We start from the raw sequence: 72,089 nt of genomic DNA on the forward strand, positions 1-72,089 counted from the left end.
TCAGGAGTCATTTGAAAAGCAAAGCCCCCTGAGCTATGTTTAATATTGTGTGTGATACACACACATACACATATGCCTACCACTCCAACACAATGAGAAAAGTTTGGGGGACTTTTCAGAACCAGTATTTTGTGTGCAGTGAGGAACATTCTTCCTCCTTAATAGAGAACAAAACTGTTCTTACTCCACACAGAACACAGTATGAACACCCACACAAAGAAACGTGTTTTTACAATCACCAAGGGGCAAAAGATCCCATTCTGAAACATTCTTTTGAGTGTCAAGAGAGCTTAAGATACCACTGACTAAGAACACAACCTGGAACAACTGATGACTTATGAGAGAGAAACATGGATGTTTGGTTTGGTAACCCTGGGAGCCTCTAATAAAAATCCCTCATATATGAAGACAAGTAGTCCCTGAGTGGACAGAACAAGATCCCTGAGCTGGAACTCTGGAGCTCTGGGCTTTCTGTGTGGCTCCCTTTATAAGGGCCTCATTTACATCCCTTTATTTAGTGAGCTCTCATTCAGTCCTGGGAACACTGCACAGACTGTTAGGACTATAGAGGCAGGATTCAGGAGCCAAGCTAGGTTCTGGTGACCTCAGAATTGTCTCCCAATAGGCCTGACACCTTGTGATTTCAGAATTATGTGTCACTCAAATATTGACCTTAGTCATTCAGCTCTTTGAAATATTTTCCAGGTAATGCAACTGGGAACTTTGAGTCAATATTATATAGGCCATAAACGTGATGCCCAGATGTCTGGGCTTAGATCCTGGCTCTGCTCCTGTATGACCTCAGGCCAGTTACTTAAACTGTGTGCCTCAGCATCCTTATCTGAAAGATGGTGACTGTTAGTTACCCATTCATAGAGTCATTGGGCCTTCTAAATGGGGTCATAGAGTGCACATCTCACACAGCCTGTGAACAATTAAGACCTGACCTAAGGTTGTAGTGCATTTTCTGGAGTTTATTTTTACAAAATCACCATTACGTTCAGGAAACTGCTTCTATATTAGCTGTTTTCATCCTAGAAAATATTAATCTCATCACTAAATTAGGATTTGAAAACACTGTAGTCTTTCTTGGAATATAGTTTTGGGGAAGGGAGAGAGGGAGAGAGGAGGATAAATTTATATTAAAGCAATACAAACAACTTCAAATTAAATCATGTATATATTTATTTGTAAAAAGTTATTTGCCTGCTCCATGATCAGGAACTGCCTCCACTATCTTCTCCTTCACATCCTCCCATTTACACTTTTACTCTAATATCTAAGAAGCAAAATTGTAGATTTCTTCCTCCCTCACTCCCTCTCTTTCTTTTTCTTTATTTTGAGAAATGTTTTCATTGTTTAGGATTCTAATTTTTTTAATGTATATTTATTTTTGAGAGAGAGAGAGAGCACAAGTGGGGGAGGAAAGATGAGAGGGGGAGACACAGAATCTGAAACAGGCTGAGCTGTCAGCACAGAGCCTGATATGGCGCTCAAACTCATGAGCCATGGGATCATGACCTGAGCTGATCAGACACTTACCTGACTAAGCCACCCAGGCACCCCTCATTGCTTAGGATTTTAGAGACATAAATGCCCTTCTGTCTCTTTCTAGGTCTAAGGTCTTATCAAAATGTTTTCTTTAAAATAAAGTTTGTTTTGTAAAAATATCCTGGTGATATCCAGTAAACTAAAACACTTTTCTTTATGTTCCATAAGTGTGATTATAAATTCTTCCAGGAAGAGACCAGACCATTATATCATTTTGTTTTCCAAGTGATGAAAGTATGAAGGATATAATATCAATAAGAAAATAGAAGCCAAAAAAGTCCGGTTACTTTTCCAGGATCACAAAAGGTTGGGACCAACCCAGATCGAGCATGCAATGTATTTGTTTTATTCAAACCTATTTCCCTGACATGTTTGGTCCTTGAAAATCAGATGCAGTCTACACACACAACTGATCTACTCATTTAAATCAAATCAGCTAGAAGTTCTACTAATCAATTGTCTTCAGTAAAGTAAACAAGCCAAATCAGCATCCAAACATATTAATTGATTGAATCCGGGGATTCACTGAACAGGCTTGGCAGTTTCATCTAAAGGGTCAGATGAGGAGAGTGTGTGTTAATGGTTATTTACTGAAGAACACTCTTATTCACCACCCCATAGAATTATATATTTTTTAAACCCGCTTCAGGCTCAGAAACAAATTGTTGGACGTTCACAGAAATGTTACAAAATGAACAAATTTGTCACCAAACAAGAAACACATAATCAGACTGGCTGAATGCACCCTAATTAGATCTCAGCCCTGGGTTGACTCTGACACATGTGTTAAACTACGTTTTCGGGGAGCTGAAGTCTCATTATATGGGTGGTCGGGCTACTGCTATTCTGCTATTATAATTTTTACCAGATTTTTTTGAAGTGTACTTCATGTTTCTTTTTTTTTTAACTTCAGCCTTAGATGGAATTATATGTAATTCATAGAAAGGTTTAACATTCAAAAACTTTGAAATGCATTGCAGTGATGCAGTGTGGTTTCAATATTTCAGAAACAACCACCTAAGCCAACTAATAATAAGAAAAAATAATATTGGGATTCTAATATTTAAAGCTAATTTTCAATGTTCAGTTAGGTGTCATGAGTTTCACTGGAGTCCTCAGAGATACAGGAGCCTTGTTGGGTATGAAGGGAATAGATATCCCAAGTCTTCAGACAAATGGCGTCCACATGTGTAGGACAAACTCAGTCCTCTTAGGACAAGAGGCAGTCAAGACCAAGGGACAATTGGACGATCCTGCAGGATCAGGGGGTCTAGAATACACACATGGTAAAGTGAGATGGAAGATGAGGGTCAGAGCACTCTGCAGAAAACTGGAGAACAAGGAGCCCAGGAGAAGAAGGGAGGAACAAATGGACATGAAGTATCAGGTCCTGGATCAGTGTGATCTAAGTTTGTGTTGAACTCTGGCTGAGTGTGCACCCCTATGGAAACTTGCATCCTAGGATAAACACTTGGTTGGTCAGGATTCACTCACTGGCTGGGATGGATGGTTTGTCGGATAGTGCGAATTCCTCCCTTACTCTTTGTTTCCATTAAAGGAGGACATAATCCTAACAGGATCTCAGATTCACCTACATTGCTGTAAAAGTTGGGTTAGCCCAATGCTATTATTTCATACTGACCATGAAATATAACTATTAGAGCAAGTTTGCCTTTTAGTAAACCCAAAGTTTCACTTATTTGTCAACTTAAAGACCAAAGGTGGTGGGTGCACACACTCCAAGGTGCAAACTGTGTGTATTTTTATAGTTTTTCAATGAAGTTGAGTCAATTAATAGAGGTTATTGAGGGATACATTTATACTGAAGAAAAACTAATGGTCCCAGAAGACCTAGAACAACACTAGAAAAAATAACAAAGAAACCTTAGAGAAAAAAATGTTAAAAAGACATATATTACATTTGAAAGCAGAATTTCATTCCCTATTAGTCAATATTGTGAATTACGTACTGTACTATTGTACTCCATGGATGTGCATCACCTTTCAAAAGATACACATTTGTCCTCCAGGTATATTGCCTCACACATATTATATTGACTTTTTCCTCTGCAATTCAGAAAAGGGGAGGTGATGCTGTAAAATAGGTCATAAAATCCAGATTATGGCTTACAGTATGAAGTCCTGAGTCACATTCAAAATAGAATTTCCTGAATTCTACATCCACCTAAGAAATGGCTTCATAGTATTAATTAAGAGATTCCTAAATTTCCTAGATCAATTACCACTTCACAGAGAGAGAAAAGCAATAGCTACCTGGGATTGCTACTGTAAGCCTCCTAAACTCACCAGGCTTACAAGTTACAAAGGGCTATCTGAACAGAGCAAACTACCTTCTAAATGAAGGTGGCACTTTGTGAAATGAATAAATGAGCAAAGGAAAAACTACAGTTTTACTCTATGTCATATTAAGAATACTGCGGCAAATTACTCAGTTTATCTAAGGATTGAGTTAATAATAATGAATACATTTGGCTATATGTCTCCCATTCCATCAGAGTCACTTCAAAGAGGCAGAAGAATATTTACACTACGTTTTCTGTTTGGTTGAGAGCAGAGGACCCCTTTAAAAAGGCTGTTCACCCCTGAGAGATGTGATTTCCATTTGCAAGACCATTGTTCATCTTTTGTGGTTAACTATCTCTTTTGATATTAAATAGAGAGCATTCAGCAAGCATAGCACGCCGGGAAGACTCTAAGATGGTCCAGCTTATGGATGTTCCTAACTTCTGCAGGTGCTTGTGTGAAATAACTAAGCATGAATTGTCTTATATTTTCAACATCTTAAAATCTTAGCAGACACAAATATGTACCACTAAAGGTCTCTTAAGTATTGTAGTACACATTTTCTCCTTATATAAATTGATATCCCCTATTTTTTTGGTTCTTGAAGTGACACTTAGGTAATTGTTACTTGAAAACTGGCAATCAACCAAAACATTCATTTCAACTACTACCTATCCTGGGTTGACTGATTTGCCAGCACTGTGCTTGCTGTCAGCTCTGTATTGTTGAGCAAGTATCATACGTTCCTCTCAGAGTCCCCAGGTCCTCATTGATAAAATGAAATTTACCCTTCAGTGACTTTGAAACTGTGCTCCTCAGAGTTCTGGGGATTCTCTAGAGAAATGGGTAAACAAGATAAACAGAATAGGTTGGTATGGACAGTTTATCTAGCTCTAGTCTGTTCTAATTGTAGGCTTCTATGTTCAAACAAAAGAGCTGCAGTTTTAAAATACTGAGAAACCACTCAAATGTTCTTTAAAGTTCTTCCAAGCTGGCTTTATTGGGTTCTAAGATCTCTGCTGTACAGATAATCTCTGCTGTAAGAAAGTTCTCAGATGCAGTTGATTAAAACAACAACTACAACAACAAAAATAAACACAAGAAATTGCAAAATATCCCTATCTTTTAAGAACAAGCGCTCTGGGAGATCAAATGATGAGTCGTAGGAGCTCAGAGACAGAGTAAGGAGAGAAGATTTCAACATTAATGGACAGGAAGGGCTAGCCCAGGAAAGGAGGAATGAGACTGTGGGGAGAGGCACAGACAAGACAAGAAAGACAATGGAGAATGTTGGAAGAGGAAAGGAAATGGCCTATATGGAAGCCATCTAGCCTACCCAGAAATATAAGTGGGAAGAAATGTTGCCCAGCAATTTCCCTGCCAAACACTAGTAGGTGTTAAAAAATAAGATTCCTCGGCTCCTGAGAAGAATCTTGAGGAAATTAGTCTGGCTGAGTTTATTTATTAGACAGGGCAAAGACTAGATGGAGGAAAATCATCTGGGAGAACATGTGGCAATCTGGTTCAAATTTGGCGTGTGAAATGCAGAGCAAGTAACAAACCATTGTTTCATTGTGACAGCATCATTTTTACTGAAACTCACAGTATTATCATCTAAGCTTCTTTGACTTCACATTTACTATTGAGCAAATTTTTTTTTCTACCTTCCTACTCAAAGCAGTGGGTTACATATTATGGATTGTAACAATACTACAGAAGCTCTTATGAATCTGGTAGCAAATCTAGTTTAAGACCCAACATTTCCATCACTACTTCATTTTCATTTTACTGTCATAGACAAATCCTATATTAGTGTGTTTCCATTTCCCAATATGTAAATAAGTTATAAAGTCTGACCCAGACCCACATGAGTGGATTAGATGAGCAATGTAAGGGAAAATTGTTTATAAAATGTGTGGCTGATACACTGCTCACCCAAATGGTAAACATGATTTAGCTAGGTAGTAATAATTACCTAGAAAATTACTAGGGAAAATGAAATTTAGCTTTTTTTGTTTGTTTGTTTTTGTTTTGTTGTACCTTAGATCAAAAAGCAACGTGTCCAACTTGCAAAGAGGAAGTGTTCAATATAGGATCTGGTGGTGGTGGTTTGGTATTAGGGAAAGTCATGTGTAATAGTTTAAAATTGTTAAATGTGCTTATCTAGGAATTTAGTGTTGGCAACACTTCTCTAAGGTAAATAAGAGAGCACTGTCAGATGAAGGTGCTTGATTTTGTAGAGGTAAAGCAATTTGTTAAAGGTGGAAATTTATTAATAATGAGGAAAAGTTTGAACCAGTGGTCCTATCTGGTCTCTAAAAGTGAAGATATTGGGAGGAATTTTATAACAATGTTAGTAATGCTATGGAATAATACAGAGAACATTAAATGAGTAATTATTAAGTATAGGGAATGTTAAACTTCACATTGACGTAGGTTACTCTTATTTTTGTCATGATAGATTGGAAGAATCAAATATTTAAATAGGTCTAGTAGTTTGCTCAATTTTAGCCCCAGCTGGTGGAACCAGGTTTTTGCCCTAAGGTTTTCTGACTCCAGAATCTTTATTCTTAATCACTTGAAATGGTACAAAGCTCTGCCCAAAATACAGTGTTAGAAAGGGATTGTGCAGATGTGACTCAATTCATGTCTGGGGAAAATGGACCTGTGTCTGTGTGTCCCTGTGTGTGTGTGTGTGTGTGCGTGCATGCGTGCGCGCATGCACGTGCACACACACACAGATGCATGCACACACATGTGTGATGAATGGAGGAGTAAGTTACTTCTGCATACTCTTGACACTGCCAGCCAGATAGGATAATTAGAGGCTTCAGCAGATTTCAGTGCTTTGGATTCAGAGTTGATAAAAAAAAAAGGCATTCTTTTTTTTGAAACTTCTCTAGTCCTAGAGAGAAATATAAGGATAGAAAGGGAAGCCAGACAGAATCCAAGCATGCCACAGAGTGAAGGTTTAGACAATCATAAACTCAATCCAGAGTCCATATTATAGGGAGATAGGAGAAAGGTCAGCTTGAAATGCTGTGAGTCAGATTCAGGGGCCCCCTGGTTCTCTGAACCCCAGGACTTACTTTTTTTTTAATGTTTTATTTATTTCTGAGGGGGGGGGAGAAAGAGAAACAGAGAGAGAGAGAGAGAGCATGAGCAGGGGAGGGTCAGAGAGAGAGGGAGACACAGAATCNGAACCCACGAACTATGAGATCATGACCTGAGCCGAAGGTGGATGCTCAACCAACTGAGTCACCCAGGCGCCCCAGAACACCAGGACTTTTGACACAAAGCCTGCAGTGACAACATTCTGAGACTGGCTGGTCTACTGGTCCTATTTATTCCCATGGTTACAACTTGAATAGATGTGTTACATGACCCCACCTATTGGTCATTGTTCAGTGTTCCATATGTCAACAGCCAACTAGACTTGGGCTAATCTTTATAATAGTGAAAGGTCAGCATAATGACTGACAGTACATACTTGAGACTATTGGTACTCAGGAGACCAATATCCATTTCTTGAGGATTACATGCACTTTATACAAACAGAATTTTTTCTAATTCTGCTTTACTCAGCAACACAGTGGAGATCCTCAAGGATCCACATCTAGGCTTTATCTGGATCATACATTGAGTCAGTCCTAATGAGTTAGGACATTAACCCAGTGTCATATCTGTGTTACTCCCCCTACTCTCTAGCCCTACTGGAAATTACTAAAGTTATCCATTTAGATCTAAGACAGAGACTCCAGGGAAATGTAGACCCCCCTCTTTTTTTTCCCTTTCCAAGTTTCTAACACTAACAATGGCCTTGACTCTATCTGCCCTTCCCTATCCTCAACATATACACTTCCTCTTGGCTCATTTGCCTAAAATTGAATTTTTGTTATCTTGGAATTCCAGTTATTTTGGCAGGTTTCCTAGCACTATGTTATGATAAGAATTGTTTTATGAAGTCAAATTTCGAGTTAGGTGTCCAACTTTACTCTTCATGGAACTTTTTTCCGCTATAAATGAAGAATAAGTTCTGACCACCAGTTCCAGGATAGGATCTACTGCACTGATTCACAGTACTGAACATCATCTACCTTATTTGGGTCCCAACCCTGACTCTGATGCTTATCTGATTCTTTTTCTTAAAGGTTTTTTTAATGTTTATTTATTTTTGAAAGAGAGAGAGAGACAGAGTGTGAGTGGGACTGAGAGAGAGAGAGAGGAGAGAGAGAAACACAAAATCAGAAGCAGGCTCTGTGTGTCAGCACAGAGCCTGATGCAGAGCTCAAACTCACGAACCATGAGATCATGACCTAGGCCAAAGTCAGACTCTCAACCAACTGAGCCACCTAGGTGCCCCGATGCTTATCTGATTCTTGACAAGCTCTTGCAAGGAGCCAGTCCTCACAATAGCTCCAGTAATGCTCACCCTTTCCTCCAACAACTGTGACTGGGGTTAAACAAGGAGAAGGAGAAGAAGGAGGAGAAGGAAGAAAGAAAAAGCTCTGGTGATTGAGACAAATAGTAAGTTGTGTTCTATTGAACATACTGCTGTGAGGGTTACACACAGTTAACAATTTGTGCCTGTCTTTGGAGAGCATACAGTCTAATTGAGAGGATGAGCTAAATCTCAAATGATAGAGTCCAAATCATACTGTAAGTTTGTGAATCCGGAAATGCATGAAGGATTTGTAGACACTGTCTTAGCGGTGATGATACCATTCTTGAAAGCCAGACTATTAAATGTTACACCAAAAAGGATGATATAGTTTTATAGATGAAGAAACAGTCTTAACTGTTTTCCCAAGACCGAACAGCCAATGTGACTTGAGAATCAAAGTTTTGCATTTACTGTAAGTCTATGCCCAACGTAGTCAGCCCTTGTTCCCGTGGAGAAAAAATAAAAACCTCAGGTTAGAACTTAGAGAAGGATGCAATATGAATTGTTTGAAAGTGTAAACAAAAGGAATATGATTTGAACCCATATGGCTTTGTCAATGTTAATCAATCATTTGTGCCAGTCAATTCTCATTCAAATGGAAGAAACCAGCATGTGATTTATTGAGCAGTCTGTCATTTCTACTAATTCCATCAGGACTCTAATGGTGAGTACTACCTGGCTACTATAGTAAAATTCCAGAAGCTCATGGACACTGGTTCTGGGCAAAATGTGGCCCTGGGAGACTGAGAAAGAAAGCCAGACCCAGTTGGTGCAGAACTAGTTAGTCCCTTCCCTGACCACTTTCTCCTCTACAAATGGATTTTTTCCCTTTTCTCCAGGTGTTATCTGTTTTTCAGCTTGCAGTTTCTCTAATGAGATATTTGGTACTTAATCTTTCAGAATAATGAATGAGTTCATCTCTCTGTAAAGGTGGTTCCTGTCCTGGGAGCACTGTAGCGACTCATCAGGATGCCAGGCTATTGTTTGTCAGGATTCTACGAGGCTAGCTTCCATGAATGTGTTTGACATTGAGATTACATTGCCTCACGAAGATGGGACATTTGGGGAAGGGGAAGGCTGTGAAGACAAGCACTTCTCCTCAGTGAATATAATGAATCACGTGTTAAATTCTCAGGAGGAGTGAAACGGCATGGCATAGACCATTCTACAAACTAGACATGTCAGTAAGATAAAATATTTTTTTCAAGTTCTCAAAATACCTGTGCACATATACACACTACTCTAAGGGTGCATATTATAAACACTAGCCATGTGGCTATATAAATATAAATAAATTGGAGTGCCTGGGTGGCTCAGTTGGTTGAGTGTCCAACTTCAGGTCAGGTCATGATCTCACAGTTTGTGGTTTCGAGCCCTGTGTCAGGCTCTGTGCTGACATCTAGCTCAGAGCCTGGAGCCTGTTTCAGATTCTGTATCTCCCTCTCTCTCTGACCCTCCCCTGCTCACACTCTCTCTCTCTCTCTCTCTCTCTCTCTCTCTCTCAGAAATAAATAAAAACACGTAAAAAATTTAAATATAAATAAATCAGAACTAAAAAAATTATAAATTTAGTTCCTCAATTGAACCAGGCACATTTCACATGCACATTAATAATCATGTGTAACTAATTTCTTACTAGTGTTGGATACCACAGTTATAGTTCCATTGTTTTCCCAAACTGTCCTAGACAGCATTTTCTAGAAGAATAAACAAATGAATTTAGCATTCTTAATGATTACCCTAGTAATTACTTCAAGCACATACCAATATAAAAAAAGCAGTTGGCACATGTTCTGTCTAAACAAGGGAAAGAAATCTAGGATTATTCACCAAATGTAGACTATTTCAAAACCATACATTTACCTACTTAGGACTAGAGAATAAATAATTAATACAATTCCCTAGACTAAACAAACCACTTCATACAACAACGATAAGGGCTGCCTATTCCTCAGCTCCATTCACAGAGCAAGACTCAGTAAATCGTGTCAGGTGGTGTGTTTCATGGTGTGATCCCAAGTTCACCTGCATCACAATAACCTGACCAGAGAGTTTAATAATAAACTTAGAGTTTTGGAATCTACATTTAATAAGCTCTCCAAGGTAATCTTTCTTACATTATAATTTGAGAATATCTGCCATAGAGTCTGAGAGAAATGACCTCTGGGTCTCTCTTACTCACTTTTCAAAAGAAGACTGAGTCAGACTTTCTGGATTTGAATCTTGACTCAGCCAACTGTATTTCCTTGGGCAAGTTGCTTTCCCAGAAATTTTCCAGTGAAATTCTTCTTTAATATCACTGGGCAGGTTTGGCTGTGTCATATGCCCTTGAGTGAACTCAAAGCAGGTAAGCAGAATAAATGGATATGATTGCTTAGACTAATTAGCTTTCATCCCAGGACAAGAGAGACAAGTACTGCCAGGCAGTACGTGGTGATTCAATATGAAACAAGGTTCAAGATCTTTACCAAGGAAGAAAATGGGTAGGATGGCTTTGGGAAGGTAACCCACAGTTCTCAGCACAAAATCGTTTTCTCTGCTCACATATGCCTTATTATTGCTACTCCTCAGTGATAGATGCACACAGCAAAGTATAGAAATGTTTAAGTACTGTCTCAAGTCTACATAGCTTTTTGGTTAGAGATTTATAATTAGAGGCACGGTTAAGGGGGTCTTTTTTCTACAATTATACACCTATGACTTCCACTGGCTTTCTTTTCTCCTTCTCTTCTATTTTCTTTTTTATATGTCCTTTCTCTGTTCCTTCCATATTTTATTTCAGGACATCCCCTCTGCATGTGCTCCAACACTCCCACTCCAGCTCCGTGTACCCCCTTGCTATCTGTCTTAAAAATATACCATAAATTCCTTTTCCCCTTCTCCTTCTATAACAAAAATTGTGTGATTTTGCATTTATCAAGTTGATCTCAGTTATTAGCCATATAAAAAGGTAATCCTATATTCCACTTTGGAGTGTATTATATATTCATTTTCTACCAACAAGATAAAATGGACAAGAGACCCAAGGCTTTCTTCTTACTCAGGCTGAGAAATGATATTGTAAATAGGAGGAAATCTGACATCTCTTTATCATCAAGGGAGAAACCAGATTGCAGACTTTTGAAGATGTGGTAGGAGCACCAAACATAAAAACACATTTTCACAGAAGAAAAGGAAGTAAATACTCTAAGAGTTAGAAACCTCCAGTCTGTTACAGTTTTTGTAACAGTCTGGCTACATTTCAGAACCTCATATTTATGACCTTGTGTTCAACTTCCCAGCTGTCCCAGGCGATGGCCTAAAAGGAAGGTGATAGTTTCAGGTGGGGTATAGGAGTGGATGCGAATGGTCACTTAAGGGATGGGATCCTGTTAATATCACCAGGCATTTGATTTATTAATTATTAAGGAATTAAGGTAAGAAAATTAAGGGAATATAATGAGAATTTTCAAATAGTCTGTACCTTTCCAAAGTGCCCATGAGAAAGCACCTGTTTGAGTTACACTCTATGGCAAGGATGTTTTGATGTTTCTGTATGTTTGTTTTTGTTTGTTTCAAATTATTTATAGGAGACAATTTTATCTTTGATCACTTAATTCTGATAATAGAGGTCATATTTATCCTCAAAGTGGCAAACTATCCAGAAGAAATAACTCTTGACTGAGTGTATAGCATTTTAGGTAGTCTACAATAAGAATGACATCTATGCCATTCGAGGCAAGTTATCTGTAATTTCTTAGCTTTTATTTCTCTAATTGTAAGGTAGAAATCATATCAAACTTCATTATATATCCAAGCTCACGCCCAACAACAAGGAAGATTAACTGAGATAATTAAAGCATTGTATAATGAGATGGAAATTATAGTTTGGATCTACATGTGGGTCAACTGATGTAAAAAGTTGCAAACAGCACTGTAGCAACAATGGCAATGAATGTCTTGATCTCCAAATTTAGTCTTATATTCTGTCCAGGCATCTCATAGATGTTCATTGTTACATGGAATATAACTGGTAGTATGACTACCCTGCAGAATCACCATCCTGCCAGGGGAAAATGGGTTAAAATGCAAGTGCTCCTCTCTGTACAAAGAGCTGCTTAAGGAGACTGTAAAGACACTGGCATCTTCCTTGAAACCATGGAAAATGACAGTGGAGCTAGGTATGAAGCCTTGAAAATAGGATAGGGGATATAAAAAGAAGTGACCAATTTGGGTTGTGCATTATAGGAAAATATGAGATATAGATGAGAGTGAATGAAATGAATCTAGCAGAAAGAAAGGTGCAATCTATGTGATAAGAATGGCCAAAGGACAGAAGCATGACATGAACAAAAGCCACAGGAATACAAGATACAACAAAAAAGCAAATTTTGTAGATGTCGATATTTGTGTTTGATTATAGCAGAGTAGTCTCAGAAATGCATTATGAGGCCCAAATTTTATGCATTGAAATGACCCTGAATGCAAAAATGAATTGGACTTTTTTCTAGAAGTTGTTAGAGATATTTGAGATTTGCTCATCTTTGCTTTTATATTATTCTGATGAGGTAATTTTATACTAAATTGAAGAGTTACTATGAAAAATAATGAACTCATTAATCTCCTTTAGTTATTACAACAATTTTGAAAATGGAAACAGTGGAAAAGCAACAATGACCTAGTGGAAAAGAAACAATGACCTACCTTCTCTTAACATATATTACTACCATATTTCAATACCTTGCAGACTCTGTAGAGCAAGAGTTAGCAAGCTACATCCCCATTGGCCACATTCAGCATGCTGCATTTTTTGTAAATAAAGTTTTACTTAAACACAGTCATATCTATTTATTTACATACTTTCCAAGGCTAGTTTTGTACTATAACAGCAGCATTGAGTCAAGAATTGAGACAAGACATGTGATCTGCAAAGCCTAAAATATTTACTGTCTGATGTAGATGTCAAGATATACCACTACTATCAAGAAAGACAATTGGGCAACTAATCATGAATTAATCAATTTTAAGATGGATAAAAGCAGAAGGGGACTTTGTAGGGTATGATTGTTCTTCCTTTTATTTTAAATTTCTTTTTAATTAAAGTCCCTACTCTTACCTAGCATCTCATCCCTTATATCAAAAGGAGTAAAAATAGGACAGGTAGTGAATAGAAGACAGTCTTGATGACTTGCTCAAATAAGAAAATGTTTGGACACAATTCAAGTGTGAATTATCTTACTCTGATAAAATTTACCTTGCCAAATAATGCAGACTTTATTATACATTTCTAAATCTGGTTACATTTCTATAAATTTTAAATGTCTTCAGTAATTTAATTTTTCTCCTGACATCTACCAATGCAATTCAGCTGATAATTTTATGTTCCATATGTGAATAAGGTTCCATATCTTGGGGTGAGGCAATCTTTCAAAATGAGTCTCCAGCCAACCACTTCTTGTTTTGCTCTCAGAAGTCTTAGGCTTTCTAGGGGGTAAATGAATATGTAATTGTATAATTAGGCTATTGCTGCTCCTGTTTCCCCCACAATATTGTCTGGCTGTGCCACAGGACAAGGTCACTGAACAGCATTAGACTAAAAATGGAAATAGGCTGATTGGAGAATCTGACAAGAATGACCGACCTGCTGTGGACTGTTTTGTGTGGGCACGAGGCCTCATGAGATCACCTCCTAAATTAAATTCCCCTCTAGTTGTACTCAACCATTTCCTCATGTGTTTTATCCTCCTCTTCCTCAATTTTAGGCAGAATAAGAAGCCACCCAAGTAATTTGATTTGAAAGATAAAAGAAAGCTGTCTAGCCCAGAAGAAAATGCATCTCATAATAGTTTGCTCCAGAAATAAATCTCCATGACTAGTGCATTGTCCCTTAGCATTAAGGAGCCAGTGCAGGAGTGGGAACGTATGGAGTTCAGTGAAAGCTGACCATGCTCTGGATGCTCCATTATCCACAGTCTTCCCCTAAATCTTTTTCCTGAGTCAGTGTCCCCCTCTTTCCTGAGTCATAGTGTCCCCTAGTATAAAACTGAAATATGTATAATTATGATCCTGAAGAATGTTTTAAGGATTTAAGTACATAATGTATGTGATTGGTTCATTATAAATTATGAAATTATAATTGAGACGTTGTTTCTTTAAGTGTTCCATTTCAAATCCCAGCTGCCTCATGGAGGCAGGCATTGTTCTCAGGCTGGCGGTATAATTTTATTAGATCATTTTTCTCTTGACAGTTAAGGGCAGGTCAGTGAGCAATGGTCCTCAAAAGGTAGAAAAGGGAGTAAAGAGACAGAATGGTGGGGAGACGGAAGATTTGCACATGGGAATATTTTTTAAGAAGTGATATCTATGTATTTTGAGATAAAGCATAAATAAAAGATTAAGTAGCGGGAAGAGAATAACGCCATAAAATGGTGAGCCCACAGCCACTGTATACAAACTTTATCTAGTTCAAAATTTTACCAAAGGGAAGTCCTAATTCTAACTACTACCCTTGTTGTACCCAGGCAAAGGAGATTGAATCTAATTTTTCACAAATTTTTAACCAAATGGGAAGATTTCATTAAAAAAAATTAATTTCCTAGGGAATGAATGAGCCCCAGGAATATAACTCTGCCCTTGCATGAATCAAAAAGAAAAAAGAATAGAAGGGCAGACTTGCCAAATGCTTATAAATCAAATGTGCCCCCAAATAAGCTGCGTCCCGAATAAAGACATGCAAATAGCCCGGGAAAGAGGCGTGCAAATCATCCTGCATGTAAATCACAGTAAGTGGGTGCTAATAAATTTTAGCTTGACTGAAATGGCAAAATTTCAGAGGAATTAGTCGAAGGTGGGAATATTTAGAAAGCAGATGGAATACCGTTAATCATTTGATGAAGTACAACTGGACCCTATAAATTATTTTAACACACTTTCTGCCATTTCCAGCATTATCTGGGAATCATTCCCAAAACTAGGTCCGTTTTCTAGGCCTAAATTAAACTTTATTTTACATGAATTCTCTCTACATTAGAAAATTTTTCACTTTTTCTATGGACTTGCCAGTCTGGGATTAAGTCCGTTGTCCTGCAGGGGCCTGTGTTGAGAATTGCCCGCCTGTTTTTTTTCTAACCTTACTGATTCTCAAGGCTGCCATTCCCATCATGGAAAACTTTCCATCCCTCCACACCTCCCTCATCATCTAATCCTCTCTCTTCCTTCCTTGGCTGTAAGTGGATTTATTATTTAACTGAATAATTATATGATATAACTCAGGGATGTCTTTAAGGATACTGTAAAAGAGAAAACTGTTGTTTGGTTAGGTCTTGTTTTCACTCACTTTAGTCTTATTTATGTTCCTGGTGCCTATCTAAATGGCTCTTGATATCTTCATTCTTTTAAGATCCTAGGGAATAATAACATATGACATGCTCATTGGTATTTGACATGAAGAGCTGTGGAAAAGAGAGTGTATTCCAAAAGGTTTTAATGGTGATTGATTTATATTAGCTTTGAGTCACACTTGAGTTTGTTTTTTAAACTTGCTGCTCATAGTTGGAACACATTTCTGGTAGTTGAATGGTTACCTGAGGGAAAAGGTAGCTTTGCAACCATCTTGATCACCAGAGCCATCCACTAAATACTACAAATGAGTTTTATTGGCTCAGGCCCAGACAGACTGAACTGCTTACGCAGTGATTTGAAAAATAGAGAACTTGCTTTGTCAAATGGTTTTAAAAAATTTGAGGCACATATACATATAGTCACCCCCTCCTCACAGGGATATACAGGGTTCATCATATCCCCACAAAGGACAGTGATTTTGTAAATGCTTATCTGCTTGCATTTTACATACCTCCTAAACTACCCAAATATATGCAACTCATTTCACTCTTGTAGAGGATAAGAGCATCTGAGATGTATCTTACTCCTACTGTAGAAAAGTCTCTCTTTGGAGACAGTAAAGTAGATTAGGCAAGCTTGATGTGGAATCTCCTCTGTAGCCTTCATGAAGTCCTGTTTGGATCTGTAAAAATACATTGGATATACCAGTGCAGTCTGCTCCTTCCAGTCACTGGGGCAAAGGGTTCCAGTACAAACTTATTCCCATTCCAGTGACCAAAATCTACACTTATCAAATAGTACATACTTAGATGAATAATGGCTCTTTCAGTGCTCTGCAGTCATATACATACATGTGCACACATGTAGTCAAATCGCATCCATGTGCTAAATGCCTATACTTCCATATCTAAGGGTGCAGAAGAAAGAAGAATCAATAACATCTGGAAAATCTTGGCCTTTGTCTAGGTCTGGAGGGATGGTTTTGAGTTGATAAAAAGAGAGAACAAAGACCCTCATGCAGGATGGAGCAAAATGCTATGGCAAGAATACACAGAGTAAAAAGAATAATGAAATGAAATAAGTGTGTGGCAACTGGGCAATGGCAAGGATGTTTAAAGAAACAGGGAGGAATCTGCTATGAAACTGAAAAGGGTCATTTCTTCCTAAGTAATTGGAAGCCATAGTCCTTTTGGGTAGAGTCAGACTAAGATAGTTTGTTTCTGTGAACAGGTGTTAGTAGGATATGGACAAATATAGAAATTTGGTGAGATGAAAGATAAAACTCTTAGACATGAGAGCACATCTCCTGCTGCTAAGGACTTACTCTATGTGAGTCATAGCCCTCCTATGTGTCTTGAGACTTTTCCCAGTCTCTCTGCAAAGTCTATCCTTATTTGCCTTATGTCAGGGCTTCCCTTGAGTTTCTTGTCTATTATTTTTGTAGGGATTAATTCATTGATTTGCAAGTTGGCACCATGAAGATGAAATATAGTAGACAGAAGTTTCAATGAGTAGAGGGGGGCTGTGTAAATATTTAAAAATGCATATTATGCAATGTGACCATTGAATACGAAATGGGTTGTCTAAATAATATATTCTGTAAGAGTAAGAAAATATGTGACAGTATGACTTGGCAAGTTTTTGGTGGATGGGAAGAATGGTCAGAGAAGGCAGTTCTAATGTGATGGGTTAGGTGGCAGACCTTTAAATGAGTGTCAATTTATAGGAGGGACAAAGGAAAGGAGAAGGCCAGGTTGCCTGTCTCGTACTTCTGGCTGAGTCCATTTCCACCCAGGCTGACAAAATTTTGTATTCAAATCTACTCATTTGTTCTCATAAGCCAGATCCACCTCCATCTTGAGGGTTTTTCAGACCACCCCAGACCATTTCTCTCTTGCCTAAACACCTCTAGAACTCTTTTTTTTTTTAGAACTCTTTTACCCTTTGGTACACAATGACATACTTAGTGCCCTCCTGTCATTAAGTGTTATTTAAATTGTTTTTCAGCATTATTTATTTTGACAGACAGAGCATGAGTGGAGGAGGGGCAGAGAGAGAGGGAGACACAGAATCCGACGTAGGCTGCAGGCTCTGAGCTGTCAGCCCAGAGCCTGACATGGGGCTCGAACCCATGAACTGTGAGATCATGACCTGAGCTGAAGTCCAATGCTTAGCCGACTGAGCCACCCAGATGCCCCATAAATTTTTATTCTTATTTTATTTGATTCATTGTATCATCTGTCTGCCAAACTAAACTGCAAGATACTTGAGGGCAAAGACAAGGTCTCACTCTTCTACTTTCCCTGAAGCACTGAAGCCTTGGGCACAGAGCTGTCATGTGAAAGGCTGATAATTCGATTCATGCTGATCTCTGAGCTTGAAGGAGAATATGAGCCCATTCTCTGGCATGAAGGTCCAAAGCTACAGTATTTACTCTATATCCTAGCTGATATAACTCTATTCTTGTTGGCTGACCTTGTAGTCCTATGAAAAGGTGTATTTTTTCAGCTTGGGCAGCTCAGGTGGCCATAGGTGGAGGAGCCAAACCATCAACCATATACTGGACAGAAACAACACTGAATCATTTCTTCTCATCTGAGCCAGAGATGTAGCCTGGAGATCTGCTATCTCCTGGGAGAGCTAGTCACCCATGGTGACTTGAACAGACTAAAGTTTTTCTAAAATAATTTAGAATTCTAAAGGTATATGGTCTACCTGTTGGCAAAGGGAACTTCACCTTTTAGAAAGAAGACACTTAAACAAGATAGTGTTGGTTTCTGCATTAAATCAACTCCGATCAGCAAGCATTTACTGAGCACTTATTATGTATGGTGTGTTACATAGCAAAAAGAAAATGTTAATGCCCAGTCCTTTGTTGAAAATTGCTTGGGAGGAGCTGACATATATCATAATTAAAAGTTCACCCTAGTTGAGGTATGGGACAGTTTTATGATATAGACATTATCATTATAGGATTTTGGAATTGAGAGAATAACTGTGGTAGTGTTCCTAATATATTCACCCTGATGACTGTTAAAATGAAGGTTTTGAGCTACAGCTCACCTGTAGTGAAATGAAATGTCTGCACTAGGTGCCCAGTTACCTGCTCTTTATGTACACTAAGATTTAAGAATTATTGTCCCATCAACCAGCATAGTTAGGGAAGACATCTGGGAAGAGGTACGAGAAAGATTATGAAGGCAGAATTCTGGCTTCATTGGTCTCTTTTCTATCCTGTTTCCTGGACCATTGATCAATCACAAGCAATGGTTGGCAATGGACGGAGAGGAGACTATCCCAATAATTTTCTTGGAATGTTTTTTATTTGATATATTAATTTTCTTCTAATGTTAATTGCACCATTATATAGAAATATGTTTTACCAGAGAGAATGAGGTTTTATCCTAAACATTTCAGTATCAAAAGCCACAGTGGTCTTATCTCTAAGCACAGCTGCTGTAAAGTTAGAGAAAGGAAAAGCACATACCTATAGAACCAGCAACCACACATTTGCCTATGGTTTTCAAACTTGACTTCACATTTCTAGATTGAGCTGTGTGAAAAGATCACCTCTTAAGAACATAAACAGCAACACACACATGCGTACACACACTCGCACACACACACAGAGTGGCTCTTACACAGTAGAATTGGTGCCAGTTCTCAGTGCCAAGTTAAGAATGTGGTTTTTCATAGGTGTGCTGCATGCACGAGTAGACACCCATGCACACGCTTTGGTTTCCTTTTAATGGTCACAAACTTTAGTCTAATTTCTTAGGTGAGTGAGATGCTAATCAAGCAGTTGAAGACAGAGAGCCTAGCGAAAATAATCAAATGTGAATTTGTCCAGGGGGACTTTCGACTTTGAAGAGGGAAAGAAGAAATTGTCACGTTGATTCCACTGGAGACAGCCTTCCTGTTACTAAGCAGCCTCTGGGGATTTGCTACCTGATTTGCTCTTCGTCAGGTTGGCATCTCAGTGACAAGGCAATTGTAATTAGAATGAATAAAATGAGAGATGTGCCAACTCTCTGCTTATAATTCAGAATGTGACATTAAAGAAACATTGCAGTTTTATTATTTTTTTTAAAAAAATTTTAAAGAGTTACAAACAGCTAGTAGGTCTTTGCCTACTGGGATGCCTTCCATAAAACTTGGAACTGTCTTGCTAAAGAAAGAAAATATGATGTGGTTGTTGTACTCCAGATGGTTATATGTTACCTTTTGGGATTTTACACTGTCTTTGGAAATTCTCTTATTTTTTCATGCTTGTTTTTGCAATGCACAAGCAATAAAGATTAGGGGTAAAGAGGAGATGTAAAGGAAGATTCCTGCTATCCTATTGCCTCTAAGCTCATTGATGCTGGGAAAGAGTTAGATGAAGGCACTCTGGCTGAAATGATAAAAACTATAGCCACCTGAATATGGCAGAGGAATATGGCCAGGTGGAGGGTAGGTGGTAGTAGTAGAACCTCATTGATTCTTGAACCAGGCCTTGATTTAGCATAGAACTTGAACAAAAATCTCCCCCAATTGTGATAGCACATTTTGATTCCTCTTCTCTTTCTATTGAAGACGGGATTACTTGGAAATCTGAAGGAGTTCAAGAAGGTGATTTATCAGTTTAAATCTTGGGGACACTTGCAGTCTTAAAATTAAAAATGAAATGTTTAACTCCTCTGTTTTTGTGTCTTATCTGAACCCTTCATACAGACAGTGAAGAATTTCTCATTCTTTTTCTTCAATCATATTTGGAGATAAAATATGGTATTTTTCCTCTCTGCAAAATGAGATTCCCATTTATCATAATTGTACTGTGACTTTCCTTTTTTACCCCAGTTGATCTATGCCATGCTTTTGTACAAGTCTGTTCTGGTGTGTGTGTGTGTGTGTGTGCGTGTGCGCACATGCACATGTGTGTATATGTGCATATGTGTGTGTATGTGTTTTTCCTCTTCCTCTCTGCTTTGCCAAATTCTAGCCATCCTTAAAGAGGATGCCCTATTTATGCCAGTTTAATATATGTGTCTAGTATATACCCAAAGAAGAAATGTTAATTAGGTGGTAGGAGGCCTAACTCTAGAATTTGAGAGAAAATTATGGGCTAGAAAAACAAATTGTCAGCATATGAGTGATATGTGAAATAATGAGACTGGATAAGATCACCATACTGAAATAAGTTCCTCAAACACTAGCACACCTGTGGTTCCTCTATTTTTTATTTACACTAGGGGTTCTTCTCAATCTTTTTAGATCAGGTACCACATTTGAAGTGCAGAGAACCAGCTGATAGACCAGTTGCTTGGTTTAAGTGATGCCAGATAGATGTTTCCTCTAGTGTAATCAATCAGTACCAGGACTGAAGATATGAACCCATATGGTGTGACAATTTTGGGTCACCACTTCCCTATTTGAGAGAATATTCTCTAGTCAACCACTTTTCCTATAGGCACTCAACATGGATTGCTATATGTAGACGTATTCAATTACTTTATTGAAGGGAGCCATCATGCTGCAACATTTTGTCTCGGGCAGTAAGTCAGTCGTCTGCTGCACACACTCAAAATCATAATACAAAACAATACAAATATGTAATATTTATCTTAAAAATTTGGAAAGATTTTTTATAAGAAGCTCTGCCTTCCCAAATGGGTAACTACAAGAATAATTTCAAACTTTCTTACTGTCTCAAAGTCATCTTCATGAATAAAAATCATGGTTGTAGGATTTCCAAGTTTGTACACCTGTCCTTCTGGTAATGGCAATGTATTCTGAATTCCAGGTCATCTTAAGAGTTCTACTACCTTCTTCTGCCGGCTGCTGTTACCAGTCCCTTATTACCTTTATCAGTTTATATTTTCTGCTTCTACTTTGCTATCTTCTTTTATACACGGTTGTCCAAATAGGGGGCTGAGGAAGCTATATGTCATTTCCTTTCAGCAAAATTAAGAGCATAGAAATTATTTCCCTTGCTGCAAAGAACCTTTGCTAAAAAAAAAAAGTCTCATCCTGCAGCTTTTTTCTTCAGCAATGACAATACAGAAAAGCTGAGATTGTTCAAAATTACCTACTGGCAAGTGAGCCATTGATTTATCTGACACAAGTATAAGCCTGCCTACTTTTCAAAGGACTTTTGTATATGTTACCATGTCATATCTGAAACAAACCAGATGCAAAAAACAAAACAAAACAAAACAAAAAAAACAACCCACAAAAGCCCACCACATTCTAAAAAACAACCCCCAGTTCATAATGGCATAAATTGAGGTCTCCTATTCATATTTTCATGGAAAGTAAGCTTTCACTTTTGCATAAGATAGTTCCCTACATCTAAGGGTTATCTTTGAGATAAAATTTCCCAATGATATTTTAAAAAGTATTTCAGGGTTTACATGGAATAGATTTATCTTCCTCTTCTTTAACAGTGTTTCAACAAAACACCTGTCTTATTTATCCACTGAATGGGATAGTAATACCTATAAAACATGTTGCAGTAATGAGAGTGGCCATCGGAAGTCAAATAGTTTTGACTCTACCAGTTAGCTGTATGACTTAGGGCACATAATTTATTACTTTAAGCCTCAGTTTCCTTATCTCTCACGGAGGGATGATTGTAATATATCCTCACCAAGCTGCAATGAATGCTCTATTCGTTTGCACTACTGTTGAATCACAAGGTTAGTGAAAGGCAACCCATTAAAGTGTAGAGTATTAATTATTTGGTCACTTTCATTTTATGATAAAGGAATTTGAATTCAAGATGAGTTAAGGGAGCCCCATCTTTTTCTTACTTTTCTCAGAAATGGATGGTTTGCATCGATTATTTCCTTAATTCTCACATTCTAGAATATGCTCATATTCTCATTTTAAGAATGGTAATTGAGGCTCAGAAAATGTATGTAACTTATCCAAAAACACACAGATCTTACACTGTGGGATTATAATTCAAAGTCAATGCTTTATGTACCACTCAGAGTTGATGAGGCTCCAACTACTACCACATGCAGTCTTCCACATCATGCTGCACGATGATCTGAAGCTTCAGGATTATAGACGGAGAAATAAATGTAAAGAACATGTACTAGGATTATGGATAAGAGAGAGGCAAATTCTTCCTCTTCCCCTTTCTGAAGTGAGGAGCTTCAAAAATGGTTTTTAGGCATCAAAAGAAAATATAGACTCCAATATTTAGCCATTGGCAGGAGTAACCTGTATCATTTCTTCAATTATCAAGTATAAAGGTAGAACTGCCTGTTTCCTCATCAAGGGTGCTGTCTTATACTCCCACGTAGATCCTTACCATCTAACAGAATTAGAAAGAGTAGGGATCCATGTAGTTCTGTAAGGGCAAATAGACATTATTATGTAAAAAATGTTAAGCATCATTTCAGTAATGTGTAATTCCAAACATAAGCACAGAGTGTGACTCTGAGCCCAACGTGTCACTTTCTCCATCATGGTAACTGGGAAGAAGCATGTCCGGATTCTGAGCCCCCACTTCTATTTACTTCATAGAAATTCATTAAGAGAAGGTAGAAATAGAAAGGAATCCAAACCTTATTTATGATAAAGTAAATACTATCTATAAAGATGCTTTGCATTTAACTGAGAAAATGGAAAATGGAGAAGGAAATGTCAGATCACATTCTGAAAGACACAGGTGAAGGGACATTTCACTGTGTTTCAATAGAGACTCTAGGTTCTTTGGTTTTGAAAATTGCAGAGCAAAGTGTATGACTGGATTGGAAGGGTTTCATCCTTCCTGATGTATTTTCATTGAACCCCAGTCACACACATCAGACTGTAATATTCTAGCCATCAACTGCTGTCACTTTGTGGTGGGTATAGTTGCCAACACCACTCACATAGGAGAACAAATAAGTGGACAAAATCACTGGGCATGTTGTGTATCAGAAACTGTATCATTAGGCCCTGGATCTTTCACTCTTCCCGGATGATGTAAAATGGTAGATCACAGGAAAAATAAGGAAATCAGCAAAGCAGAGAACAATATCTCCACTATTTATATTCTATTTAAATCTTGCTTTCCTTAATTATGAACTTTCTCATCAGTATTTCTGAATAATTGTAATTGGTTCCCCCCTAAGCTATCAGCATATAAACTTACAGATGGTACTAACCTCTCCAGCGCCTTTTTCATTCCTCTGAACTTCTGGTGCCTCTGGAGGAGTCTGGCTTATGGCTTTGTTTTGCCACAAATGAATCTCCTCTCCTCTCTGCTTTGCAGTAAAAGTTGTTTCTTCTCTCACCCCTTCTATCCTCCTTCGCATTATGGTATGTTCGTTTTGGATAATAGGTACTGTGTCCTATGATCTTTACTCCTCTTCCCAGCATGATTATCATTTGCTAAATCCAGATGATTGTCTAGAAGTATCAGGATGACCTGGGGCAAAATACCTCCACATGCACCTTGATTATGCCTGTCACTGATTTCCTGTCATTGTTTGAATATTGAACAAGTTGAAGCATTAGTTACTCAATTTAATACATAGCACCTACTGCATCCTCCGCCTCACATGCTACTCTACAGAATATGAAACTGTTAAGGAAATGACTTCTATATTCAAAGAATTTCTCTATGAGGGAGATGAGACCAGAACACATGAAAGAATGCACACTCATATATGTTGAACTGCAAAATGATAGAGATACAAAGAGTAAAGTTTCTAGTTGCCACGTTAGAGTTACCCAATTTTACATTATGAGTTCAGAGGAGAGAGGTTTCATATTTTGCTGAGGTGGGTAGGAAAAATTTAAAGATGGGTTAAATTGAATGTCGATATTGTGTTTAGAATCTCACATGTAATTAATACCTGCAAAGCGTTGACAAAGCTGTGCTCAAATTGCTTTTAAGTCCTTTGTGTCATTTGTTGTACTTGGTTTTTTCCTTGGTTCCCTCACGTTCATTTCTATGAGTAGAAATCATTTTAACTGAACACTTATTTAAAAGCAAACACAAAGGATTAGTAAAATAAAGTGTGATGTTGTTTTATAGAATCGATGTTTCAAAAACAAAAAATTACTATATTCTCTGTGGTTTCAAATAGGCAATGCCTTATATCCCCTCCCACCTCTGAAAAGGAGAGACGTAAATTTATGGAATCAGTGAGTGGAGGTCAGATACCTCTAGATATAAAAGCCATGCCAGTGTGTGGGGAAGAAATTGGACTTAAATAGCATGTCTCAATTCCCAAGTCAATGAAATAACTTTTAAGATCACAATATACAGTATATGCTTTGCTGTCCATCTTTCATTTCTTTTGAAACAGGTCATCTCCATGGACATACTTTCCTAATTTCATGCATAAAATTAAAGTGAACATTATACAGGGTTTGTTTTATATATATATATATATATATATATATGCATATATATATATGCGTATAAACAAATATATATATATACATAACACACATAATGTGATGTTGTTTTATAAAATCAATGTTTCAAAAACAAGGAATTACTATATTCTCTGTGTTTTAGAATATGCAACCCCTTACATCCCTTCCCAGCTCTGAAAAGGAGAGTGTGAATTTATGGAATCATATGATAATATAATAACCAACTTATCTGTGAGTTTGGATCCCGTTAAAGAAAGTAGGACTTTCCATCTCTCTTTTTTTTTTCTATATAAATTAACTAGACCCAATTCACTTTAAGTGACATTATCAGTTAGTTGCACTTTAGTTTCTTTTGGGACCTTCTGAATCCCTAGGTCTAAAACCTCTCACACTTTCTTTATTCATGGAACAAATTACATTATAAAACTTGTCCCATTTAGGTTTCTGCCAGGGTTTCTTTGGAAACCCAGAAAGAAATTCAAACCTGCATCCTCTCTGTACCCAGTGGGCCATGGGGGTTTAAGGGTTTATTAGTGATTCCACCACTTCCATCCATCATTCTCTGTGCACCATGGCATGCACACGCTCCAAGAGAACTTTAAAATAAGAAATAAAACTCAATTGAACTCACATTCAATTAATATTAGTCATATTATTAATCCTTGCTGGTGCAAGGCTTATCAGGAGATAATTGACCTTGTCAATGTTTCGAGCCTGCTGCATTGCTGTAGGATCTCTCACTCCCATCATGCTAATTAGAATGCAATAAAACAAAAAAAAGAAGGGGGGGCTTTTTCTTGCTTAACTATGGAATGTTCACTTCCCTCCTGCATCCTCTTTTCAAGAAGGAGAATGAGGAAACGTGGCTATCATGGACGTATAATCTTCTCAATTAATAAAATGAAACTACCGTCATTGCTCCCCAGGGCATGACAAATGCACCTGTCTGCAGAACCAGACGACTGATGTCCCTTACGTGCCCAGACATTTTCTTCTTTTTCTGTGTGTTCAAAGGAAACATGATTTTAATTGGATTGCGAAAGAGGCACAGGTGGAGAGGAGGGGGTCTTGTCGATTTACTTTCATGTAAAAGGTGATGCTTGCTGACACTGATCAACTTGGTATCAGACTTGGTATCATATCTCTTTTTCAAATTTTCTGAAAGTCAATTGTTCTTTATTCTTCCTGGGATCCTGTCCCTGCTTTTGCTGCTATTTTACATTTAACATGCAGGCCTTGAATTTCTTCTTTTTAAATTTTCTTAGCCCAGAATTTGTTAGATGACCACCCATTCAGGATGGGATAAATGAATTTCATGAGTTAAGATCAGGGATTGGCAAAATGATCCCTAAGGACGTTTTCAGATGAGAAAGTCTGTGATTAATTTTGAGGAAGACAAAGGTAAATCTTTTGGAGTAGATGAACAATAAATCTCCCTGCTCAAAGCAGGGATCCCAAACATAGGTCTTCAAACAATACACTAACAATGCAGAGATGCTTCTTGAGCCTGCTAGCTCTGGGTAGCACTAGGAGACTTTCAACCCCTACAACCCACATTCTGAAAGAGACATGACATCCTCAGTGAAAAATTACACACACACACACACACACGCACACACACACACACACACACACACACACGGCATTGAAATATGTGAACAAATCTTTATCTGAGAGAGTCTGAGCATGCTATTTGTGGAATGTGATTCAACAGTAGACAACAACCTCCTTAAATTTTGTTTGATCACGTATTTTATTGTTCAATTCCCTGGTCACACAGAGACTTTCAGCAAAACCTAAAAAGAAGTGTCAAGGGAAGTCAGAATAGTCTTAATTCTTCAACATATGCATATCTCATATTTACTATCTACAGCTATATAATTGAAAGCTCAGAGAAAATGCATAATCCACTCCTCTGTGTATTAACCAAAAACAAAGAGAGATTATTGAATATTAACAATTATCATTATAAGTCTTTTACTTTGTGTCTAATACACATAGGAATTTCTTTCCTGTGATGGCTCGTGAGCAAGTAGTGTTTCATTTAACACAATAGGCATTTAATGAATATCCCCTTTGTGGCCAAACCTATGGTTTTTTTTGTTTGTTTGTTTCATTTTGTTTTGTTTGGCCTGGTCAATTGTGATTGTAAACAAGGTTAAATAGTCAGTGTCTTGGATCACAAAGTGTGATGAAAGATAGACAAGGAGAAAATACTTGATTTGTCACAATTAAGTGTCATAAAGTAATCAGGTCACTATCAGGGGCTGGAAAAATAAATGAATTCACACAGTTCTCTGATAGATGCAAGGAAATTGTGTCACCTTTAGGCTGAATGTTCTCAAATCAGCTACTCCACCCCTCCAGCCTTGCCAAGTCCCATGGATTTAAAAGGCCTTTTTTGAGAATTGATGAGATGACCTCTAATAGTGATATATGTTTTCCAGGAGGGCAATTTTTTCCAAAAATATATATGTATATTTTTGTTGTTGTTGTTCACCAGAAATATTTAGTGAGTGCTCCCAATGTTCCAAACACTTTTCTAATGACTGGAGTTACATTGAATAAAACAAAGCTATACTCTCCTACAACTTACATTCTAGAGAAGAAGGAATGAAAATAATAGAAGAAATAAATATGTTCATATCAAGTCGTCAGGCCCTTCTTTCTCCTCCACTATTGTTTCCTAGGAGTAGATCAACATCTTGTTCACAGGAGCCTTAACTTTTTAACATCACTTGTTGGTAGGATAAAAAAAAAAAACTCAAGCAAATAATCCTATAATTTGGAAAATTCATAAAGAAGAAATAGAGGAAAAAGTGCATAAATACATCCAAGGTACAAAGTAAAATATTCAAATATCTGAATGCACCAATAAGGTGACAAGTGCTAACACCAGGATGAAAGGGAAAAGAATGCTAAGATTGGGATGATTTAAAAAGATTTTGTGGGGAAGAATTACAATGGAACAAGTTCACACTTAGTTTGCCTATATATCTAACCAAGTTCATGACATTCTCAAATTTGTCAAACCCTATTATCATAACAGCATAGATACAATTAAGAGAAAATTGGCATCAGACAAATTTTTTCCAGTCCTTCTTATACTATCGAATCAACCCTGATTCCTAGAATTGCAAACTGGCATTACTACGTGCCCATATGTGTGTACACCAGAGACTGGTTCTGCTTCATAGGTTGTTCTGGAAGGTCTGTCATGCTGAACACTTTGGCTTTCCTAGTTTTGCTTGTAACTTGCTTTCCCTATCAGGAACTCATAAAGAGTTACTGCATCAGGGCTACTGAGTTCAGTTATTTTTTATTGCCTCATTATTATTCTTATTGATTACTATGGCTTAAAATTTATTGAGTGCAAACAATATGCTACATACTATTAGAGGCAGCATCAGATGACCATGGGTTTAACAGCACTATAGGCCTTCGTAAATAGGGGCTCAGGCCATGGATAACTTGCTGCCATCAGCATGCTCTCAAGCAGGAAATCTTGTGAGTATTCCAAAAGCATATGGTCATTCCAAAGATTTTTCCAAGTGATTGCAGCAAGAACATAACCAGTTCCTGGGGCATCCAGAAAAAGTTAGTCTGAGACTAGACCTCTCTTGTTTTGCTAAGATATTAGAAGTGGAAAAAACAAAAGAGTGAAATTGTTCATGGAACTTGATATATATTGTTGAATGTATTTTGTTTCAAATTGTTTATTTTTCTGACTATAAAAGTAAAGGTTTTAGGCAAAATTTGGCAATAGAAATTATGAATAATGATATTACCAAAAAAGGTAATACTTTAATGCATTTACATTTGAAAGATATAAACACATATACTGTTCACATGTATGCATAAATATAAATCAAGACTGGATAGTCTTATATTTATAACTTGTTTTATTTTTTACTGCTATGATGAACTTTTTCAATATCATTATTTCTTAAAACATGATATTAATAAGAGCACGATCATGTATCAAAGTGTAAATAATCAACCCCTTTCCCAAATTGTCTGCTAGTATCCATACACCTCAGATAAGCATTCTCATTTGCCATGTTTTGCCTTTATATCTTCTGAATCCTCGGTTGAGTTCTTACAAATGAAATAATACATTGACAAGTTTCTCTTATAAAGCTATCTACATTTAGACCCTTCAGTGGACTATGATTATGATTGTTTCCCCATAGCCTCACTAGGATTGAGTCATAGAATTGAAAAGCTAGAAAGGACTTCAGAATTCCAATGCCACCCCTTTTATTTTACAGATTTGACCAGTGAGAGATCAGAGAATTACTGGGGTCACACCAACTGAAGGCCCATAGGTCACAGTGTCTTGTAATTAAGAGCTCTGCGTCTTGCCTGGATTTAAAACCTGGCGCCAGTGATTATTCTTGTGTGACTTGGGCAAATTTCTTTACTTATTTATGTCACAGTTTTCTTATCATTATTTCCAAGGTTGTTTTGAGAACTGAATATGAAATTAAAAATTATAAGCATGTAAATGTTCTAAGCATCGAAGTGTTGATAGTGAGTGAACTAGTAATGTGTTATGACATTGAAGTATTTGTTATTATTTAGAAGGCGAGACAGAAAGAAAGCCTTTCATATCCTGATGTCTGGAAAGACAGGGTAAAGCACTACATTTAAATACCTTTCTATGTTGGAGATGGTTTCTCTAGATGACTTTGTAATTTACTGTCTGTCATGGCCTTTTTAACCATATAACCATAACCATAACCATAACCTTTACGTATAAAATGCTTAGCAGACTGCCTGATATACTGCAAAGGTTCAAAGTATTTATCCATTATTGACATCAACCACAACTTCTGACAGGCCAACTAATGTTCTCCTTGTAGAAGGAACCACAGGAACTAGGATTTACTGACTAGAGCAGACTGTTCTCTGAGGACGTTATACGGGAAGGACAAGAGTAAAACATCCAGGAACAACACTCATGCCAACACAACTGTCCTTCCTTTATGCTCTTTCACATTTCCCTATCATTTCTTCACCTTTGTGTAGTCTCTCTGTGCACTGGCTGCTGCCTAAACTAATATTATTACTATTATATTAATTAATAATTAATTATCATTATTTTATTTTGTCTTACTGTGTGTTCTCAATGTCTCTCAAAAGCACAACCACTTCCTGAAAATTGTGGTCATGTTATTTGCTCAAATTTAGGCATTTTATATGTCCAAGAAAAATCATGGATTCTATCTTACATCTTTTCTCCAAAGTAAATCTAAATTTTCAGAATGCAAATCCATATAAGTTATGTACAGATGACTCTTCCCCACTTCCCAGTGCACACACACGTTTCAGGTCAGGTCACTGGCTCAGTTAGCATATATGATTATTCTGGTACTGAGATTTGAGACAGATCTGAAAGTCTGAATGCTCCCAGAATATTATCTGCCTTCCTACAATCCCTCCTCGGTGCTGCTTCATCTGAACCCTCCTCCCAGAAATGCTCCATGGTTCAGGCCTCCACTGATCTTTCACCTCATAAATATTCTTGCCTGGGCCCCATTCCCACAGTCTCATAGTCCCTCTCTTTGTCAGGATAAAATTGATTAACTAATTAGTAATAAGATATTAATGTCTAATAATATATTTGCATTTTAATAAGAAACATTAATGTCTTAAGTAAAAAGGATGGCTAATGATGGACATTTTATAATTTTGGCATACTGGTAGAAGAGATATGTTTGAATACAGAACCATCTGACTGCTCTCAAATTATGACCCTACTTGATTAAGCATGTGTTACATAGAGCCATAAGGAAAAAGAAAAATCAAGTCAGGATCTCTTAGACATTTGCTTTGTGCAATACATGCTTCATAAGAGAGAGCTTTGTATTTTACCCTTTCTAGCCACATGTACAACAGGTAGAGATACCAGTTACTGGTGTTTGTTACTATTCATTATAAAAGAGTGTGGTCCTCCCACCATCTCAAAATTTAAAAATTCAGATTTTTGGAAATCAAATGTGGAAAAAAATCCACCTATCTGTGATTCATATAATTGCATCTCTGTTGTGAATGAACTGCATCTTTTGTTATGAAAATTCCCAAGGATTTTAAGAATACTTGGAGGAAAATGTGTTTTTGGAAAATAGAGCCATTTTTTTTGAGTACAGTAAAATAAAACTTTCCTTATCCTTTTCCTTGCCTTCTTCTAGCACTGAGATCCAAATGTTCTTAAATACACACAATGGTTCACAATCTTAAAAAATACAAATTACATTTCATTGTGGTTCAGTGAAATTGTCTGATTTTATTCATGTTCCTCTGGTTTTATTTAGCCTGCTCCGTCTTAAGATGGAAATATAATAAGATGGTAATTATCTACTACATGGAGAATGGTAGATAACCAGATATAAGAAAAGGCAAGAAAGCAGGTAACGGATCTGTACAGCAATGTGTAATCTCATACTGAACATGGGAATTGTATTGTTGTGCTGTCAAAATGCATTCAGTTCAAACACTATCCTCAGGAACTATACAACTGTAAATAAAAGCAAATTGGGGTAATTTAATCATCTTAAAGCTTATTTTCACATATTTCTTTCTTTGTGACATAAAGACACATAAAGGATATATCAAAACTCACCATGGAGTCATCCCTGAGCGTGGCAACTCAAGTTGATCTCCATCCACTTTGACACTCTGGAGTATTTCATGCTTGCATTACTTAGCTGTCTCAGGGAGAAATGAGTTATGGCATAGTTTCTGCATTTCCACAGGGCCTAGAACAGAGCTTAGAAATAGAGTCAATATTCAGTCATTTCTTCACTTATATTTCAGTCCCTGATGACTTTCATTTACAAATCGTTCTTTCCTTGGATTGTCAAGAATTCAATGTGATTGGGCCACTGGGAAGTTGAAGTTTTATCTAAAAATTAAGAGTGTGTACATTCAAGACAGAGCTAATAACCAGTCCATTTATCTGTTTCATTTTGTTTCCCATCACTTGTTAATTTCTTCTGGCCAAACAACCAAATTCTCCAATATTCTTCTCCTCAAAAGACAAGAGAAGTAATTTATGGGCTCCAAAACAAGGTGAATTGGGGAAATGTAAATTCCAAGTAATCAGCAATCTAGGCTTTCTAGGTGGGGTGATTAGATAGATGCTATAATAAACCTCACCCTCAAATAATGTTGACCCCACTCATGATGCTAAAAAAATCTTCTTTCTATTATTTTTATTTTTAAAATATCTTATTACTATGATTTTATTATCAGAAAGGAGTCATATATCATTAAGAAATACACTAGCAATAATTCATACATCATATCATCTGTAAAATACTCCCATGGGTAAATGGAAAACTCAGTTTGGAAAGAAATCAAATTGGGCAAGAAAACCTTAATTAAAGATAAAAACACGGTCAGGGAGAGTAGGGAATCTGTAGGCTATCCATCTTGATAATATCATCATTGAGTATAGTGTCTGGTACACAGTAAGTAGCAAATTATTATTTGTTGAATAAATAAATGAATATATCACCCACACAAAAGCATCAAGGTGCTAGGTGTCTAGACCCTGGTACATTCAACAAGAAAAAATAGCTTTTGAAGAAGGAATGGAGAGTGACCCCCCAAAATTTTAGCAAGGTTATTATTTTACCTGGAGCAAGGACTTATTTCAAATATTGCTTAAAACACAGGGAGTTTTGTATTATCTGTGAATTTAATTTGTCCAGGTTCACATTTCACTCTATCACCATGAGTTAATGGAAAGTAACTATCTGGAGTTCTTAATATCAAATTTTATAGTATGGAGTATTTCCAAATTTCTTTGTATTCTTATGTTTATATTGTTATACTAAATAGGCAATTGTATGCTTTATTTTCCCATGGCCATGGCCAGGTTCATTGTATTCCAAAAAATATAGCCCATAAAAAGGAAACCATTTGGCTATGAAAGTGTTCAAAAGTAATATAACCAAATCTGCTAGAGAATGTGGAATTTTTTTTGTTTTTTTTTTTATATAATGGAATTTTAAGTATGTAACTCTGGGTTCTTTTTCCTTTGATGTGTAAATGTATTTAATGCAGTAGAAATCAATATGTGTGTTTACTTTGTTCTTGTAAATCAAGTCTAGTTCTGACAAGAAGATGTGCACTACCACCCCTTAGTATGCCAGTGTCCTCTGTAGAGCAAACATGAGGTGTAAAGCTTCAGGGTATGGTCCTTTAGGCAACCCTGGCAGGCTGGTGCCTCGTGTTTCATGGAGATTCTCCCTTCCAAATGTATGAGCTATGACAACATATGAAAAAACATTTCAATCTGTGGTCTTTGGGATGTTAAAAAGTTATTTAGACTTTTAACAATTATTACATTATTATATTACTAGGGGTATCAAGTTCTGCATTTCACTAGGTAAAGTCAGTAGAGTACATGTCTTCTGAAAATCCATGAGTACATTTGGTTGATTTTACTCCAGCTTCTCTTCTTTTGAAACTGCTCAGCTTAAATCAATTCCCACAATGCTTCATTCGGTTTAAGCCAATAGTTCTTAACCCAAGGTGATTCTGTCCCCATCGTCTTAAGAATATCTGACAATGTCTGGAGATAGTTTTGGTTGTCACAACATGGGGAGGGGTGAAACTGGCATCTAGCGAGGAGAGAAAGAGATGGTTAAAATCCCACACTGCACATTGTATGGAAAGCATTTTCCTACTTCATTGAAGACTTACCCAGCCCTAAATGTCAATAGCCCCATGATTTAGAAAACCTAAATCTATTTGTCTAGTTAATTCCAGCTTCGGGAAGACTTTTCTTTCTTCTTTCTTTTTATTTTTTCTTCAGTCTTTTTTCTACTCTTCATTCATGTTCTCATGTAATCATGAAGCAAATGCTGTTTAAATAATTCCTAGAGGCCAAGAATCAAACTAGGAAACGAGAACGTATGTTGGGGTCGGTGGGGAGGATACGGAGGATTGCAGTAGGTGCATGCCCATTGCCTTCATTCAGCTTCTAGGCTAGTGTACTGACTACAATATGTCTTCAGCCTTCCATCTACTACTTTACTCCAGTCCTTCATGCCCCCTTTGTGTTCAGGTCTATCAGTTGTCTACTATCCTTTTGTATCCTTCCTTACCACTTACTACACATGTCCTATTCCCATGTGACTTTGCATTTCCTATCTGTCAGCCCCACCAAGCCAAAGCTTTTGTGGAAACACCTACCATGCCCTTGATTAATACTTATTTTGAACCAATGTAGCATTATGTTTTGCAGTATGTATTTCTTCTGTGGTATTCTTTGATTCATGTGTATTTTATCTCACTGATTAGATTGTAAGCTTCTGAAAATGGTGGCCAGGCCCTATAATTTAAGTGTATTTATTTTGAGAGAGAGAGAGAGCACAATTAGGGGAGGTCAGAGAGAGAAGGAGAGAAAGAGAATTCCCAAGCAGGCTTCACTCCATCAGCCGAGAACCTGATTTGGGGCTCAGACTCATAAACTATGAGATCATGACCTGAGCAGAAACCAAGAGTTGGACACTTAACTAACTGAGCCACGCAGGGGCCCCCAGGCCTTATGATTTTTTGTAACTGCTAGATTAACTGGCATTTTGTTTTGAGTAAATGAGAAGGTTTATTGATTTTATAAAAAAATAATTACAGCTATAGTTTATTGAGAACTTACTAAGTGAACTGCTAAAATTTAATATATACCATCCTATTTAATAATCATGACAACATTGTGACATTCTACTCATGCATATCCCATTTAATAGATGGGAAAATTGAAACACGAAGACATATAATTTCTTCAATATGACTTAGGTAGTACATGGTTGTGAACTCCACTCTGTCTAATCACAAAGTTAGGAATATGTTGCTACAGTGAATAACAGCAAAACAAAGATAGCTATTATGGTAGACTGATAATAGCTTCCAAAGATGTCAGGACCTAATCTCAGCAAATTGTCTATGTTACCTTATTTGGAAAAATGTTTCTTTGCATATGTGATTAAGTAATCAAGACATGGTTCTGGATTATTTGGGTGTGTCCTAAATGCTTTCACAAAAGTCCCTGTAAGAGAAAGGCAGAGAGAGATTTGACACACAGACAGCAAAGCAGGAGGCAATGTGACTACAGAGGCAGAATTTGGAGTTGATGCAGACACAAGCCACAGATTGCCACCAAAAGGTGAGGAAAGGATGACAGCCTTTTGTACCACTAATTTTTGTACCACTGATTTTGCACCACTAATACTGATTTCTGGCTTCTGGGCTCACGTTCAGTGAGAGAAAAAAATTTCTCTTGTTTTAAACCACCAAATTTTTGGTGATTTGTGATAGCAACCGCAGGAAACAGATACATCTCTCCTATGTCATGTGTAATGCTTTGTGTCAGTCTAACGAAATTGTAAGATTACATGAGTCGAAAGCCCAAGATGCAAGTTCTCATGAAATCTAGGAAGGTTAGTAAGATTCATGGAGTTTTGTTGTCGTACTTTGTTACATTCTCCTAACTTCAAAAGTTAGAAAAGCCTCCTAAATATGCTTTGTTTCCTTTACAACAATTAATATATAATTTTTCTCTCTTTCAATTTCCTGATCCTTTCAGTACATACAAAGTAGCAAGTTTCATGCCTCTTCCACACTTGACCCTTAAATGGGACTTCTTTTTATGTGCCTTAAATTTGTCAAGACTTTATAATATCCCCTTTAATTCTGATATATTTATTTGTCACACAAGCCCTATTCATTCTGTTTCAGTAACATATCAAAAATTAACATATTTATTGGGCACGAACTATACACAACCTCCCTTTGTAAGTCAAGCACACATGGGCTTCCCCTGAGAATCTTACAGTTTGTTTGAGGAGATACAGGATAAGCATACAACAAGAATTACTTGAGTTACAATTCAAGACTGCTATAGAACACATGGTGTGATTAATGAGCAAATGATTATACAGGCAGCAATTGGAGTAACTTTCAAAAGATCACTGAAGCACACTGTATCTCTTCTAAGCCCTTCCTCAACTAGAATTCTAAATGGTCTGTCTTCAAATAGCAACATCTCCAAATGTCTGGGTAATTATGATCTTATGACCTTTTTAATGCATGTTTATGTCCACCAATTCTGAGAAGCACTTGGTTTCTATAAATGCTTTCACTCTGAAGTCATGTGTTACATTGCATAAGATATCCCAGAATTTAGCCCTACTTTAAATTGCCTTGCCAAGTCCAGTTCTGGACCTGAGACGCGATTTTTTTTTTCATATTCCTTGTACGCAATATGTGTAGTCACATACATTAAGGACGACTCTCAAAAATTGAAAATTTAATGTAATTAAATGATGGCAACGCATCTTGTCAGTTAGAATATGGAACAATTTGGTGACCCATTTATGTTCCATATAGAATTAAAAGTAGCAAATCCTCTTCACAAGAGCTGAGTCTTACTGATAAAGAAGGATTCATTAAGAATTATTTAACCATGCTCATAATGGAAGCCATGCAGTGGTACAGCTTAAGAGAAAATGGTTTTAACAGACCAGCTAGCATCTTTCAAAAAAAGGAAGAAAAAAAAAAGGAAGAAACTTCATAGCAAAAAGAATGAAGAAGGAGCTACACTTCAGTGAGATCTTTAGGAAACCAGCTAGAATTTCAATAGCCCTCTTCTGAATGGGAATCGGTGGTCTCTCACTCTGGTGTTTACCCCACCGTTTAGGCATGAAAGCCACCTTTCTGAGGTAGTCATGTGAAGGAGAAATAGAGATGGCAGAAGCCAGGCAGAACACAAAGGCACAACAGGAAACCCTTTAACTTAAAAGAATAAAAACATTCCATTGACAGGCTAAAAGAGAGAGGAGTGTCAGAGAGTAGAAAGGGCAGGAGGTATATGGCTATGTGGTGAAAATAGACAAGTGATTTCCATCCCCCTCGACGACGTCTTGCTCCTTCTGCCCTCCTGGCTTCATATATATATTTATAAATATGCATGCGCATGACATTTTTATCTATAGATCTATCTATACCTATATCGACTCATTTAGTTACCATTTCAGTGCTTTTATTACTTGTATAGATCCATATCTCCTTCTATTAGTATTTACCCACACTGTGAAAGGCTTCCTTTAGCATTCTGGTAGTGCTTGTTGGCTGCTGCTAAATTCTTTCAAGTTTTATGTGATCTTCATTTTTGAAGTATATTTTCTTTCTTTCTTTCTTTCTTTCTTTCTTTCTTTCTTTCTTTCTTTCTTTTCTTTTCTTTTCTTTTCTTTTCTTTTCTTTTCTTTTCTTTTCTTTTCTTTTCTTTCTTCTGGGAGAGCATGAGTAGGGGAGAGAGGCAGAGGGAGGGAGAGAGAGAATCTTAATCAGGCTCCACTGCTTAGCACAGAGCCCAAAGCAGGGCTCCATCCCACGACCCTAGGATCATGACCTGAGCTGAAAACAAGAGTCTGATGCTCAACTGACTGAGCCACCCAGGCGTGCCTTGAAACATATATTCTTTTTCTCTTCTGGCTCCTTAAAATTTTTCTCTTTATCCCTGATTTGGAGCAATTTGATTATGATGTGCCTTGGTGCAGTTTACTTCAGGTAGCCTTTTCTTGCAGCTCATTGAGATTGCTGGATTGGTAGGTTTATAGTTTTCATCAAATTTACAAAGATTTTGGTCATTGTGCCTTGATTATTTTTTTGTACCTTTCTTTCTGTCTCACTCTCTCTTCTTCTTCCTCCTCCTCTGGTTTTCACAGGAGGAACTCTAATTATGTATTTATAAAGCCTCTTGATGTCCCACAGTGTACATGCTCTGTCTTTCTCTCTGTCTCTCTCTGTCTGTCTGTCTGTCTGTCTCTCTCTCTCTCTCTCTATATATATATATATGTTTATATTTATATATATATGCATTTTTTGACAGGGGGAGCATTTGCTTTACTGGTTATGTTGCATATTCAAACAAATACATTAGACTCCTTTTTAAAAATGTAAGGTATATAAAATCCTCTGTGCAAGTTCTGTATTATTTTTAAATTCCTATTGGCTAATAAAAGTGTTTCCACTATAGAACTGGAGCTTTCTAGAAATACACATGATGGATTTTTTGCATGCAATATACCTGAAACATTATTATACCTTACCTAATGGCATAATTGAACAGTCCCGAATCAAATGTTTATATCTGAATAATGATAATAACTACTGTTACATTTGTGGAAACCTTATATATATATATACACACATACATATACATATATATATGTATCCGTTTCAGATATTGTAGTTATCCTTGGTAAGAGTTTTGTTTCAGTCACTTTTAATACCACTCATGCCTCTGCTTAGCTTTTAAAGAAGTGGAATATAGTTAAAATAGCTATTTTAATATCTTTCTCTGATAATCCCAATATCTGTGTTAGTTTGTAGTCAGTTTCAATTGTTTCATTGTTCTCCTCATCATGGATAATATTTTCCTGCTTCTATTCAGACCTACTATTCTTTAACTGGATGGTAAGCATTGTAAATTTTAACTGGCTGGCTGCTGGAAATTTTTGTATTTTTATAAAATATTTTTGAGCTTTGTTCTGGGATTCACATCAGTTACTTAGAAACAGTTTGATGCTTCTGTCATTTGTTAAAGTGGGTCTAGAGCAGTGCTCAGTCTAAACCTAATTATTTCCGAATTCTGTGGCAAGACCTTCTTAAATTCAAATGGCTATGAATTGTAAGTTATTTTTTTTTTCAGCCTGTCTAATGGGAATAGCACATTTCCCAGACATGGCTAAATGCTGGCACTATTTCCTCTAATTCTTTCAGTTGAATTTTAGGCTAGTATCAGATATTTTCCTCATGAGGTTATACTTATTAGTACTCTACTAATTACTTGAAAGGAACCTTCTACAAATCTCCAGCATTGTCCCTCTACACAATCTTTTCTCTCTGGTATTCTGTTCTGTTACTTCTAGCGGCTTTGTCTCTCTTACTCTCAAATGAGTAAGTTCACTAGACTCTGTCTGGATGCTCTATAGACTGGAAATGCCCAGGGCAGTAGGCGAGGGAAATCTTATGCCTCACTTTGTGCCCTGTCTCTCAGAGATAACTCCTTTGCTACTTGATGTTCTGTGTCCTGAAAATTGTTTTTTAATATACTTTGTGATTTTTTCATTCATAGCTTCTGGAAGGAGGTCAGATATAGTTCTGTTACTCCTTCTGGGACAGAAGCAGAAGTCTAAAACTATTGACACTGATATTGAAGTAATCCAGAAAAGTGTTTGGATTAAGGGATGGAGGGAAGAACTAGGCTAAGTTGTTTATGAACTCTTTGCATTCACAAAGATGGGAGGATTTGAGATGAGAAAGTTCTGATGTAAGTATTATTATGTCTCTAGACCCATTGTTTACTATATGAGGCCTCAACTTATTTTTAATTTTTATTTATTTAAAAAAATTTTTTTAAATGTTTTATTTATTTCTGAGAGAGAGAGAAAGACAGTGAGAGCAGGGGAGGGTCAGAGAGAGAGGGAGACACAGAATCTGAAGCAGACTCCAGGCTCTCAGCTAGCTGTCAGCACAGAGCCCGAAGCTGGGCTCGAGCCCATGAACCATGAGATCATGACCTGACCCGAAGTCAGATGCTTAACCGACTGAGCCACCCAGGTGCCCCTTTAAAATATTTTTTAAAGTTTATTTATTTATTTGGAGAGAGAGAAAAGCATGTGAGAGGGAGGAACAGAAAGAGAGTGAATCCCAAGCAGATTCTGTGTTGTTAGCATGGGGCCCTGTTCAGTGATTGATCCCACAAACCATGAGATCATGACTGGAACCAAAATCAGGAGGTGGATGCTTAACCAAGTGGGCCACCCAGATGCCCTGAGGCCTCAACTTCTTTATCTCACATGACTTTCCTCCTACATTTTATACGTTGATGTTACAATGAAGAGTAATAAGGCTGCAGTGGGGTAGGTAAGTCAATAACATACCTGCTTTATCAAATCTGCCAACAAATTAATGACAGGATTGGTAATGAATAAATATTGTATAAACTACTTAGAATTGTTTATTACATATTTAAGGTACATTGATGGATATTTTCTATTTTCCCCCCTGGACTTACAGCCTGCTCTTCTTGTTCAACTCAGTGTTCAGAGAAATTACTCTATTGAATGGATCCACTGCCCTCTTATCCTCTGATTGGTTGAGGCAATGGAAAGAACTAGCAGAAGACCACAAAGAGAGATGAGTTGGGGGTATTTATTCCCTAGCTTGCTTTTTGCAAGGGCACTGGTAGATAGTAGCTGCGTTTCCCTTCAAAAAGTTACACAGCTCCTGTCTGATGTATCACTGCTCTAAAAACAATGTGGCTCTCTTCCTTTCTCATAGGTACTCTGGGCTTGTGCTTTGAGCTTAGGCCTCTTAATGGCTACTGTTGGTAACTGCAGAAAATTCTCTTGTCATTTTCTCCTAATCCTGCCCAAACCTTTAAAATTGTCTTTAAAATCTCTTCAGTTACCCTTCTGTGCATGCCATTTGTTTTCTCGAAGGGATCCTGACTAAAACAGATATTAAATAATTTTTTGTTTTGATCTCTCTGTTTGCCAGGTCTGGGGGGCAATCAGTAAAATGTATTTCAAAATGGATAAGTTAAATGATGAGGGTTTTAATTCAAAAGTTTTTAATGTTTATTTACTTTTGAGAGAGAGAGAGATAGAGGGTGAAAGAGGGTGAGAGAGAGAGAGCATGAGTAGGGGAGGGGCAGAGAGAGGGAGACACTGAATCTGAAGCTGGATCCAGGCTCTGAGCTGTCAACACAGAGCCTGACACGGGGCTCGAACATATGAGCCGTAAGATGATGACCTGAGTAAAAGTCAGATGCTTAATCGACTGAGTCACCCAGGTGCCCCAAAATGATGGGATTTAAAAAATAAATTATAGTGTTGTACTAATGTAAAAACCTGGTTTTAACACTAAACTTACGTAAGATGTCACTTTGGGGGAAAGTGGAGAGAAGTTACATAGAAACTCTATATTATTTTTGAAATATTAATACTTCAAAATAAAAACTGTTAACATGAAATTTTTAAAAAGCACAAAAACATGTATTCTTTTCCCACATGATTATATTAAAATTCACGTATTTAAAAGCAAAATAACAAGTAAATCTGTTGCTACTACTTGATACTTGTAGATACAATTTACCCTTCCTGCAAGCTAGTTTGATCCACCTAGAAGAGATTCTACAAGTAAATTAAATATTCTCATTAGTAAGATCTTTGAGTCTTAATTTTAAAAATGTGTATATGTATAAATGTATACATTTTCTCCTGTCTTCATTACATTCATATCTGGTTTTCATTCTCTCTTTTTAAAAAATTTTATGGCTCTATACCTTTTTGTTTATATATTATAGAACTCATCTCTCTATCCATGCATCTCCTTGCGATCCTTCAAAGATTAACTTAATGACCACCTTCAATAAGTTTTCTGGACTAGAACATCACACCTTTACTATTTCAATGGATTCAGTTTAGGTTAGAATCATATATAGCCAAAAAGAATCATCTACTTTACCCATGTGTTTTGTAGACAGCACAAGGCTATTGAGGAAAAATATTATGCCTTTTACTTCCTTTGTAGAACATCTCCGGGCTTCTGCTGAAGTGAATTCAATTCAATTTCTGAAGAGAGTATATGCCTGTGCAGAGTTATAAACCCAGATTCGTATTTCTATTCTTCTACTAAATAACTGTGTGATCTTGGGTAACTTATTTTCAGACCTTTCTACAAAATGAATGCATTAAATCAGATTATCTCCAAGGTCTCGTTTAGTTCTGCAGTGCTACAGTTTTCACTGTAAATATAGGTAGTAACATAGAAGTAGAATCATATGACATCCTTTATATATTGAACTCCTCTCTTTTCTCGAAATCCTCAAAGAACATTCGTCTGTCTACTCTAACCTGAAAACCCATGGTTTTGCTGTTGAATATTTAGAATTTTATTATGGATAAATAGTCCCAAACTGGTAAGCTTATTTGAAACTCTGGAAACCACTAGTAGCTAAACCTCTTGGGTTTGCAAAATTGGGCAGTAAATTGTATGACAAGGGGTTTTCTCCTGAGGTTTCCTGTGTTTGCTGCTTCTGGCAGGTTGGAATTAGAGTGAGAAACGCCAGTTTTGTGATACCTTGTTACTGCCGCTCCCAGGTGGAGTTCAGAAGTGTAGACACAATGACAAAGGTGATGAAAACATAATAACAACAAAAGGAGAATTTAATCAAATTTTATCGGCTCTCTAAAAGCTTGCAGGTCTAGCTCCACTGGTGCCTTTATTTATTTGTATATTGCATTTGTAAAATGACTCTCTCCTTGGGGAGGAGGAAGGAGTTATGTAATTACTAGTTGAAAATGACTAGACTGTACCAGTGAAGCAAAATATGATCTTGGATTCCAAGTGGAGGCAAAAGATAATATTAAAGGGCGATACCATCAACTTCCTTTTGTTAATATCCTGAATATCAGTTATAAAAACTATCTATATCTATAACCGTTCTTTTTTTTTTTTTTTGTCATTCATCCATGCTCATCAATGTCATTAGATTCTCTTGATTCAGTATTTTCTAGCTTCTCTCAGCTAAGCTCGTTTTTAGCTCCATTCAAGGTCTCATTCTTGTTCCATGACCAGGTAAAACTAAAAAACTAAATTAACTCCTAAAGCTGTGGTCTTGTAGTCCAGTGATTACCACAGGACTTTCTTTGTACATTCATTCCTTAGATGATGATGTCTTCATCTTGACCAAAGCTGAAGCTTTTGTATTGGTCCTTATTACTATGCGCTGCACCTTTTTTTTTCTTCTTCTTCCAGAGCTGATGTCTAGCTATCGGTGTTATTGCCAAGTCTTTTGGCCATGGGAAGACCTTCTCAGCATTAATTGTCTTCAGCTTACTGTTCTAAATATTGCTGGCACTAGTCCCTTGCCCGTGTACTCCGTGCACCTGGGAAATCTTCTCTGCCACTTACATCTGTATCACCTAAAGCATAGCATAACTGCCAAGTAAAACCTCCATTCTTTTCCTATCCTGGGTGATAGGTTTCGTTCCAGGACCTGACTGGTATTCCTTTTCTTCACTGTCTTTTCCATGTTGATTCCTGTGTCCCATTGTGCTTTGGGCCCAAGGAAGAAATTATAATTGTTATCATCTCTATCCTTTATGCCCCTTTTATATTCTATCCCTGATGGAAAACAATTTCCTATGGTTAATTCATCTCAATTATTGCATTTGTGCAAGCACTAATATATAACGTAGCACTTTTTAGTACATGTTTTATCCTCTGGGTCATGTATGTATGTCTTCCAATCAAACTCACAAATTCTTGAGGGCTGGGGTTATGTTTTTACCTTTTCAATCATCCAATATGTTATTGTATCTAGAATGCTGTTAGTGTTTAGTAAAATGTCCCCATGTGATGACTTTTAGATATGAAATATTTGAATGATTTAATATAGGTTATAGATTTTATTTAAGAAATATACTGCTGTATATCTTCATCTTCCATTCAGTTCAACAAATATTTATTGAGCAACTAAGTGTCTTATGCATAGTAAACCTTCAATAAATATTTAGGTAGAATAATGTCCCCAATATTAGTGACTTGTCTGCATAATAAAAAGGGCCTTAGCAGAAGAGGAGCAAATAAATAACTTCCTAAGCAATTTCTGGTTTGTTAATCACAGTTCTGTACATTTTGCTTTTAGAGCAGATGCATTAAAATAATGCCGAGCCTCATTTGAAAAGCTGATACTATATTCCATTGCCAATGTTGGCACTTCATTGAACTTAAGATCATTACAGAAAGTAAGGAGAAGGAAATGAACTTCTGTGAGGCTTGCCCAGTCTTTTTTCGTCCCCCTCTGCCCAGTGATGGAACATTTCTTGAGTAGACCCTCAATAAGAAGCTGAATGGTTTCAAATTCAGAAGCATTTTGTAAAGCTCTATGATGGAATGGGTAGGGAGGATACAGTGACTATTTCATCAAGCAGAACATGCCCATTAAAAAGAAAGATGTAAGGACTAAACATCAGCACTTATAGAAGGTATATGAAAAGCAAATAAATACATGAAAAGATATTCAACATCAGTAGCCACTAGGCAAATTAAAAAACCCACTAGAAGATGCCACTACACAAATAGTAGATTGGAAAAAGGAAAATGGACTGATGACACCAAATACTAGGAAGGATTTGAAACTGCAGGAACACTGCTAGTGAGAATACAAAATGGGACAGTCAATTTGGAAGATAATTTCTTACAAAGTTAAGTACACATTTACATATGACTAGACAGGTCAACTCTTAAGTATATACTCAAGAGAAATGACAACATAAGTTCACACAGCAGCCAGTATATAGATGTTATATAAGCATCTTTATTCATAAAGAAAGACTAGAAACAACATGAATGTCCTTAAACTGATAAATAAAAGAACTAAACTGTACTATAATCATACAGTGGAATATTAGTAATCAACAAAAAGGAACAAACTTCTTTATGTTGAGTATTATGGATGAATCTCAAAGGCACTATGCTGAGTTAAAGAGGCAAACTCCAAATGCTAAATACTGTATGACACCATGTACATGACATTCTGAAATATCAAAATGATAGAAACATAAAACAATCTAGTGTTTACCATTGAGCCAATTAGAGAGGAATTGACTCAAAAGGGCAACATCAAGAAATCTTTCTGGTTGATGGAACTATCCACCATTCTCATTTTGGTAGTAGTTTCATGGATGTGTGTATTTATGAATATGAAATATATGCCCAAAAGGTTAGGTTTTACTACGTGTATTTTTTTTTAAATATGAGGCAACAACTTTGAGTTCTGTTATGTAATATAGTTGGAATGCATCAGGGAACCTAACTGACTTGATGTGGTCTTTGGAACTAGAGACAAGTAAGCACAAGCTCAAGTATAGCCTCTGAGATCTAGTAATCTAGATTTAATTTAATATAAAAAGGTTGTTATATCAACCTTTAAGGAAGAAGAGTTGATATACAGTTGAAGTCTCTCCATTTGTGTGTCAAGACAGAAAACTACTTGGGGATTAGAAGCAAATTGTATGTTGGGGCACCTCAATGACTCAGTTGGTTGAGAATCCAACTCTTGATTACAGCTCTCATCATGATCCCAGGGTCATAGGGTGGAGCCCGGCATCCAGCTCTCCTCTGATTGTGGAACCTTCTTGGGATTCTTTCCTTCTCCCTCTACCCTCTTCCCTGTTCATTCCGTCTCTCTCTCTCTCTCTCTCTCTCTCTCTCTCCCTCCCCCCTTTCTCTCAAATAAAAAAATTTTTTGAAGAAGTTAGATCTTATATTTTTCTTGTGCCAGGGATGCAATATGCAATATTTGTCACTTTGAGTGAGTATCCTCTTTGGAACTTTGAACTTATTTTTTCTATAGTGTCACTTCTTCCCTGGATACCGAAAAGCTCCTCCATCCTATTTGTATATATATTTACTAGGTTGTTTTGCTCCTGTAATAATATTGTTAGGCTGGTATTATTATCTCCATTTTGCAGATGAAGAACCTGGATCTCAGATCAATTTATTGACTTATCAAAGGGGTTCCAACATTTAGATGTCATAGACTTACAGAAAATGGAAGTTGAAAAAAGGTAAAAGAATAATGTCCTCATTTTAAAGAGTCTGGTTCATAGAACTGTTATATAAAATTAAGTATCGAACACAATATCATTTTAAAATTTTTATTTATAACAACAATGAAGGAAATGATAAAATTTAAATTACTCATAATCACAGAAATCTAATTCTGGTATCATTTTCATTCTTCTTTGTACATCTTGCCTCCTTGTTCTCATAATCAATACCTTTAAATCTTTTACAATATTGTAAATATTCTTTTGTATTTTGCTTTTGTTACTTACCAAGAAATTATTGCCATTTGTTTTCAGTGTGGAGCAATTCAGTTCATACTTATTGATAGTCTACAATATTCTAGGCTCCAAGGATACAGTGATAAAAGGCAAAAGGCACAGTTCTGGTAGGAAAAACAGTGAGGTCATACTTATAATACAGTAGGAAATGTGTGATAATAGAAGGATTCTCAGTGGTGCTGCCTACCCCAGAATAGTACATACATATAGTTAGAAGATTTTTATATTGGGTGCACAAAAAGAAGCAGTTCAAAACGGTGATTGAGAAGGTATGGTCACAGAGGTAGAGAATGATAGAGTGAATTTTATATCTTTTAATGTTTCACACAATTTAATCAATTTGAAATAACACAATACACTTAGCCCTTTTATATTGGACATTTACTTATAACCAATTTTAACTGTTATAAATAATGTTGCAGTGAATGCTTTTGTACTTATTTTAAGCTTTTATCTTATTTTGAATTATCCTCTTAGAATGTATTCCCAAGTGTGGAATTACTGAGAAAGGTATATATATGCACACACACTCATACATACATACAGATTACCTTTACCCCCGGCTTTTGTTATATAATCCCAAATTGCTTTTGAAAAGGCTTAGATCAATTTGCAGTGTCATGAGCAATATATGAGTTTACTGGTTTTGCCAATACTCTATAGCTTTGTGTAATCTTATACTTCTTTAAATTGTACTAATCTAATAGTTACAAAGAAGTGGAAGTAATTTCTAGGAAGATGAAATATTTGACTAAAAAATGGATGAGGGAAGGAACACAACACATTTGGGGCATAGTGATGAGTATGATATAGCAGAAACATTCAAAATGAAGTACTTTAATCATACAAATCATAAAATTTGAGAGCATAATTTTGTAATTTTAAACAAGAAGTAAGCTATCTTGAAATATAGTATTTGAAACAAGAAGTAAGACGAACGTTCTTTAATGGAGTTTAAGATTTGTGCATGGGATCTTGACAAGATCCAGCCTTAAGGAAAAATTCACCACTGGTGTATTTTAGTTCCACAGATATTTATGAACATTATACAGCAACCTACTGCTGACCCAAGTCCCTGCTCTTATACATTCATTTATCTCTTGGTAACATGGGCAGTACTTTCAGATGAGCCATGGACCTAATGGGAGAACTTGGAATGAGATTTTTTCCTAGAGTGAGTCCCACCAAGTCCTCAGTCACTTAGAAGTGTCAGGCAAAAGGAACTCTGACAGGCAGCTCTGTCAATGTGAACAGAGAGTTTTAGATCAAGCCCAGGAACATTACTGTCAAAAATTACAACCTCAGCGTTGACATAAATGTTGACAGCACCATTTTCACTGATAGTGGTATCAGAGCAGATTATGATTCACAAAGGACTGTCCAACAAGCAATGATTTAGATGAATTACTCCCAAATAAGTAAAGGGCAAGGATGGGGAGAAGCAAAATATGAAGACTGCAGGTTACAAAATTTTATTAAGACAGCATCATGTCATGGCAGTAAACATCTTTCCTTCTTGGTAATGAGGGCTTGTCGGCAAGTTCCCATTAAGAGAAACGTGATAATGGAAATTCAAACTCTCCTCTGAGTCTGGCCTACCTCCCAATTCAGACTAGTGATATAGACAGTTCTGTGAAATATTTTGAAAGAATGATAATGGTGTATAATTATAGGGCAGATGTCCAACCTTTCCAGGGAGCCAGCAAAGTGTCTCAGGAATCAAGACTGTGTAGGAAAGCAAAATAACGTTTTGGTAAAATGAGGCATGTGAAGATAGAGACATGTTTACTTTTTCCACATACAGAAATACTATTAACTTACCAAAACTCATCTCAACTTTCCCCAGTAACTCTGCTTAACTCCAGTACCTAATTTCTCTAATATTGTGACATCGAGGTAGCTCATTAAGCAACATCATATACTGTCTTCAATTGTTTTCAAAACTGCTACTATACAATGTTTTGACCTCATTTAGATCTTTAATGTTTTTTCTACTATTTTTTTCCTCACTGCACTGAGCAGAGTGTTGGGCACATGAGTGGTGAGGAATGCATTGAAATATTTGAATTAAGACAAATTGAGTTCTCATGTGGAAACCAAGAAATACTTGTGTATCATCCTACTTCACTCTAGTGGAAATATGTTTTCAATTCTATTCCCTTACAGGGAAAAAAAATCACTTCATGTAAATATTTTATACAAAACAAATTATTTGGGATATTATTGAGTGATTCATAAATTATGTTTGTAAGCCCCTTGGGCAAATTGTCTAAAATGCAAAGTGAAGTTAAATGAATCCAAATCAAAAGATTTTATTTAAATCTCAAAGGCTTACACTTGCTTCTAAATGTCATGGTAAATATTGCGAATGACATTCTGGAGATCATTGTGTTTTTACCCCACAGTAGCACCATATTATACTGCATTACAGAGACCCATATATTGGTCTTTATCACTAATTTGATATTAAATCCTTCCGTGAAGGGAATGAATTTTGTACATCATTGTTTTCTTTAACATCTGATTATATGGTAGCTGAATTATGAGAAGTATTTAATCCATAATTTGGTAATCAATACAAAATTGGATCAATAAGTCAATGTTTCTTCTTCAAATTCTTTTGGAAGCAGGCACCAACTAAATAAAATCAAACGGGAAAGAAAAAGAGGGTGTAGAAATGGGAAATTGATAAAGACTGATCCTGCACAAACATTATTTATAAAAATAAAAATTTCTGATCTATAGTCATCACAAAATCAGCTCTCAAATGAGTACAGATAATTTTTAAATATAATTTTTAGAGAGAAGCCATGGACATGATGACTTTCCATCCTATGGCAAACTGAAAATGTTGAGGAGTGAAACTTTTTTTTTTAGTATCTCTCAAACTTTGGCTTAATAAATATTTACCCTTTAAATAAAAAGAGCAGTTTTAGTTGACCTTTTACAAATGGATGTTAGCTCTGCCTAGAAGTCTGTGTGTTTTGACTGTCCTACTCCAATTAAGAACATTTCTGAACTTCTTCCTGGAAAATGCCTTATTGGGAATTTATTACTCTTTCCAAAAGACCAGTTGAGTTTTGTTATCAATTCCATGCCATTTATTATATGTATTTTCTTTTATAAAATAATATTTTTCCTATTTTCCAAAAAATGAAATGTAATTACTGAAAAAATTATAGTGTTCTAATTATATAAAATAGACTAAACAATATAATAGCAGCAAACATTTTGCCACATTTCATTACTTAATCTATTACTTAACCATCCTAAGATAACATTAGTGATTTAAAATTATTCCTCTGTTTGGCCCTACTGATCATGCTCAACACAGTTATGCTCAATGATCTGGTTATGTGATTCCACTATGAGAACCTCAGGGGAGGAGAGTGGATGGGAAAAGGCAGGGCATGTAGAATGGAGATTGAGTTAATAAGGTATCCAGAACAGAACTTAGAATTGTATAATGCCAATAGCAACTAATGTCTATTGTCAGGCCCTCCTCTGAGTGATCTAAATTGATCCTCACAAAAATTCTCTGTCAGACACTTTGCCAAACCCATATTACAATTGAAAAAAAAAAAAAAACTGAAGAGAGGGATTAAGGAAATTTGACCAGAGTCATAGTCTTTAAGAGAATCCAGGGAGTTTGGCTATATGTATAGATACTTCCTTCCTGAAACAAATGTTGTTTATGAGAACATGATTCAAGTATTTTTGCTGATTATTGTCTTGATCCAGTGAAACAGAAAGAAAAAAAAAAACCTACTAGGAAAAGGGAATGAAAATGGAGGAGGTGGAATTATCATAATAAAGTAATGAACTTAGTGCATATCAGTGCAGATTTGGGTGGCAGATCAAATTTTGGAAATTCTGACAATTTAAAAATAATTTCTCAGGCTGTATTCCTTGATTAAATGTGATAACTTACACAGATCTCAAGTCTATGAACCATAACTAACCAGAATTAGGAATTTACTTTTAAAAGATTAAATGCAATAGTCCCATTTTTCATGTAAGCTTAGACATGATTATGTTGATTTCACTGGGAGGTCTGGCATCTTGATCATAGGAACTATTGAGCTTTTATGATAATGAAGAGGGACCTGTATTGGCTGTGGTTTGAAATGGTTGAGATGATCTGGCTCTAATGACCTTCAATTCTAGACTTTAAGAAAAGGCGCAATCTGTGTTGAAAGCATTTCTCCAGCAGGAGCTCTCTTACACTCAGTCCTGGTCCTGCAGCTATAGAAAAGAATCTGTCTTCCACCCTCACCCCTGCCCTCCTTTACTAAGGCCCTATTTTACCCGCCCCCCCAAAAGATGACAACTTGTATGTCTTATTCTGTCCCTTTTCAATCACTGATTGAGGGGGGAATGAATTTCTACCCTGTGCCACATTGGTGAATGTATTTATCTAAGCCTATAATGGATGTCTTCATAACCCCAAGAAGAGGAAGATGAATGCATTTCTGCAAAATGCTACTGTTATCTTAGCAATTCAGACTCCTGGGGCCAGCTTCCCTATTGTGTTGATTCTCTGGTCACAGAAGTTTCTCTGGGTTGTGGAGAGTGTTAAAAACGGTAATTGATGGGATGGAAGTTTGGTCGCTGCAGGTATAGTCCTTAATTGGGGGATCAGGTGCTCATAAAGAGTGTGCACCAAGGGTGTGGAAGTGAACTAGCTCAGAGAATAAAGCTGTAGGAAAGCCACACTCAGGAACCCAAATAAAGACCCCTTAAACTCTCCTCAGAAGCTTTGTTCCATCTCAGTTGTATTTAACAAGGTTATAAATAATTCTTTTCTGGGCATTCCAGAATGATCAGTCAGCCATCATCATCTGAAATTCTTTTATACATGTGTTATCGGTATTGGTCCTCTTAATTGTATCATTAACAATAATGTGCCATTATTATTATCATTATCATCATTACCATCATCATCATCATCACCATTGTTTCTAGGAATCTCAATACAATAAATCCTAAAGGAGAGAAATATATCATGATTAAGATACAACATATTTAAAGAAATCATTTTCAGTATTTTTATGAAGACGAAAATGTAATGAGAGAATAAAGATGTGGAAGAGGATGTAAGAGGGAGTGCAAAGATGTTGCCAATATTGTATTCATTAATTTATTGAATGGATTTGGGTCTATTTCTTATAAACAAAAGGACTTTTTTATTCGTAAAAGTTTGACTTCTACTGATGTCAATAATTTTAAAAAGTGGACAGACATCAGCTAAATAGTTGATGATTTCCCAATTAACATATTCTATTTTAACCTCAAATGTTATTGATGAGCTTACAGGGACCCTTTCGACAATATCAATCAACCACTCCTTTAGATGAGTAAACCATTATTTAGATGATGTCTAGTAAGAAAATATCTGTATTAGCTGTATTTTTGAGCCATGGAAGAATTGCCTTATTTTTTCCCTTTATACCCTGTCTTCTTCCTCTCCTTTCTTTCTCAAGCAGCATAAAAATTCAAAGTTAACACAAAATAAAATTGCTAACGAGATAAAGATTTGAAGTATTGTTATTTTTTCCCAAAATTCTACCCACACATATATCCAACATTTATCACAAATCATCTTGTTTAATCTTCACAGCAAACATAGAAGTATCTATGTTGAGCTCTAGTTTAAAACAAGGAAATAGAGGGGCACCTGGATGGCTCAGCCAGTTAAGAGTCCCACTTAACTCAGAGAGCTCAGGTCATGGCCTCACGGTTAGTGAGTTCGAGTCCCATAACAGGCTCTGTGCTGACAGCTCGGAGTCTGAAGCCTGCTTCACATTCTGTGTCTCCCATCACTCTGTCTCTCCCCTACTCATACTCTCTCTCTCTCTCTCTCTCTCTCTCTCTCTCTCTCAAAAAATAAATATAAAAAGTAAAAAATAAAATAAAATAAAGAAATATTTACAATGGGTGCATTTATGCCCATTGTCACAGAGCTTGTGAATAACATAAGCAGGTTTAGTAGCCATAGTAGAGCCCAGGACTTAGAATTTCAATTATTTTTGAACTATCCATTACTGTCTTCATATTTCATGCTGACTTTCTGTATCAGTCCACCTTCATGTTGAAAGAGGTTTACTTCTGGGCAATTATATGTAGTTCTATATTTTCCTTTTTTTAATGAAAAGTTTTCATATTCAATAATATAACATTTGCAGAAAAAGTACACTAAGTGACATATTTATCTGTGAATTTCTTCATTCTGATTGTAGTTTGAATAAGTCTAATTACTAATTGAGCAATGTTGGCCATTTAGTGATATATTTATTCAAATGTATATTTTATTAACTTTCTTATTCTTCTTTTGGCAGATGTCTCTTATCAATGCATAGGGGGTATATTATATACTCAGATATGAACTTTTTGTGGTTAGTGTGTCCCAAACAATCTTTTTCCACTTTGTAGTTGATTTTTTGTTCTCTTAATTTATGGCATCGTGTAATGAACAAATTCTCTTTTGATTTAGTTCCATATATTAGTCTTTCCTGAGAGTGGGAGGCGGGACTAGTATTTTTTTTGTCCCATTGAAAAAGTATTTTTCTGTATCAGAGTTTTGGAGATTTGGAGATTTCCTCCTATGTTATCTTCTAAGAGATTTATTATTTTGTGTTTGTCATTTAAATCTAAAAGACAAGGGTGCCTGGGTGGTTCAGCTGGTTAAGCATCCAACTCTCAGTTTTGGTTCAGGTAATGATCTCATGGTTTCTTGAATTGGAGCCCCTTCCTCACTGGGCTCTCTGCAGACAACATGGAGCCTACTTGAGATTCTCTCTTTCCCACTCTCTCTGCCCTTTCCTGCTCATAAAGTCTCTGTCTCTCTCAAAATAAATAAACTAAAAAATTATTTTTAAAATAAATAAATCTAAAAACTTTTGTATATGAGGAAAAATAAACGTCATGACAATTTTTTCATGTGGCTATCTAATTATTCCAGTGTCATTTAATGGAACTGTAGTTCTAAAGGGCCACCTTTTTCCTAAGTCAAGTGTTAAATAATTGTGTCTATTTATGAGCTCTCTATTCTATTCCATTTCTCTGTTCATCTATTATTGTGCCAGCCCCATAGAGTCTTAATTACTCTAGCCTTATAATCATCTTTGATATTTGGGAAAGTTAGGTTTCATTACATCATTGTTATTCTTCTTCAAGTGTGACTCCATTAAGTATTGCTCCTTTGTATTTCCGTATGAATTTTAGAACTGTATATAGCAAATTTCACATATAGAGTCACCAAAAAAAAACCTGCTGAGATTTTGATTGAGATTTCGATTCTTTGACAATGTTAAGACCTGCTCCATGTCCCTGAAAAGAGTTCAGTAGTGTCCAGTGCAATATTATAAAAGTCAGGTATACTAACTGCATTCTTTAAAATCTCTATTCTTGGGTTCCCTGGGTGGCTCAGTCAGTTAAGCATCTGACTTCGGCTCAGATCATGATCCCATGGTTCGTGGGTTGGAGCCCCACATTGGGCTCTGTGCTGACAGCTTAGAGCCTGGAGCCTGTCTTTGGATTCTGTAACTCTCTCTCTGACACTCCCCTGCTCACGCTGTCTCTCTCTCTCAAAAAAGAAAGTCTCTATTCTTTAATAATTTTTGTTTAGTTATTATATGAATAACTTCATAAAGTTATTTCTAATATTTAATTGTATAATATTTGCTTATATTTTGAGGCTCTATTATTTGTAACATATAGAGTTTCAGTTATTCATGTTTTTTTCTTGCATGTCTGATTATTCTTGATAGTGTATCAGACATTTTGTTTATAAAATTATACAGAAAAACAATTTTAGGCCTAGGATTATATTATTTGCTTCTAGAGGTAATTTTATTTGTTTCTGCCAGGTATCTGATAGCACCAGCATCCTGGAATCACATTAGTGCAATTTCATGAGTTGAGGGAATTAGAAATTCCAGAGAGTCCTGCTCAGAAAAAATAAAACAAATAAACAGTCAAATAACTCACCACCACAATAACAGAGCTTACACATGTTACTTATTAGTTGAGTGAATTTTCTACATCAAACCAAAGAAGTTCTTCTGATGCCTGGCATTTCTATTGAAAAGACATTTGTAAATATAATTGGAATCCCCAATGATAAACTATTTCCAAGCCTATGTAGCCTAAAGGAAAACAAGTAAGTCAACAAACCTGGTCTAAATCATAGTTAGCTTTCTACTATTTTTTTTCCTCTTATAAATGACTAAGCAAAACTTAGTAGATGTTTGTGGGAAATGGAATGAGTAAATAGTAGAAAATTGACCCTAACAGAAAAAATAAACCTGTGAGAGGCAAAAAGAGAACTTAAAATAATGAAAAAGATATATCTTTTAAGTATTCTTAGATAGACTTCAGAATATATGACATCCCATAAAAAAAAACAAGTTGTTATCGAAAAAGAACAATGACAACAATAAAAAAATTCTTGAAGTAAAAATAAGATTGCTAATTTTAAAGAAAAGTATAATGAAATGTAAGAGATAATGCAGAGAATCCTCAAACACTTAAAAAGAGATATAGGGGCACCTGGATAGCTCAGTCAGTTAAGCACCCAACTTTGACTCAGGTCATGACCCACATTGGACTTAGTGCTGACAGCTCAGAGCCTGAAGCCTGCTTCAGATTCTGTGTGTCTCTCTCTCTGACCCTCCCCCACTCACACTCTGTCTTTCTCTCTCTTTCAAAAATAAACATTAAAGAATTCTTAAAAAATGATTTAAACTTATAAAAAGTAAATAAAAGTTAAAGAGACAGAGTTACAAAATATGATAGGAAGGTTAAAATAAGGGATATTTAATATAGTTCTATATGGATTGCCAAATGAAAGTATACAGAAGACCAAAGAAAATTATGAAGGAAAAAATATAAGAAAATTTCCCATTACTGGCTATCAATATTCAATTTGAAAGGGATCATGAGGGCTCAATATAATGAATGGAAAAATAATGATTAACTAAATGTATCATCGTAAAAACCAGAACTGCAAAAGGAATATCCAAGTCTTTTCACTGAGTAAAACCAGAACTAAAAGGAGGACCCAAGTTGCTTTCACTGAGTAAAAGCAGGCAACACATAAAGGAGTTAAATAATTTTACCATTAAATTTTTATCAGCAAGATAGTTTCCAGAAAATGATGGAGTAAATAATTTGAGCTACCAAGAAAAAAAACATTTTCAAACTCTATTTTCTACATGTGGCCCAACTTTTCACGAATTTCATGAGCAAAACAAAGATATTATCAAAAAGGCAAGAGCTCATAAAGTTTACTTTCTTTGTGTCATTTCTTAAAAAGTTGCTAGTGCATGAGCTATACCCAAAACTGGAGAGTCAACCCTCCAGAGGTTGACATGAGATACGGGAAACAAAGGATTTAACTATGGAAAGTAGTGAAAGAAAATCCCAGGAAGACATCTCCATTGTAGTCTTCAGACTACAGACTTATATAAGAAGATAGAGGGCTCTACGAGGACAATCTCTGAGAATAAAAGTTAACCCAATGAAATAAATGATGAAGGGCTTGGGGGAAAAAAAAAAACAAATAGTGGGAAAAAAAGTTATTAAAACTTTCAAGAAAAAATGTGTTCCAAAAGAGAATATGCAATCATGTTACAATAGTTGCTACTGACATGAACAATATCTATGTAGCCACAATTATGTAAAATCAATGTATTGATTTTTAACTTATGAAATTACCCTTTTGACAGTGTTTCTCAGTCCTGTCTTCACATTAGCATTACTGTGGAAGGCTGAAGGGTGACAATACCTAAATCACAACTCTGGGAATAAGATCTATTATATCAGAAACCTGGGGATAATACATCAGTGTTTTTCAACATTCCTCAGTGATTCTTAAATGCAGTTGAATTCGAGAAGTGAAGCTATAAACCAAACATAAAATACTTAATTATGGTTACAGAAGATGTAGTGATGGGCCTAGAAAGGTGGAGAGAGCGATTGAAGGGAAGCTTGAGATGATAATATCCTCAACTTAAAAAGGAGGGTGAAGAGATATTAGCCTTTGCTATTAGATCAAAAAATAACATCCCCTTATAATGATTAACAAATAAGGACAAAAAATGGAGGATAAAGGAGGGAGGTGTAGGATATAAATTAATCCTCCTCATTTACACCTGAGTTAATAGGTAATGTCTACACTTCATAAATCAAGGAATATGGTTAGAACATATGCCTTAAGATACACAAGTAGTTTTCAGAAGAAACCATTAAACATTTCAAAAGTGACTCCTTTGGGGAACAACTTAATTGTTCAGCAGGGGTGGGGCAGATGCCTTTGGCTTCCCCTCATAAAATGACATAATGCTTCATTTTTTAAATCTCCCCTTGTACATTTTTGATACAGGTATGTGAAATGTTGGAAATAAATATACTGGAAGAAAACATGAAAAGGGCTTCTATAATCTTAATAATGTCCTGTACCTTAAGAATTGGTTATCTGAGTGTGTTCATTTATGACAGGTAGCTTTGAGGTGCACATTTGTGATATGTGTACTTTTCCATATGTTTACTTTACCTTAATAAACATTGAGAAACAAAAATAAAATGTTCTCTGAAGACTGTGCTAGATGTTGGGCTAATTAAAGTAGCAAGCTATTTTGAACTTAGTGTTTAATGAGTGATAATGAATTCAGCTGAGAAAATTAGTTACACATGAAATAATTTTAAACCTAAAAAAAAGCATGAACCAATAAAACTATTATTTTTAAGAGTATTGTGGACAGCTAGTAAAGTCATGGAGAAAAGATAAAATGTATCTTGGGGAGGACCCTCTAGAAGAAAAAAGAATTTAGCAGTATGGAATTACTTGTAGGTGAAGAGAGGTGATTACATTTCTATCCATAGAAGGAAAGGTGTGAATATTTGACTAAACATTGCATAAAGGCAGGCTTATGTGTTATAAATGGAGCCACCTCATGGAAAGGAGTGCACAGTGTTAGTAAGTCCAACAGGATAAGACAATTGCATCCTGATTTTAATGGGAATGACTTTGAAGCTAAGGAGTTTGAGCTCTATTATGTAAGCAATGTGAGCTCCTGACAAGTTGAGGGGAGGACATAGGTATGAGGCAATGGGCATTTTAGAACTAATTACACAGGGAGCTGTATATCATAGGAAATGAAGCAGGAAAGAGGCTTCTAGTGAGAGAGCGGTCTCTGTAGAAACCCTTAGGAGTATCCAGCCAAAGAAATATCCAGTTCATCACCCACTGGTTCTCAAATATAAGAGCTAGTTTGGTAGCTGCATATATATTTGTCTCTGGGCTTGGATTACAGCTGAACATAATGATATGGAGGACATTCATAGATAGTATAACTGGAAGAGCAAAGGCATTTCAATTAGGTTGTTAAGTAGTTGAACTATGAAGAGACCTCAAATAGCTCTTTAATTTTTGCTAAGTAAAACCCAAATTCATTTTACATGAAATATTAAAAATGAAAATACTTTAAAGTCAAGGATTGACAAATATTTCAACAAGTCATTGCTCAATAAATAGGAATATGAAGAGGGTGCATGGAAGTTGGAGAGTAGTAAAAACAAACAGAATTTTCTGGAATTGTTCATTTTCCCATAATGAATGAAAATTCAAAAGTGAGAAAATTCAAAATAAGAACAAAATGTAAATTCATAAGATAATAATCTTTTATTGAGCAGTTATATCTTGCTAAACAATACTATAAATTCTCCTTCCCAAAACCTAGGATAAAGATATAATCATCCCCTGCTTTTCCATGAGGAAGCTGAGGCCTAGAACATTTAATGAAGCTGCCTGAGATTTCACAACTAATAAATTGCATGAGTGGGATTGAATTCCAGGAACACCTAACTCCAAACTCTGCTCTTAACCACTATTAAAAAAATGCTTCAGACTTGGGCCAAATATGACATTGGCTATCGGATGGAGATGCAGTCCTAAATGAGAAGGCCCTTGTTCTCCCTCAGGAAATTTGCAGGATCAAAGACAGGATGTAATAATATGTAATGATGACACACTGCAATACGTATTAGACAAAGAAGAGGTTGACAGAGGCCCACAGCAGCTGGAAATACTTCCTCATCGAGGAAGAGACAGATCCTCAATAGAAAAAGTGCCACTGGAGTTCTTACTCAAATACAGAAAAGTTCAAAGGAGAGAAATTTGGAATAAAAGAAAGTAGATTTGCAGATTTGCTGGAGTGCATACTACAAAAGGAAGGCCACATCAAGGAATGTCTGCAAGGCCAGGTGAGATTTGGGGCTGTCCCCTGGACACAGTGGAATGAGATGGGAAGAAAGATGGTGCCAGTAGACTGACAGTGATTGAAACGCTGTTGAGTACTCTCATCTCTATTACCTTCAAATTCTCACCACGAGGCTGAGAAGAAGAAAAATATATGTGATTGCCACTATTTTCTAGCTTAAATAAAACAAGACAGTGAAGAGGAAAGTGCGAGGCCCAAGCTCCCATAGCATATTAGATGGATCCAATGAGTAGGGGAGAGGCCTTCCATTCAACTAAGCTGTAGTAGGGTCCACCCGTTAAAATGTATGTGTACAGAAAACACCGAAATCGAAAGACAAATTCATTGGAGTTTAAAGCTCAGTTGCTTTTTATTTTTGTGACTTGGAAAAGAAATGTGATCTCATTTACCATCAATGTTTCTTTCTCTTTGGAATGATCATAATGGTGCCTCCTTAATACGTACCTCAAAGATTATTTGTATCATTAGATGAAATGGCAAACGTATATGCAAAAGGGTTTCAAACACAGAGGTTTGGTTTTTTTTTTAAAACAAATTACACAAATTATTAACTTGTATGCTAAAGGTATATGTATTGGTATATGAATAATATTGAGTCTGTGAGACCACATCAATTTTCTACACAAAATGGTGGCGACTGTCATTTTCTTCTTCTGGGACAACCAACATGATTAGAGTTTTGCGTTGGATTGCTGGGAAGCAGTTCTCCATGATTCTCTTGTGTTTCTACACATTTTCTGAGCAGAGGAAATTACTGCCTTTTGTCCAGACTATTTATTCAAGGGTGTTTGCACAGCAACAGCCTTAGAAGATAGAGTGTGTCTCTCCAGAAAAAAAGGACAATTTGCTTTACTGCCTTGGAAGATGCAGTGTCTCCTTCCAGAGCCGAACATCCAGTACAACAAATATAATGCCTCCTGCTGGGACAAAATCTAGGCATATTCCTGCCTGTTATAAAATGAATTCCCTAAACTCAGAGTTTCTCTAGTGCAATGCAACCCACTGCACATGCATGTGTCACCTGGCCCTCTTTGCAAGGTCCTGTGGGAACCAGGGCTCAAGGACTAACACAAAAAATGCTGGTCTTCTGACTACTACTGTTGCCACAAGTGACAAAGTCCTTTGCCTTTGACCAAGGAGTCTCATGTCTCCTGCCAACATCCATGTGATAGTGACTGGCTAAATTGTTCATTTACAAGTAAGGTAAAGTCTTAGACCCTTTACAGTTCTTGACATGGCTGTTGGGACACTAAGATTTTCCAGATTGTTCCAACTATTTATATCTCCTAGTTGTCAACATAATGGTCACTTTTCATCCCTCAGCCCTCTTTAGCACTCTGCAGCATATTTGTGTGTCGACTCTTTTCGTCTGGTTTGCCCTCTTCCATTCCCCTCCCCCTATTCTAGGCTTTCTTCTCTGCTGACCTCTTTCTGAGCATCAGGACCACCTCCATGTACAGAATTATTCTTTTTCTGAATTTATAACCATTGTCACTTTAGAAAATGCTGCCTTTGAGTTAGTCATTTCTGACTCTATCCACAACCATTGAACCATCCATTCCGAAGACAACATCAACAACTATATGTATAGCTACATATCTCTATCCTTATTCTGAGCTTCATCACCAACTTTCTACAGAAGAAGTATGCATGGGCTTTGAAGTCATTAAATCTTGCCATTCACTCTGTAGTTCTTGTTCAAGTAACTTAATCTAATTGAACCTCAATATAATTATCTATACAGTCAATATAGTTACATGAATTTTCTAAGTAATTAAAAAATAGAGATTTAAAGGTCTTTATAAAAGTATCTAGTATATATTAAGTGTCTTACAAAGAATGATGACTTTCTTACCCTTCCTACCTACACCCTTCCATAGTGAGGAAACATTCTTTTCACTCTCTCTATATTTTCTGTCTTAGTGCAAGTCACAAAGCCAAAAGTCTTGAGATGGAAACCTGAGAGCCACTGCTGCCTTTGCATTTTTGCTTATCTCTCTCATTCAGCAGCTACCAGATTTTACTGATGTTAACTCAGAATCTGGAGGTAACATCTGGAATTCAAGAATCACTGTTCATTTGCTTTTCTACTCCTTTAATGCCAGCCTTTCTCTACTTGTCCCCTTTACCTCCAAACCTCTAGTCTCTTTCTACTCAACCCATTGTTCACACAACCAAGAGTTTTCATAGAAAGTTCAAATACGCTGCCTAAAACACATTGTTCACATGAGCAAGAGTTATTTTCTAAACAGAAAAGTCTGCATGCTTTCAGGATATGTTCCAAATCCAGGGCAAAATGTACAAGTCACTGCCAAATCACCCCAGCCTTCTTTACAGCCTGGTTTCACACCAACACACATTTCCTTCATGCCTTTTCTAAACTCCTGGTTCTTTGTATAGGCCATTCTCTTTAACATCTGAAATCTTCCCTTATGCATTGGTGTCCACATTTGTCAGAAACACACATTTCCAGACTCACCCTTCCTAAGCAAACTCTCATCATTCAAGTCTCAGTTTAAATAGCATCATGTCACAGAAGGTTTTTTTTTTCCTCTTCTCTTTCTGCTTTAGAGTTAGTCATACCCTTTCCCTAGCCCCACAGCCTCATGCTAGGAATTATTTTAATTTTTCTTGTACTTTCTTACTAAGCTTGAACCCTCAAACATGTAGTCCAGTATGTAAAATACTGTAGGTGCTAAACAAATGTACTCGTGTGTGTGTGTGTGTGTGTGTGTATGAAATTATTCAAGGAAGTGAAGATGAAAAATATGTAATAATAATGTTACCAATAAGAACAAAATTTATTGAATACTTCCTGTGTCCCAGGTTCTATGCTGAATGACACTTGGAACATTTTATCTCATTTATAGCTTAGACCTCAAAGTAACCTATAGTATAGTTAACTATTATCATGAACATTTTGAAAATGAGAAAATTGAGCCTCAGGCAGCTTAAGTACCTTTCATAGTCACACTGCTAGTAAATGGATTATCTATTGCTATAGTTATCTAATGCTGCATCATAAATCACCTCAAAATTTAGTAGGTTAAACCACTGACATTTTATTATTTCTCAAAAATCTGTGTAGCTGGGCCCAGCTGAGAGGCTCCTCCGCTAGCCTTTTTTAAGCTCTCATGCAGTTGCAGCAAAATGGCAGAAGCCATCATCAGATGGTTGGACATCTGGGCCTCAGGGCTGCTTTTGTTGGCTTTCTTTTTCAGAGTGCTAGACTTTCTAGGGTTTCTCTACTTCTAGGGTTTCTCTCTGTCTAGCAGGATAGTCTGAAACTCATCCCTAGTGAGTAGATGTTCTTGTTTCTTTTCTTTCTTTTTTTTTTTTTTTTTTTTTTTTTTTGAGATACTAAGTGTTTATTTCTTTAAGTTCCTAGGTGTGGGGGATGATCTGTTATGCAGAAACAGACCACACGAATGTTCCCTCACATAAAATTATGCCTCATCAGAACAGGATAATGTGTTTGCGGGGTGCCTGGGGGTCTCATTCGGTTGAGTGTCCCACTTTGGCTCAGGTCATGTAGATGTTCTTGTTTCTTGATATTTTGCTCAGAAGTCCCAGAAGTTCACTTTCTTCACATTCTGTTGGTCAAAGCAGCCACAGACACAGTCTAGATTCCATGATGAGTGGGGCTTCCTGTACCTACAGATCATGGTGGGAGTTTGGCCATCTTCTGAGATTCTCTGTCTCAGTACAGAGGTACACATTCCTTGATTCTCCATTTGCAGCAGGAAGACTGAGAAAATTTGACTATAATAGAATTAGAAATACAGAACAAAGAATTAAAATCTTTTTCCTCCTAACCTGATTTTTATAGATATTTAAAAGACATGAAAAAATATCTTTTTTACCACTAACCTGAAGAAAATCATACTTGTATTTCTGACAAGAGTGTTAAAATAGTTCAGAGCAAAGAGATAAAACTAAGAGCATAGGAGCCATGTCATAAAAGAGGCAACAAATGGAAAGACCCTATTTGGAAGGATGAAAGTAGGAAAAAATGTTGTAACCTCACTCTCTTCCTGCCATCTAATCTGCTCTCAACTTCCATTGGCTGAACCCCACCCATGTCAAGAAAACAAGGGAGTCTAGGAGATAGAGTCAACTGAGTCTGCCTCCCAGAGCCAAAAAGCAGGGCAGAAAATAAAGTTGGGGAGGAAGATGGCAGTAAAGGATAATTAGCACGTTGCTGCTGCCACTGCTTTATTAATGTTGTTGTTATTATTCTTATTTCCATGTATCCTCTCTTTATCCAGGGACTGGAGTGAATAAAAAAGCCATTGAAGTTTATTTGAATAATATTTCTAGATAACTGAACTCTGGTTACTTGAGATTGCATTTGTTTGAGCACATAGTGTTTAATACTATACATTTAGAGAATAATTAAGATCATTCTCCTCTCTGTTCTTCATTCCTCTGTCCCTTTTCTCTCCTCTTATTATTTGCTCATTAGAGGATCTTGTGATTCAGAAAAATTTAGTCAGAAGGAAAGTCTCACAACTAAAAACTTGGTTGAATATTCACATACGCTTCCTAGGTAGAACAATGAACAGAAATCTTTTTAGTCACCAACATGGCTTTTTGGTGCTTATCTAATCAAAGCATGCACAGGAAAGGAAAATGATAGAAAGCTTCTTTTTCTCCCACTGTGATTTTTATTCTGGGTCATCATACTTCTCTCACATACCACACCTGAAGCATTTCTATCACCTTACCTTCTGAAATTAGAACACACACTGTCCTGGAACGAACTCCAGAGGTACAATTTTTTCCACAAGTTAGTATCTTTAATTTCAATTTCTAATTGATAAAATCCACCACGGTGATTCATGTGGCTTTACCCTTTTGGCACATCTTATCCTCTTTTCTTATTTTTACTGCTCAATGGCATTCATTAAAAAAGACGTAAGCAAAATTGGAGATGGTGAGGAGATAATGAGTAAGATAAAATAATATTTCCATGGAGAGTCCTCAACTCATTCTTCTTTCTTCCAGTAGACATGACTATGCTGATGTTCATAGTGGCATCACCAGTCTCCAACCTTTAACTGAAATACCACAGAAATCCTCCTACTTTTGCATATTTTGTTGTGTTTAATATAGGTCTCCACACACATTGTTTTACTTTAGAATTTCCATTGCTGCTCCGAGTTTTCTCTCATCTTCTATACTGAATTAATTTTATAAAACTATACAAATGGCCATGTCTCCATAGGGAAAATGATTCCCAAGAAGAAGCAATCAGCATGTTAAAATGGATCATCTCAGAGACACAGTGGCCCTGTATAAGTCAGCAGAGCTTCCCATAAAATTTAAGACTGACTCAGCACACATGGGCAGCCATTAGTTCTCCAAAGCATCTTTCTATTTCCTTTATGACTTAGCAGCCAGCTTTTAGGAAGTCCATAATCAGAGGAATCAAACTGGCTTCTTAATTACTGAGATCACAAAAGGCGTTGATGGCCCCATTAGGAATAAATGAAGCCTTGACATATAAACTCATGCAATTGGACTACTTGATTCTCAGCTTCTTTTCCTGAGGTTGGTGCCTGAAACAAAGGATGTTCTTATGATGTTCACACAATTCTGTCTTGTCCTTCAGGAACATAGAGTATCATATATAATTTTAGGGACAAATATGGTTGTTATTATTTGGGACACTTTTTTAAAAGTCAAAGGGAATCTAATAGAGACATGTAACAAAGAATCATTGTCAAAGTATGGCCTTCATTTAGGAAACTTCACACTATATACTTGTATGCAAGAAGTTTATAAAGCAATGTAAATTAATGTGTGACTGACATCAACATTTATTCTCCCATTACTTTTCCAACCTGTGATCCAGGAATAAAACAAATCACTTCTCTATAAGGCTTTATAATCTTTCAAAACCATTGGACTATTTAAATTTACATAACCAGTCTTTAACTTTGCTACTTAACTTTTCTTAAAAAGGAACTATGATACCATCTTGTTCCAATTTGTGTGTGTGTGTATAACTTAAGTTTTATTTCCTCAGTTGCTCTCTAAGCTTGCTGAGGTCAGTGACCATTATAAGAATTCCCCTTGTATACTCCACAGGGCACTCAATATGTATACATATTTTCAAAATACTTTCTTTCAGCTGAAAACTGGAAAAGCAATAGTCATTTATATTCACAAAACCAGCAACCACCTGATTAAGTCTTTTTGAAATGTTATAATATCATATTGATAAATATATATAGCTACAATATTATATTGACAAAGCTGTGAATTATAAAATCTGCATTTAAAGATAGAATGTTTTATTTTTATCACAGTCATTTCTTATGTTAATTTTTAACATATAATATTTCCCTTATAATTATTGGTATAATTAAGTTATTTTTGTACCATTCATTTAAGGTGTTGTTACCTCCTATCCTGATCTTCTAGGAGCTCAAATTTATGGAATTATTTTCAGTTTTTTCTTAAAGGAACTCTACTCAAAGCATTTTACTCAGATGTCAACTGTATGAAACAGTTGAAGATAAAGCTCTTCTGCTTGAAGAAGGAGTTGGGCCCAAGAGCCCTATTTGGCTCCCCAGCCTCCTCTAAGACCTGTGAATGTAATATTACCACAATTTAAAAATTGCTGCTCTGTGTCTTGAAAGGACTGCTCAAATTAGTTACCTGAAAATTACCTATTGAAACAAGAGGCCTTCTGGCCTGGGCTTTTATATTCAACACACTTACTGGTTTATTTTAATACACAGAGTGGCCACTCAATGGTTTTTTGAATAGCTTGATTTAATTCTTTCTCCACCACCATTTTTTCCACTCCAACTTTTCTCCTCTTTTATCTCTGAACTGTCTTCCTGAAGTCCCACCAAACACACACATGCACATGTGCTAACATACTCATGCACATGTGCACACATACACATACACATGTGCTAACAGACACAGGCTCACACACGTCCGCATGCACAGCAAACAGTCAGCTGGATCACTGTGTCTATGATGAGAATTAGTTGTTTGTAAAGGAAACCGTAAGTACTTATGCATATTGCTTTGCAATCTGGTACTTTCAGTTGTTTCAACCACAGATCACATCAACCTCTGAAAACCCATTGCTAGGTTATATAGCTACAATGGTCAATTTTGAAATCCACACCAACAGAAAGGCTGCAAATAGCCATAATCACAGCATCCTGAAAAATGAAAGAGCAGTAAGCACTCATGTCAGTGAGACCAAAGGCATTTGATTCTGAAAGAGCCTGCTAAAATTCAAAATAAGAGCTAAGAAAACCAGTATGCTATATATAATTAGTTCTGATTAGTTTTCACTGAATTGTCATTGAAATGACTGAATGGAACGACTGAATTTGTCATCACTGAAATATTTTTTAATAACGTAATGTCATTACGTGATTAAGGTTGTTCATACCTTACCTAACATATTATATTCAGTATATTTAAACTCATATTTTTAGGAATTGAATGTGCACATAATGAACTTGATCAAGCAAACCAATCAAATTAATTCAGCCTTGAAACTTCTAGTAATGGCAGCAAAGCAAAGTGGATACATGGATACTCCCACAGATAACATAAAAATTTGGAACTAGAATATTTTTATAAAACTAAGGCCCTGGGAAACATTTCAAAGCAGTGTAAAACAAGAGGAGAGTTGACTCAAAAAATCTGAAAATGGAAGGGAAAAGATCTACAGGTCATTTCTTATTTGAGGATGTTGTCTATCTTCCAGTTTCTCTGTGGTATAAATAAAAAACTTTAAGCAGTAGCAGGCTATTATCCATAGCTTCAAATTATCTCCCTAAACATTTAATAAATACTATAGTGTTTTTAACATATATCTCCAATTTTTATACTTCCTTCCAGAGAGTGGAACTTAAATTTGACTTAATTCCCCTTCTTTTGTAAGTGTTGTCTCATTTACAACAAATGTAGTGCAGAAAGAGAAAAACAGTAACTCTGCAATGGAGAAACCTCGTAGACATCATTTCAACCAAGTTACAAAGTTAGTAAAGATGGAGATTCTGTCACAGATAGGAGGAAGCTATGAAGTCTTAGCCAACATGGGGAGCAAGGGCAAAAGAAAAAATATTAAATTTCCTTGCCACTTACAGCCCACTGACAAGTCCCCTTGAGACAGGTGGAGTGACCTTCCTCCAGGAACTCCAACTGCCTCAATGTTAATACTTTGCTAAGGGCAAAAGGCAACATTATTGTAATATTAACCCAACCTCTAGGATCCTGTAAGTCTTCTTTAACATAAAAAAAAATTTCCCTTGGAAACTTCCTTTATCTCTACACCCCCAAGATATATATTGGCAATCATCCTCTAAGCATATGGCCCGCCGATTACATCTGAAGGGTCTCATGACTAAGGTTTTATTAAACAATAATAAATGACCTTTCCCTAACAATAGCTAGCTAGCCTCCTCAAGGTTCTGGAAACCATGCTTTCAAGATTGCTTAGAGACTTATATTCTCTCTGAAGCCCTCCCAACTTGAAAGTACATAATCACTACCCCTCACAACCCCCATGCACCTTTCTGCCTACAGGTCCTGTCCCATGCTTTAGTAAAACCACCTATTTGCACTGAAGGTGCCTCAAGAATTCTTTCTTGACCGATTGCTCTGAACCCCAACATTTCCACATCACTAGCAAATGAATGTAATTTGAGTTCCTGGCATTGATTTGATCCTGAAACAGAAAAAGGACATTAGTAGGGAAAAAAAGCAAAATGCAAATAAAGTCTATAGTAAATTAATAGTATTGTACCAATATTATTATTTTTAGGTTTTACCGTTGTACCATACTTACGGTAACATCAGAAAAGGCTAGGTGAAAGCTATATGTTGAAACTCTATACTATTGTTGCAAGTCTTCTGTGAGTCTAAAATTTAAAAATGGAAAGTAAAAACCAAAACCAAAACCCCATATACATCATCTCTTATCTCATGTCTCACATTATGAATGAGCCAAAAACCCAGCGCTCTTACTAATTTCTCATCTGAAAGCAACCAAAACATAGTCCATTACTTCTTGCTCCACATCTGCAGAGGGAGCAGATGATATATGGGGTATGTGAAAGTCCCCAAATATATTGTTGTGTTGATATTGGATGGGATATTTACAGCTTCACAGATAGGCTAACATCTTGAGCAGTGTCAAAAAAGGACAAGATTTAAAAATTGGAAAAGAATAGAGAAAAGCATGGCTATTTTCTGATTGGTCAAAATAGCACCAAATCAGAGTCACAAGAATTTTAAGAGATTAAGAGTAAGTTGACCTAAAAAAGACTCCATATAGAACTGGCAAATTTCTTCCTTCAGACCTGGGTAGTTGTGCTGTCTCATTTTTTCCTTTATGTAAGGAGTCCTATGCCACTTGCCCAGAATTCAGGGAGGCTCTCAGCTTGGCAGAGCTGAAAAAGCAAAGGGATCTGCATTTGATTTAGTCTCTGAAAAGCAAATCCTTTTTGGAATGCAAGTGCCTTCTGTCTAAGAAAGTCACCGAAAGGACAAACTCTTATTAAGCAATACAAAATCAAATGAGCGTATACATTCTTAGGAATTTCACATAAATATATTAGCATAGAAAAATACTTTTAAAGAAGATAGAGCAACTGAGGCAGAAGTGTAGGGAAATAAAAATACAGAAAACTAATCATCTGTTATTTGTTGAAAAAAAAAAACAAAAGCAAATCCTAATCATAGAATTTCTAAGTTTGATACAATCATGAAGGGCAGGTAAAACTCATGAATGTTCTGGGTATTTCTGTAAGATAATATATGAAGGAAAGCTAAAATATAGTCAAGTCTATCTGGCTTATTGGGGAGATGAAAATTGCCAGTTGTGATTTCCCTGAGATCATGCAATCAGTAAATTATTGAGCAAGTTCTCTGGTCTCAGTTTCATAACTTAGTTAATGCTAGATAATGTTAGCCTAGCTTTCACATTAAAGAAGAATAAAAAATGATTGTTAATAAGCACAAGAAAGTACCATTTTTACTATTTCCACTGTATATTTTTCATATGGAAATAGCTATTTCTAGAGTTTTCCAAAAGGGTTTGTTCTTTTAAGCAAAGATTCCACTTTACATTTTTGTAAAATGCTTATATTTAAGAAAAATCCAGTTCATCCCATTCCTAAATTACCATACTGTCTAAATAAATGAAGTCTGAACTTTTCTGGCTTTTTAAATTTTCTGATAAAGAGGACAGGAAGAAAAATAGGAAAAGGTAAAGAATGGAAGGGAGAAAGAGAAAAAAGGAGTAAGAAAAAAAGGTGGGTGGAGGAAAAAAGGAAAGGAAGAGGTTATAAAGGAAGTAGATATGTATTTTAAGGATGACTGTCCATGTTATATGCACACACATATTAGCTGCTTTTTTATTCTCTTTTTTATTCAAAATTCAAGTGTACAGACCAAAGATATGCTTTCAAACTGTGGTTTGAAATTTCTGTTCCCCAAAGAGGATGAGATAATGAAAAATGAATTGAAATTTCCAAATATTCACTAGGACTTTATGTAGAATTCTAGTATAATGAATCCAGAATATGCCACCTCAAAATATGCCTCTTTGGCATAGGGATTATTTTGAGCTAATGGCCATTGAGAATCAGCAGAGGTAGGAAAAACTAAAAACAGGGCACAAGTTTTCTTTTTGTGAAGGAAATTTACATTCATAAAGGAAATTTCCATTTGTAAAAGCATCTCTTTCACCCTTACCTAGAAGAGGAGGACTCTTAATAACACTCATCAATGGAAACCGCAAAGACAAATTTGCATAACAAACCTTACTAAACAACCATAGACGACATACTATTCTGTCTTCTTCCCTTAGTTTTCAACCCCAGTCTAGCAGCCTAAACTTCTTTTCTTTTGTTTACCCTAAAATGGTAGATAAGCCCAAATATAAGAAATTCTTTGGGTTACTCATCACTGAGTGCTCCCATATATATATATATGTGTGTGTGTGTGTGTGCGTGTACGTATGTGTATATATACATATACACATAAACACATAATGAGCATGTGTTTTCCTTTGTTAATCTGCCTTTTGCAGTTTAATTTATAGGACCCCAAGGTGAGAACCCAAAATTAGTAGGAGAGAAAGGTTTATGTTTTTTTCCCTTACCACATACAACATTCACGGTGTAATTTAGATCATGATTCTCATTTGAAAGATGAGGAAAGTGACAGATGAAATTCCTGGACTTTAGGTAATAGAACTTGTTAACATAAGATTTTCATATGATATATTTTCGGTGATAACTACTGTTAATATTACTAGAAGTTAAATAATGGGGATGTCCTCAAAGATTCAGGTTGCTTCTTGTTTGTAAAATATTTTAAAAATATAATTAGCTTATTTTGGAATTTGTAATAAACTGCCAGTAATTCATTGATTATGACCAACTAAGAATTGTAGATATTAACTGTGTGAAAACATTCCCCAAATGATTATTTTTTAATATGTTTCCTTGTGATTGTTTTGTTCTCTAGACTTATTGGGGTATAACTGACAAAAATTACATATATTTAAGGTATGCAATGTGATATTTTGCTGTATTCATTGTGAAATCAGGCTAATTAACATACCTGTCAGTTCCCACAATTGCCTTTTCTGGTGTGTGTGGTGAGAATACTTGATATCTACTCTCAGCAAATTTTAAGTGTATAGTACATTGCTATTACCTATAGTCACCATGATGAGGGAGCACAAGTCAGCCTGAAAGCAAAGTGGGGCACTCCAGGCTGCCCAAGGAAAAAGGAGGAGACAGAAAACGAATGGTTAAACTGATAAAAGTCTCCATCAGTTTACAAATTTCTTAGTAAATTACAAGAAAAAAGCCAATCTTATCAATAGCCTAATCTCCAGAAACCTATAGACTCAGTTTCCTGGAGCCCCAACATCACCCTCCCCTCCATAGTGATGGGGGAACAAAGGCAAGAAGAAGATGGCAGATAAATTGAATTTCTTTATAACCTGCAGCTCATTGACAAATACTTGAGACAGGCAGAGTGAAACATTTCTCCATGAACTCCCTACTGTATTAATGTTAATGCTTTGCTAGAGGGGAAAAAGCAACCTTAGCTTGACAATAGCTAGGCCTCCAGTAATCTGTGAGTCTTCAGATTCCCTTTAAGAAACTTCCTCTTGACCTTACCGTCCCCAGACCCATGGTATATAACTAGTCACTCTACACCATGCCAGTGCAGCTCTTTCTCCCCACGGGTCCTATCCCTGTGCTTCAATAAAATCACCATTTTAGACCAAAGACATCTTCAAGAATTCTTTCTTGGACATCGGCTCCAAACCCCACCACCACCCAAAATTTCATGAACATTCTGTACATCGGTTTCTAGAACTTCTTATAACTGAAGGTTTGTGCCCTTTGACCAACATATTTCTTTTTCCCTACATCCCACATCTTTGTGATTCTAATGATCTTTCCAACACTTCTCTCTCCTCACTACTTTAAGAGTCTGATAAGTTCAGAGTAACTGTGTAGAATACTATCATTAGTGTGCTGTTTAATTACTGCATGGATATTGTAATATTCCTTACACCTCTCTACCTAGGTCTGTCTCCATTTTATATTTCTTTGCTTGCCTAAGTATTCTACCACATAAGTTGTTGTTGTTTTGTTTTTTTACTATTCCAACCCAAAGGAAGTTTTACTTCTTCAAAATCTCATACCGTGTTTAAGATCTGTACAGTCTGTACATATCACTTAGCATTTGATTATTGCCAATCTTATCTAATAATGTTGTCTAAACATTGCCAACTCTTTGAGATCAGACTGATTTTCTTTGTTCATTGGGCAATCACGATTTTAAAAAAACCTATTGTTATTATCTGTCATCAAGTCATTAAACTAGTAACAAAAAGCTTAACCTTTCCAATCAACATAGTCAAAGCATGAGCATAGTAGTTGGAAGTGATGCTGGTGGTAATGAATATCATGAGGATAAATTACATTTTTCGTCCCTGCAATAAAACTATATATGTTTCATTTAAGTAATTAAAAGCTAATTTTCACAGCAAAATTTAGAGGCTGTGTTTACATTTTTCACAGCTTAAACATAGAAGGCACCACTAGTTTCCCTGATGCAAAAGGCAAAGAACTAGCTTTTCTCAACTTCAGTGAGCTACATCATTATTGCCACACATCAGACTTTCGCCATTTCCCATTCAATCTTCCTAGCTTTTCCTTATAATTCCTCCCTGCATTTCCCACTTGAGCTGATATTTTATATTGCTTCGGCTCAACACAAAAAGTTAACTTGGGTACAGGAAATGTTCATTTTTTTAAATGAAAGTATTTTGCTTAGAAGGATGATTTAAAAAGGGCTCAGATGGATTCAGTGAGAGTATATGCTTTGATATGTTGAAAGAAATCTGCTTCACAAATAAGATGAGATGTTTTTGAAAAAATGCAAATGACCTCATCCTGATATATGTTGCAGTGAGTATACTATTGGATGCTTTTTAAAAGAATTTCAGCATGGAAAGAGCGATCTGGAAGGTAGTAGGAAGCAGAGGAATCACACAAATGCAATTCTAATAATCCTTAGCCTGAAAAATGTGGGAATCATACTTCAGAAATAGAGTGCCATTTCTAGAAGTAAAAGCCATTTACTTCAAATGCTTCATATTGCATATAGGGGAAAAAATGACAAAAGCCAACACATATTCTGCCACTCCCACTCCAATAAACATGGCAGATACAACATCAAAAAAAAATGCTTAGTGCTCATTTGCAGTTAATCCTTGTCTCCATCTCTAGCTGTAGAAAACCTCCTATTTGCTTTCTCTCTATATATAAATTTGCTTTTTCTGTTCATTTCATAAAAATGAAATGATGTAATCTGTGGTCT

This window comes from Hyaena hyaena, unplaced genomic scaffold (genome assembly GCF_003009895.1).
Source record: "Hyaena hyaena isolate Hyena2069 unplaced genomic scaffold, ASM300989v1 scaffold_537, whole genome shotgun sequence".
NCBI lineage: Eukaryota > Metazoa > Chordata > Mammalia > Carnivora > Hyaenidae > Hyaena > Hyaena hyaena.